At 42.5% G+C, this 71493-nt stretch overlaps 4 protein-coding genes across 6 annotated transcripts in view; 2 read left to right on the forward strand and 2 right to left on the reverse strand.

Moving 5' to 3' along the window:
* The window catches only part of LOC110521983 (nuclear factor of activated T-cells 5), a 21137-nt gene extending 1112 nt beyond the window's left edge, over positions 1-20025 (forward strand). The window contains exons 2-12 of one of the 2 annotated variants that reach the window (XM_090230136.1): positions 6511-6639; positions 10447-11086; positions 11252-11435; positions 11556-11746; positions 11841-12013; positions 12229-12363; positions 12508-12560; positions 12639-12771; positions 12927-13111; positions 13316-15449; positions 15583-20025. In XM_090230136.1, coding sequence (XP_090086262.1) covers positions 6511-6639; positions 10447-11086; positions 11252-11435; positions 11556-11746; positions 11841-12013; positions 12229-12363; positions 12508-12560; positions 12639-12771; positions 12927-13111; positions 13316-15449; positions 15583-15878 — 4253 coding nt within the window. In that variant the 3' untranslated portion in view covers positions 15879-20025. The remainder of the gene's footprint in view (positions 1-6510; positions 6640-10446; positions 11087-11251; positions 11436-11555; positions 11747-11840; positions 12014-12228; positions 12364-12507; positions 12561-12638; positions 12772-12926; positions 13112-13315; positions 15450-15582) is intronic. The other variant, XM_021600019.3, reaches the window with a different exon arrangement.
* Positions 20026-31250: 11225 nt separating this feature from the next.
* Positions 31251-38236, reverse strand: LOC110522006 (hypoxanthine-guanine phosphoribosyltransferase). 2 transcript variants are annotated; one of them, XM_021600073.3, is made up of 9 exons: positions 38045-38236; positions 36803-36909; positions 34675-34858; positions 34207-34272; positions 34006-34023; positions 33648-33730; positions 33112-33158; positions 32309-32385; positions 31251-32127 (listed from the first exon to the last, which is right to left on the reverse strand). In XM_021600073.3, the coding sequence occupies exons 1-9, from the start codon at positions 38060-38062 to the stop codon at positions 32080-32082; spliced, it is 648 nt and encodes a 215-aa protein (XP_021455748.1). In that variant the 5' UTR covers positions 38063-38236; the 3' UTR covers positions 31251-32079. The 2 variants fall into 2 exon arrangements, with proteins under 2 accessions (XP_021455748.1, XP_036832552.1); XM_036976657.2 differs by having other exon boundaries at positions 36803-36939; positions 38045-38207.
* A 753-nt stretch (positions 38237-38989) lies between these two features.
* On the reverse strand, positions 38990-42007 carry LOC110521997 (26S proteasome non-ATPase regulatory subunit 7). Its single transcript, XM_021600041.3, has 8 exons — positions 41877-42007; positions 41330-41421; positions 41080-41172; positions 40875-40972; positions 40647-40727; positions 40416-40507; positions 40059-40257; positions 38990-39777 (listed from the first exon to the last, which is right to left on the reverse strand). Exons 1-8 carry the CDS (start codon positions 41948-41950, stop codon positions 39523-39525), a joined length of 984 nt encoding a protein of 327 aa, XP_021455716.1. The 5' UTR covers positions 41951-42007; the 3' UTR covers positions 38990-39522.
* Positions 42008-42028: 21 nt separating this feature from the next.
* On the forward strand, positions 42029-55692 carry LOC110522032 (dynein light chain roadblock-type 2). The gene is made up of 4 exons (XM_021600098.3): positions 42029-42172; positions 54745-54820; positions 55097-55264; positions 55431-55692. The coding sequence occupies exons 1-4, from the start codon at positions 42170-42172 to the stop codon at positions 55472-55474; spliced, it is 291 nt and encodes a 96-aa protein (XP_021455773.1). The 5' UTR covers positions 42029-42169; the 3' UTR covers positions 55475-55692.
* Positions 55693-71493: the final 15801 nt, after the last annotated feature.

Raw genomic sequence — 71493 nt, forward strand, 5'->3', positions numbered from 1 at the left:
CCTGTTATTGGACAGCCAGGGATGTACCTTCATACATTTTGGAAGACAATTGTTTACATTTAGTTGCAAAATAAGACCTACTAATTAGAATCAAATTATAATATTTACATGTATAAATGACTGGTAACCGGATAAATGGCAGAAGAATAATAGCAGAAATAATAATGCTGTAATTGAACTTTTTAGTTTGTGGGACTAATGTGAGGGCCTATGGCAGGGGAAATGGTTCTGCAGTAGCCTATAGTGTTTGGTGTGGAAATAATGACAAGTGAACCTGGACAGTTTTGTGTTCACATTGCACTAAAAAGGGAACCAATGTAGCTGAAAAGGACCAAGTGTGAAAACACCAAGACACCACAGAGCCAGTGTGAGATATGTCTTGCAAAAAGTTGAGAAATGCGGTGTAATCTGAATTGTCCCATTATCCCAACTGTTACACCAAGGCTGAACGTCTGCTAGTTTAATTAAACTGCCGTTTTCGTCCTCGTGCTAGATGGCAGAAGCCATAGCAGCCATTTTGAATGGCACATGGCGTTGAACAACAAAGGAGCTGATTTGGCTGACACTGCCATTCCAAAATCTCTGCTGTGGCTGCTGCTGCACGGACATGCCTGGTGCCCAGATTGATGGCGTTTGTTGCACAGCGAGAGTGGAGACGAACAGATTCGGTCCAGTCAGTTCAGTCAGTCGTCCTCATGAGTCCTTCCCAGCTAGCTAGTTTAGGCTTGTGTCTAGAAACTTCAAGAATTTGAAACTTGTCTGACAAAATTGGGACTTAGGAGTGTTCAGAATCATTTTTATCAGCAATGTTAGACATTAATGCCGTAGTTATACATTTTCGGTGACAATCACTATAATACATATGCTTTACCTGTCACCCTGGCCTGATATTGGCTACAATATCTAGCTACATCCCTCTCGTTACAGCAACAAGCGGGAGCGAAGGACACTGCCCCGTGTTGTCGGCTTGCAGCGCAAACTCTCCCCATTGAACAGTGTAGACTGTATCATGGTGACTTCTAGATGACTACTACCAATATTACAGGTTATTTCTCGTGTAGTCTACTATCCTATTTGAAATCAAATCAAGTGGGGTGGAACATTGGAGATGGTGACCAAATCCACATGGTGACTTTAGTTATTTCTTCCTCGCCCATCAAAATAAACATCACTTTCTTTTACAAGTTTTAACTAGCGCCATGCTGCTGCTGTTGTCAGCTAGTCAACATACATTAGCTTGGGAAGAGCTTATCAGGACGGTTGACTGATCTGAATCTATTCGTCTCCAAACTCGACTCTCAGCTGCGCAACATACACCATTAATTTTGGGAACCGGGCGTGTCCATATAGCCTCTCCTGCCTAGTATGAGGACGAGAAGGACAGTATGTATCAGTTAGGATAATGCTGCAGCACAATGCATTTTTCATCCCTGGATTGAGGTACATTTTCAGAGACATCTCACGTCAGCTCTATGGTGTCTTAATCTACCCAGGAAGTCTGTCCGACCCTAGTGCAGCTGTAAGCAAGCGGGTTGGATCTGCTAGCTAGCTGCTATCCTTAGCCAACCCCATTGCCTTAGGCAAACCAAATACTGAGAATCAAACTAGAACTTTGGCAAGCATTTGGGTACATAGCAGGTTACAAGCAGGTTCTGATTGTTTCAGATGAGTGAAAGTGGTCTTATCGGATTCAGAAGCAGTTAGTCTTGCAGCAGTCATAAAATGTATCACATTTATGAAAATAATCTTTGTGTGCTTGCACATGTCTGTGGATGGGTGTGTTTTTGCCAAGTTCACCTTAATTCATTTGCAGGCCTTGTCAAAAGTGAAGTAGAGTGAAGTGGATGGAATGTTTAAATCGTGATCTACCCAGAATGAGTTATATGATACAGTAGCTATATTATCTAGCTACTTGGCCAGTTTATGTGGTGTCTGGTTGGTGCTGACTGAGTCATGGCTGCTCTTGTGATAACACTGCTATGAACAGGCTCCATTGTCCTCTCTGCTCAGTCCACTACTCTTTCAGTCCAGCTGTGTCTGGAAGTGATCAAAGCCTGGGGGGTTTTAGTTTAAAGACCTTCTACAGGTGGCAGATATGGCTGCCATGCAAAACCTTTCAGTAAAAATGTACACTGCGCTGTCTTGGTGCATGAGGTTTGCTAGTGGTTTTGGACCTCTCTCTTATTCGTCGTTGGCTAGTCATCTAGGCCTAGCTGGGCTTGCAGCGACGCACTACTGCTGTTTTTTCTCCACATGTAGGCTGACGGGCTTAATTCAAAATGTTTCTTTTTGTTTTCTCTGAACTTGGTCTTTCACCAGAGTTCACAGATGCTCTGTGCATGGACTACCTGTCTCCTGACACTGGTTCAGACATCTGCCTGGACCCTGTTTGTGTTACACTAATGAGCCAGTGTATTAGTGGCCATGCCATGCTAACAGGGGCTGGCCATATGGTGCTGCTGTCTGACGTGATGAGGTGTGTGTAGCCTATTTATATGACAGTAATTGGCTGAGGCCGATAGCAGTGTTGCTGCTTCATAAACACTTCTAATGAACACATCTCAAGTGGTTTACTGTTTGTAGACTGGCTACACCTTATATCATCATCACAAATTGATCAAGGCTATGCCATCCATGACATAGGCAGCCTTTTGTATTTCAATGTCTGGCTTTGATTTTGCCATGTAAGTATATACTGCGGAGTGGATAGGATCTTTGTCTTTACTCTGCGTTAATCTCTAAATATTGCATAGTCTGTAGCTGTGAAGTCTACGCATGCAAGATTACCTATGAGTTTAAGATGCATGTTAGATGCCGGGGCATTGCAAGAGACTGTGGTGGATTCTTGGCGTCTGCTTGTGGGCCAACATATTTCTGTGTCATCAAAGTAAAGGGCCAGCTGCGAACAATAAAGTCTGACCGTTGGCTTGGCACAGCTTCAAAGCTAACGTAATGTGAGCAGCGTGTAGCCAGCTACATAACATACAGTAAGTATGTGGTGAGGTAATCGGATTGTAACAGGGGATGTATGCTGGACTTGGCTGACTTGTTGGCCTAGGCTAATCAGAGAACTGTTATAACGTACTGCTTCACATAGAGGAGGCTCCCCTAAATACATTGAGGTCCAAAAATATTTGGACAGTTGTTGTTTTTGGCTCTGTACTCCAGCAGTTTCATTTGAAATGATACAATGACTGAGGTTAAGTGCAGACTGTCAGCTTTAATTTGAGGGAATTTTCATTATGGGGTGAAGCGTTTAGAAATGACAGCACTTTATGTATCTAGTCTTCAAGGCGTCATAAGTATTTGGAGAAATTCACATATAGTGTATTAATTTTGGTCAAAAGTTTAGTATTTGGTCCCATATTCCTAGCACACAAGGACTACGTCAAGCGTGTGACTCCGCAAACGTGTTGGATTCATATGCAGTTTGTTTAGGTTGTGTGTCGGATTATGTTGTGCCCAAAACACATGAATGGTAATAATGTATTGTCATTTTGGAGGCACTTTTATTGTAACAGAATATGTTTCTGAACGTTAATCTAGATGCTACCATGATTACGGATAATCCTGAATGATGAGTGAGAAAGTTAAAAGCACAAATACACTCAGTTTTTCACAATTCCTGACATTTAATCCTAGTAAAAATTCCCTGTTTTAGGTCAGTTAGGATCACCACTTTATTTTAAGAATGTGAAATGTCAGAATGATAGTAGAGAGAATTATTTATTTCAGCTTTTATTTCTTTCATCACATTCCCAGTGGGTCAGAAGTTTACATACACTCAATTAGTATTTGGTAGCATTGCCTTTAAATTGTTTAACTTGGGTCAAACGTTTCAGGTAGCCTTCCACAAGCTTCCCACAATAAGTTGGGTGAATTCTGTCCCATTCCTCCTGACAAAGCTGTAACTGAGTCAGGTTTGTAGGCCTCCTTGCTCACATAAACATTTTCAGTTCTGCCCACAAATTTGCTATGGGATTGAGGTCAGGGCTTTATGATGGCCACTCCAATACCTTGACTTTGTTGTCCTTAAGCCCTTTTGCCACAACTTTGGAAGTATGCTTGGGGTCATTGTCCATTTGGAAGACCCATTTGCGACCAAGCTTTAACTTCCTGACTGATGTTTGTTATCCACATATAATTTTCCTGCCTCAGGATGCCATCTATTTTGTGAAGTGCACCAGTCCCTCCTGCAGCAAAGCACCCCCACAACATGATGCTGTCACACCCGTCCTTCACGGTTGGGAAGGTGTTCTTCGGCTTGCAAGCCTCCCCCTTTTCCTCCAAACATAACGATGGTCATTATGGCCAAACAATTCTATTTTTGTTTCATCAGACCAGAGGACATTTCTCCAAATAGTACCGTCTTTGTCCCTGTGTGCAGTTGCAAACTGTAGTGATTTTGGAGCAGTGGCTTCATCCTTGCTGAGCAGCCTTCAGGTTATGTCGAAATAGGACTTGTTTGACTGTGGATATAGATACTTTTGTACCTGTTTCTTCCAGCATCTTCACAAGATCCTTTTCTGTAGTTCTGGGATTGATTTGCACTTTTCGCATCAAAATACGTTCATCTCTAGGAGACAGAACACGTCTCCTTCCTGAGCAGTATGACGGCTGCGTGGTCCCATGGTGTTTATACATCTGTACTATTGTTTGTACAGATGAACGTGGTACCTTCAGGCATTTGGAAATTGCTCCCAAGGATGAACCAGACTTGTGGAGGTCTACAATTATTTTCTGAGGTCTTGGCTGATTTCTTTTGATTTTCCCATGATGTCAAGCAAAGAGGCACTGAGTTTGAAGGTCGGCCTTGAAATACATCCACAGGTACAACTCCAATTAACTCAAATTATGTCAATTAGCCTAGTAGAAGCTTCTAAAGCCATGACATAATTTTCTGGAATTTTCCAAGCTGTTTAAATGCAAAGTCAACATTGTGTATGTAAACTTCTGACCTACTGGAATTGTGATACAGTGAAATAATCCATCTGTTAACAATTGTTGGAAAAATTACTTGTGTCATGCACAAAGTAGATGTCCTAACCGACTTACCAAAACTATACTTTGTTAACAAGAAATTAGTGGAGTGGTTGAAAAACGAGTTATAATGACTCCAACCAAAGTGTATGTAAACTTCCGACTTCAACTGTTATTGATAATGGTGCAAGGTTTGCATGTCTTCTCACTCATTATTCACGATTCAATTATCATTATCTGTAGTCATGGTAGCATGCACATTAATGTAGAAGTGTTCAAAAACCTATTCATATTTACAATAAAAGTGACCCCAAAATGTCACAATACATGATTTACCATTCTATTGGGCACAAGATAATTTGAAACGCAACCAAAACAAACTGCTGATGCATCCAATAGGTTTGTAGTCACAAGCTTGATGTGGTCATTGCGTTCTAGGAATATGGGACCAAACGCTACTCTTTTGATCTTTTAATACACTAACTAAATCTGTCCAAATACTTAAGACACTTGCAAATGGGTGGACTAGATGCATAAAGTGATGTCATTTCTAAATGGTAAAACAAAATATGTATGACATTCTGTTTTTCATGTGAAAAATTTGACCTCGAATCCAAAATGCTGGAGTAGAGCCAAATTAAACATTTTAGCTTCACTGTCCAAATAAATAGGTAGTGTATTAATAGGCTTAGCCAATCTCTCTCTTTCAAAATCTCTCTTTCAAAATCTTCACCAATCACATTTTTTTCCTGTTGGTGTCTTATGCAAACAGTGGGGCTTTTGCAAATGTCTAATTTCCATAGAAAATTAGCAGACCCCACCTACTATGGAAAAGGAGAGCGGTGAGTGTGGAAGTGTAGGCGAGAGACTGAGTGCCAGTGGAGCAGCTCCTGCACTTGGCCCTGACCTGACAGTCGTTAGTGTGACTCGCACAAGGCTGAGGTCATGCTAGATCGTCATCCCTCCATCAGCATTCACAAGGGCCCACTCTCTCACTCTAACTCAGTGGAACAGAACACAATAGACACATACCAACAGAGACCATGACCACAGAGGGTGGTGGTGTTACAAAAAAGTCCCACTTAACCGGCAGCAGGCAGGCTAGTCCTAATGTAGGCCGTTGTACGCCTCGTGGGCGGAGTCGAGACACTTTAAAAATGAATTGGATGAAGCAGAACATGAGTGCTGTACTGTACCATATGCTGGCTGGAAGTCCCCCCTCCCACAGTGGTTGTAGTGCAGCTCTTTGTGTGTGTGTGTCTCAGGGCTGACATCCCAGAGCCAGAGATTGTGTCCGTCTCACTATGCTGCTGGCGTTGACTGTATCACAGGCATATTAGATGACCGCTTGATAGGCTGCATATGGTGGATGGATAAACTGCACATTCACGACAGATATATCTATATCAGGGTGTTTATGGGTTGTTTCTTAGCAACCAGGTGACCTCCCACTTTTAAAACAGTAACTAGTTGGTTGTTGGTGGTTTCTGGTGCACTAACAAACCCCGTGATTTCTCTCCTCCTCACCAGAGTCTGTGTATGACCTCCTCCCTAAGGAGCTCCAGCTGCAGTCGTCCTCCTCGCAGACAGACACACCCACCATGAGCCAGAAGAGTGGGGGAGAGGCCGGACCGCCCCCTTCTGCAGCCATGGCCTCAGGTTAGCTCTTCACTCTGTCTGTATCCTCACCTAGATTATTAGGGGGCAGAACATAAGACTGACCTTAGTTCAGTGTCTAGTGGACAACTTCATGCTAGTCTACTTCCACCGTTCCTGCTGAGTGCCTGTGGGGCAGTTGGTGCTAGTGGTGGTGTATTCTGGGAAATTGAGTTTTCAATTGTGGGCCATGGTTACTGTAGACAGGACAGGTGCAAGAGATTGAGAATAAATATTGTTTTGTTTGAATGAACGAACATGGCCCTGGTTTATATATATATATATATAGCCTAATATGACTTTGGCTATAGGCTAATGCAAATATAAATATATATATATATATATATATATATATACAGTGCCTTGCGAAAGTATTCGGCCCCCTTGAACTGTGCGACCTTTTGCCACATTTCAGGCTTCAAACATAAAGATATAAAACTGTATTTTTTTGTGAAGAATCACCAACAAGTGGGACACAATCATGAAGTGGAACGACATTTATTGGATATTTCAAACTTTTTTAACAAATCAAAAACTGAAAAATTGGGCGTGCAAAATTATTCAGCCCCCTTAAGTTAATACTTTGTAGCGCCACCTTTTGCTGCGATTACAGCTGTAAGTCGCTTGGGGTATGTCTCTATCAGTTTTGCACATCGAGAGACTGACATTTTTTCCCATTCCTCCTTGCAAAACAGCTCGAGCTCAGTGAGGTTGGATGGAGAGCATTTGTGAACAGCAGTTTTCAGTTCTTTCCACAGATTCTCGATTGGATTCAGGTCTGGACTTTGACTTGGCCATTCTAACAGCTGGATATGTTTATTTTTGAACCATTCCATTGTAGATTTTGCTTTATGTTTTGGATCATTGTCTTGTTGGAAGACAAATCTCCGTCCCAGTCTCAGGTCTTTTGCAGACTCCATCAGGTTTTCTTCCAGAATGGTCCTGTATTTGGCTCCATCCATCTTCCCATCAATTTTAACCATCTTCCCTGTCCCTGCTGAAGAAAAGCAGGCCCAAACCATGATGCTGCCACCACCATGTTTGACAGTGGGGATGGTGTGTTCAGCTGTGTTGCTTTTACGCCAAACATAACGTTTTGCATTGTTGCCAAAAAGTTCAATTTTGGTTTCATCTGACCAGAGCACCTTCTTCCACATGTTTGGTGTGTCTCCCAGGTGGCTTGTGGCAAACTTTAAACAACACTTTTTATGGATATCTTTAAGAAATGGCTTTCTTCTTGCCACTCTTCCATAAAGGCCAGATTTGTGCAATATACGACTGATTGTTGTCCTATGGACAGAGTCTCCCACCTCAGCTGTAGATCTCTGCAGTTCATCCAGTGATCATGGGCCTCTTGGCTGCATCTCTGATCAGTCTTCTCCTTGTATGAGCTGGAAGTTTAGAGGGACGGCCAGGTCTTGGTAGATTTGCAGTGGTCTGATACTCCTTCCATTTCAATATTATCGCTTGCACAGTGCTCCTTGGGATGTTTAAAGCTTGGGAAATATTTTTGTATCCAAATCCGGCTTTAAACTTCTTCACAACAGTTTCTCGGACCTGCCTGGTGTGTTCCTTGTTCTTCATGATGCTCTCTGCGCTTTTAACGGACCTCTGAGACTATCACAGTGCAGGTGCATTTATACGGAGACTTGATTACACACAGGTGGATTGTATTTATCATCATTAGTAATTTAGGTCAACATTGGATCATTCAGAGATCCTCACTGAACTTCTGGAGAGAGTTTGCTGCACTGAAAGTAAAGGGGCTGAATAATTTTGCACGCCCAATTTTTCAGTTTTTGATTTGTTAAAAAAGTATGAAATATCCAATAAATGTCGTTCCACTTCATGATTGTGTCCCACTTGTTGTTGATTCATCACAAAAAAATACAGTTTTATATCTTCATGTTTGAAGCCTGAAATGTGGCAAAAGGTCGCAAAGTTCAAGGGGGCCGAATACTTTCGCAAGGCACTGTATATATATATATATATTTCTATATATATATTTATATTTGCATTAGCCTATAGCCAAAGTCATATTAGGCTAGTATTGCTTGCACTCTGTCTCGTGTGTCTAATCAAAATTGGATTAAAAATGGTTTTGTTTTCTTCCCATTGTCCTACGTTTTCAACTCTCTTAGATGGAGCGATGTAAATTAGCCCCGCCACTAGAGACAACCTTTACTGTCAGTTTCTATTGTTTTAATTGTATTCTTAGATGATGAGAAGAGGTGAAAAGAGCTAGGCTATAATTAGCAAAGCAATTATTGTGTCCTTTTAGCACTTCTGAATTAGCACGCCTGTCTGAATCAACTGTCTGTGATAGACTTTCAGTGAAGATGAGATTACACACACACACCATGTGGACCAGCATAAAGAAAATATCTCAAGAGATGTCATTTATATTAGATCAGAAAAACAATATGTAGTGTTCCATCAGCATGCGATTTGAAGGAAGTTGCTAACTAGCGTTAGCGCAATGACTGGAAGTCCATGGGTATTAGCAAGCATGCTAGCAGATACCATAGACTTCCAGTCATTGTTCTAACAGTAGTTAGCCAGCATTGGCTTGCAAAACTACCTCTAACTTCCTTCAAACTGGACGCAGAGACATAAAAATGGTATCCATGAGGTCATCTGACTCTGAGGAAGTAGATAAAGTATTCATACCATTTAGCAGAGGAAGCTGACTGACTGAACACAGTAGTCATGTGGCTGCTGTCATTGTGCACAGTAACTCAGGATAAGGTTGAAGTTGACCCTATAACCACTGGTAGAGGATCAGATAATTCTCAACCCCTTTAATGGTTACTGTTAGGATTGGGGTGTAGGGTAGACTGGTCCCAGATCTATATGTGTTTTAGCCAGCTCCTCTGACTCTTGTCATGCCATACATGTACCAGGCTAGGGTAATCTGATTCTAGATCGGTGGTTAGGGGCCGCTTCTACCACAAGCTCATTTTCAGAGTTGGAGAGCTGGCTTCATGCTAGCCCAAGCAAGCACTACATGCATCATCGTTTTATCAAAAGACACTTAAAATAAAAAGGATCCGCTATCCTCACACAGTATTTAATTGACCCAATTTGCTGATTGCCAGGAAATTGAGTCATGACTGATCAGCTCTCTTGTTGCTCATTGGCTGTCTCATTTGTATTGCAGGAAGTTCCCTCCCTCTGAGGCAGGGGGCATCTGCATATAAAATGGCCTGCAGGTCACTGCTCCATAGGTCAGAGCCTTGTTTATTCTGTTGCCATGGCTACGCTCAGTCCCAACCCAATCCTCCAATTGGCATGCTCAGACTGCTGTATAGACCCACTGCTGTATGCACCAGCTGCTGTATAGTACTACCATTATATGCACAAACTGCTCTAGCCCCCCTCTACATTTAATTTGGCACCGTATCATTAACCTGCAAATTTGTTAAGAAGAAAGTCTGACTGACCAGATGTTTTTATTTTTGGGGGCAATGTATGTAACAATTTTAAAAGCTTGCGTTTGTTTTTTGTAAACAAAGCATGTCAGTTTTGTCACTGATTTTATTATTTTTTTATTGAGCAAGTTTTGATTACAGAACATTCGATTGGGGCCTATTTGTACCATTCTCAACTTTAACTTCAGAAAATTTGCCTGACACCAGAGAACTCTGGCATGCACAGTGAGGGCATTTAGCCACACAAACAACGTCAAATGAATTTAGAGTTGGGAAGAGGGAAAACTCTGGACAAATCATGCACAAATTCAGCTGCGTGAATAGCCTGCTCTGTATTGACATCCATACTAACAATGTGATCGGTCCACACGCCATCCAGCCACCTCACCCAGCCCTTCTCCATCCTCTTTGGCCACGGGAGGCCCCAGCTCGGCCCCTTCTACCTCAGCCATGGACCAGTCCCAGCCTCCTCTCCTCCTCCACCATCCCAGTGGGGCCCCCAGAGAGGGGTCCGGAGCCCCAGAAGGATCCGAGAGGGAAGGGGTGGAGGGAGCTCTGTCTGCCTCTGAAGGTGGAGGCGGCAATGGGACCAGCTCTGGAACAGGAGAAGGAGACCCAGGAGCAGGGGGGGTGGGATCCCAGCAGCAGCCCCAGAACACCCCCTCTAAGCGGAGGCCAGTGTTGAGCATCTCCCCCCCTCCGGAAGACCTGTTTGACGACAGCAGTATGTCCTGCCAGGAGAATCCAGCCCCGGCCGGGCCAGCAGGTCCAGACTCAGAACACAGCAGCAGCATCTGGGCTGACGACTCGGCCTCCAACTTCAGCCTGGTCAGCTCCAACTCCTACAACGACAACACAGAGGTGCCCCGCAAGTCCCGTAAACGCACCCCCCGCCAGCGGCCCGGGGCCAAACCTGCACCCCCAGAGGACAGCATGGACGTGTTTGATGCAGACAGCGCCACGGCCCCACACTTTGTTCTGTCTCAGCTGGGCCCAGACAAGGCCAGCCCCAAGCCCAGGTTGGTTGAATAGAATGCTAGTCTCCTTTTTAGGTGCCTTTGCTAAGAGCATGAGGATTTAAGTTGCCATACCATTGACTCTGTTGCACACACAGCAAAGCAGCGGCATCACCTGGAGGCCTAATAAAGAGGTCCTCTGAGTGAAGTATGTTGTGTGCTCTTCAGTTCTCTGGAGGCTGGGTGGCTGCTGAAGGGAGGCCTGCTGTCAAGTCAGTGTCCCCAGAAGAGTGAGGGCAAGGAGCTGAAGATCCTAGTGCAGCCAGAGACCCAGCACCGGGCACGCTACCTGACCGAGGGCAGCCGCGGCTCTGTCAAAGACCGCACCCAACAGGGCTTCCCCACGGTCAAGGTGAGAGACACTTAATAAAATATATATAAATATACCATTGGTTAGCCGTAGACAATTGTGCTATGTTGGGTTGAGCTGTTTTGCCCTCTACTCACCATCTTCTCCCCTTTCTCTCTCCAGTTAGAGGGCGTCAGTGAGCCGGTGGTGCTGCAGGTGTTTGTGGCCAGTGACACAGGCAGAGTGAAGCCTCATGGGTTCTACCAGGCCTGCAGGGTGACAGGACGCAACACCACGGCCTGCAAGGAGGTGGACATCGAGGGAACCACCGTCATAGAGGTCCCTCTGGAGCCCAGCAGCGCCATGTCACTTGCGTAAGGGACTCATCCATTGAGTTAATGAACATTGGAATATCAGTTCGGTGTTTGTTTCATCATCTGAATGTTCTGTAACGTTGAATATTGACAGGGTTGACTGTGTGGGGATCCTGAAGCTGCGTAACGCGGACGTGGAGGCTCGTATAGGAGTGGCCGGGTCCAAGAAGAAGAGCACCCGGGCCAGGCTGGCATTCAGGGTCAACATCCCCCAGCCTGATGGGTCTGTCTTAACCCTACAGACCACCTCGTCACCCATCCTCTGCAGTGAGTCAACCAACTATCGCCCTATTCATACAAACACAAGTAACTGGTTACCCAGTCAAAAGTACATTTGAATGTGGATGTGTTGGTTTGATGTTCATTAAATTCTGTATATTCTTGTCGGGCTGGAACGAAAGCTGGCCAACAACGTAGTGTCAATGGTAGGGTTTTGTGAACAGCAATTCTTCACACTCTGCGGTGTGCGTGTGCTTCCCCAGCCCAGCCAGCAGGGGTGCCAGAGATCCTGAAGAAGAGTCTCCACAGCTGTTCAGTGAGAGGAGGAGAGGAGCTGTTCATCATAGGGAAGAACTTCCTCAAAGGAACCAAGGTCATCTTCCAGGAGAACTCAGCAGGTACCAGCACTAACCTGCCGGTCTTCCTCCTGTCTTCCCAGTCTTCTTTTCCTTTTGTTCGCATCCTTTTCTGCCTCTCTCGGTGGTGTCTGTGACGTCTCCTCATAGTGACCATGTTAAGACATTGATTCCTTTTCTTTCCAGATGATGAGTCGTGGCGGGCCGAGGCAGAGATTGACATGGAGCTGTTCCATCAGGTAGATATTGATGCATGAGGAATGCATACGGGCCCGGCGCTGACTGTTCTAATTCTGACAATGTTCTGTTTCCTCCAGAACCATGTGGTGGTGAAGGTTCCGCCATACCACAGCCTGTCTGTCTCCTCTCCTGTCTCTGTGGGCGTCTACATCACGACCAATGCCGGGAGGTCACATGACATCCAGCCCTTCATGTATATCCCAGACTCAGGTATGTGTGCTGATACTTTCCTTCATTATTTGGATAGAAGGTAGTAAGCGATGGGATGAAGAAGGGAGGGATGGGTTTGAGTAATGGCGTGGTGTGTGTGTGTATATATATATATATATAGTACACTGTGTGTGTGTTTCTGTTTTATCCCACAGCAGATAAGTCCCTGAACATGTCTGTGAAGACAGAGGGTTCTTCTCTGGCCAAGGCCTGCATCTTCCATGACCAGATCAATTATCTGGCCTCTGACCCTGCCCAGTCTGCTGGCGAACTGGTTAAACGACAGGAGGTCACCCCTATGGAGGTCTCCAGCAATACCCCATCCACAGCACTCTTCAAGGTAGGAGCAATATACAGGTCATATTTAACCAAGGGTCCTTGTATGTACATTTAGATCAGATGGTTTGGCTGGGACATCACCCATTAATTGTACAATCAAAGAAGACATCTTGAGTCATGGCCAACTTGCAGGGAAGTGTGTAGATTCTAGAAAATACCTCTCTTCAAAATTATTTCATTACTCTCTTTTTGTCTCCTCCCTCAGCCACCCTCTGACACCCTTATCTTAGTCCAGCAGACCCTTGAGCTGAGCTCCAGCACCCCGCCTAGGAAAGAGTCCTTCCCCGGCCCTATGCCCCTCCAGCCTGGGGACATGGACCTCCCCCATGCCCCTGTCTTTCCCTCCCTGGAGCCCTTCAGCACCATCCAGAAGCAGGACATCGCCCCCATCACCTCCTTCCCCGTCTCCAGTGACACTACCACCCTCCCCCCTGTCCCCCCAGAGGTACCCCAGCAGTTCCTCCGGGACCCCCAGGAGAGCCTGCCTCAAGAGGCCTCCAACTCCTGCAGCGGGATGATGGTAGTAGGAATGTCCCAGATGGCGCCCCCCTCCCAGGCCCCCCAAGTTCCCCTGTTTCCCCAGGATGGGGTGGCCCAGCTGGAGAGGGCAGTAAGGGAGCTCCAGGCAGGGGGCAGCAGCCTGGTACAGCAGGTCCTAGAGGCAGCAGTGGCTCAGCAGCAACTCAACTCAGTGTTGTACAGCCCCGCGTCCTCCACTGACTCCCTGCAGCAAAACGTACAGGACACCATGAACAGCCTGAGACTGGGGTGCACTGAGGGCTCTCTGGCCACACAACAGCAGTTGCAACAACAGCAGATCCTTGGCAACATGCAACAGATACAGCAGCAACAACAGATACAGCAGCAACAACAGATACAGCAGATACAGCAGCATCAAGTCCTTGGCAACATACAGCTACAACCACAATTATTAATACAGCCACAGGATCAACAACTGCAACAGCAACAACAGATACTGGGGAACCTACAACAGCAACAATTACAACATCAACAGTTTCAACAACAACAGCAGCAGCAGGTCCTAGGAAACATACAGCTACCGGATCAACAACTTCAGCAACAACAACAAGTACTGGGCAACCTACAACAACAAAACCAAGCAGTAGGCAGCATGCAACACTTACAGCAACAACAACAGCAGCAGCAGCAGCAGCAGGTGTTGGAGAACTTTCAGCAGCAGCTCCAGGCTGAGCTCCTCCAGCCCCAGATCCACTCCTCGTCTCATCCCCAGCAGCAGCCTGTGTCTCTCCTCCAGCAGGCTGGGGAGCTGCTCAACATCCAGACCTCCAGCTTCCCCCACCAGCCGCCCTCCCACACCTCCCCCCCACAGCAGCTCCTCCAGTCCCCCAGGCCTCTGTCGGAATCCCCCAGCCCGCAGCACCAGGTCCAGGCCGCCCTGCTCCAGAACACTCTCACTGTACTGACCAGTGGTAGCAGAGATAATGAGCAGCACGTCACGGGGTCCACGCTGTTCCTCTCTCCCAACACTCTCTCTAGCCAGGGTAGTCAGCAGCAGCTAGCATTCCTGTCCTCCATGGAGACTTCAGCCAGTGATCCCCAGACTGTGTCAGTGTTCCAGTCTCAGACCCAGCAGCAGCAGAGCACCCCCATGGACCAACAGCAGTCCCCCCAGCAGACACAACCACAGCAAACCCAGCAGCAGCTTCCCATGGCTCAGCAAGGCTCCTTGTTACAAACTAACACTCTGTCCTCCAGCCAACACCCTCAGCCCCAGCCCACAGACCTGCTCCTCTGCACCGCCTCCCTCAACCCCCAGGCTCTGCCTCCAACCCTCCTCTTCAGTACCCAGGGCCTCTCTATGGGCAGCAGCACCCCTCACCCCCAGGACACCCCTGCTCCCCTCCTGTTCTCCCAGCCCACCATGGTCGGGATCAGGGTAGGGGTGGCCCGGTCTGACCCAGCAGAGCCCATGTCCTTCCAGGACCAGAGCTCCACAGTAGGGGGGACCACAGCCTCCATCAATCCCCCTCAGCAGGGCCTGTTCCAGGGCCAGCAGCCTATGCAGGTGAGCTCCAGCTCGGGCAGTGGCCCTGACAGCCAGCAGGTGGAGCTGTTCCTGCCACAGGGTTCTCTGTCTGGTCTGCAAAGCAACATGGCTACGCAGGAACTAGAAAACCAGGCTGCAGCAGCTGCAACCATCTTTGTGATGCAGAGCGGACTGGGGGTGGTGGAGCTGCAGAGTACCGCCTCCCCCCCCGGTCAGAGACCCCCAGAGCAGCTGTTCCAGACGGGAGTGAGTAGGAATGTCGGCCAGCCAGGAGGACAACCCAACCTTTTTGTGTTCGGCCTCCAGAACGGTGAGACTGCTTTACCTGACAGGATCAGTACTCATCGTGGACTGTAATGGAGGAATATTTATGTATATATACACTATATAAATTGTTTCAAATGTTAAAATAATCTTTGTGACATCGTCCTCTTTCTCCGCAGATTCCTCCCAGCTGATGACGTCCACTGGTTCAACACTGTCAGCCCAGAGCCAACCCCAGAACGCCAACCCTGTGCAGGCAAGCCACATCCAGTCTCTACTGGACTCAGACATGGCCCAGACAGCCACACCCATGCAGACCAACCTACAGACCCCAATGCAGACAAACATACATACTGCAATGCAGACCAATATACAGACTGCCATAGAACCTAGCCTGCCGACCCTTATGCAGACCAGCTTACAGACCACCTCCCAGAAGATGGAGGACCTGCTGGACAGTCTTCAGGAGCAGTGATCATTACTGGGACCACAGACACATTGCTGGGGGTTCTTGTGACGTCTGCCCACTCTTAGACCGGGACAGGTTGTGTGTTCTGCTTACAGTACAACCCCCCCACAGATGCAGAGAATGGGATAGACGTGTCTCACTATGCTACGAGCCCCCCTAGGCTAAGAACATGTCGTGATGTTTTTAAAGATTTTTATCAAATGTACTCTTGTGCCCTTGGCTCATATTTTGATGTGATTGTACATGCATTCATACAGACGGACAGGCGCTGTGATGAGGAGTTGGTTGAGTGACTGCGCCTTTTGCTCAATCAAAGGAAAGTAACTCCGGTATCCATCAGTCTAACTTATACAGTGGTTCTTCTTTTTCATGCTGTACTGTGTTATTGATGGCCTAAGAGTGGAGGGAGGGAGGAGGAGAGAGGGACACAGAAAGTTGGACCTAGAGAGAAAGACAGAAGAGATGGTGAGATTTTATTGAGGGAAAGGGGCGAAAGAAGGCGGGCAGAGAAAGGTGTCTCGCCCTGTTCTTGTTTGTGATTGCAAGGCTTCAGTCCGGTCACACAGCAGTTTGTGTGTGTCTGGTCACACAGCAGTCTGTGTGTATCTGGTCACACAGCAGTCTGTGTGTATCTGGTCACACAGCAGTCTGTGTGTATCTGGTCACACAGCAGTCTGTGTGTATCTGGTCACACAGCAGTCTGTGTGTATCTGGTCACACAGCAGTCTGTGTGTATCTGGTCACACAGCAGTCTGTGTGTATCTGGTCACACAGCAGTCTGTGTGTATCTGGTCACACAGCAGTCTGTGTGTATCTGGTCACACAGCAGTCTGTGTGTATCTGGTCACACAGCAGTCTGTGTAACTGGTGTTGCTTTGACATTTCAGTCTCCGTGTGGTCTCTTATTGTTACAAGTGGTTACAGATGCTTTCCATGTTTCTGCAGCATTTGCATATGTCGTGCGACTTTCGTTTGGGGGGATTTTAGAGTTGGACTTGGAAGTCTTTCCAGTTCATTGTGAATAGAATGGTGGTTTTAAACATTAAGCACTTTATAAACTGTTTTGTGTGACCAGCAAATCCTTATATCCATCCATAGGCTTTCTATGGTTAGTCACATTGTACTGGTTGATGTCCATTTTAAAAATAATACTTTTTTTAAGTTGTCAAGGTATACATTTAAACACATTGACCATGCATTCATACATTTTTCATTCACTATATTTTTGGAATTATATATGAGATTGTTTGTGTCAGGTGTTCATCTGAAGCCTATTTATACTGAGTGGTCCATTCAGTGTCTCTGTCAATACCGTCATTCCCATAGCGGGTATACATTGTTCGTTTTGGTGTGTCTCTGATTTGTAACGAGCTACTATTCATAAGCTTTCATATCTCTGGCACACACAATTTTCTTTTGGTCTGATACATTGTGTGTGTACATTTATGCGTGTGTTATTTTTATGGAGAATGTACAGCACATTGCTATCTGTAGCCTACTATTTACCTTGTATTTTACAATCTGTGTAAGTTAACCACTGGTGTTTTACCTTGTCTTGTGTGTGTGTGTGTGTGGTTGTAGTTTTTGGTTGGTTTCTGGTTCATGTACGGACAGATGTTGAACCACTACTGTCAGCGTTCAGGGCAGAGCTGTGTGAAATAGACACAGTACCTGTCCCGTGCATTGTCACCAGGGACTCACTGCTACACAAAAACTCTGCTACAATAGCCACACTACCATACCACTTACTATAAAGCAATGTTTAGGGCATGTACTCTGTGGTATGCTAGTATGGACATTGGAAGGTGGCCTAAAATCTGTTACTTAGGCTGCGTTTACACAGGCAGCCCAATTCTAATCTATTTTTTTCAGTAATTGGTCTTTTGAACAATCAGATCTGAAAAAGATCAGATGTGAGTGGAAAAAAATGTCAGAATTTGATGCCTGTGTAAACTTGCCATAGAGATGGCTATTCTCATGTTATCTATGGTGCTATGTGCAGCAGTGATGGACACTTCTAATGTGATGTTTATACTTACATTTATACTCATGTCACATCAACAGTACTGATATTAATATTGTGGTAAAGTCTGAATTGTGTTTCTGGAGTAATTGCTGTGAGCAGGCAGTGTGAGGGGAGTGTGTCCTGTTTTCAAACTTGTCATATTTGTTCAATTTTTTAAATATCCTGATGTTTGTTTACTCATTTGTAATTGGTTTACTCATTTTAAATCATGCAGCTTTCATGGATAATATTAACATTGTTTTTGTACAAATTACAAACTTTAAATAATACAAATATTGGATAGCACTGTACATGTGGTAAGGTACTCTCCTCCCAAAAGTTTTGCCTCTGTCATATCCATCCAAATGAATATGCATTTTAAACCATGTTGCTCTACTTTGCTTTAGATACAAGCAGCCTAATTCTGAGATTTTCCCCCCACTAATTGGTCTTTTGACCAATCATTCCAGATCTTTTCCAGAGCTAATCTGATTGGTCAAAAGGCCAATTAGTGAAAAAAAACATCAAATGGGATTCCTGTTTAAGTGCAGCCATTGACACAAACGGATGAAATGAGAACCATTTGGTTGTTGCTCAGATTCCTACATGCTCATGTTTACATTCTGTCTTGAAAAAGTAGGATTACTCCATTTAAAAATGTAATTTAGAAGGTTTCTTACCCATGAGTCAGATTACATAGTATTTTTATAACAGATGTTCAGTTTTATATACATGCAGTATATAATTTTTCAAACGTCGGACTGAAACCCAGTGTGCAGTTTGGGGGTGTGTATACTACTAGATCGCTTCATGTAGAACGTGGGCCAATAGTCACGATTATACTCTCATTCTGTGCAAACCATATACATGGAATATATGCAAGGGACACCATTCCAAGCATAGACTTAGAATGAGTTGTAATTGTGTAGTTCCATATGAGATACAGCTTGTCAAAGATGGTGGCACATACTCTGAGACCACCCACAGAAAACTATTTTCAACCTCCCATTTGGTTTCACCCATTCAAAATATAAATGAGGCCTAAACACAATAGATAATCACCTCCATTGCTGTCCAAGCATTCCATTCCATTATTATTGGGGATTTTCAAGAGCACATGGTGCCTCACTAAGCCATACAAACAGAAAAAGCCAACCTCTGAGTATCTCCTCTGTGTGATGAATGTAACTTTATACTATATATACTGTTTTTAGAGGAAATATGAGGTAGCCTAATCTTGAATGTTCAGTGCATTGTACATGTGTGGAAATACATTGTTTTGTGGTTCTGTCTGGTTTCCTGTTCCAAGGTCAAGCGCTCTTATTTGGCTTGATCGATTGCTTAGTTTAACTGTTTGAATGACTACATATTCATTTGAAAATACTAGTTGAAAATGTTAACTTTAAGGTGGCAAAATATCACACGTGCTCTCCACACACATTATTTGTCATTAACTCATTAATATCCATGTTGAAATATGAGATGGGGGGTTATCAGTTGTGAATTTCTCAAGTGTGCCTTGACAAACCATCAGTGTAGTACGTTTACCAGATCCCCTTTGTCAGGACTGTTCATGTCCCTTGTCTGATGTCCCTCTACCCTAGATGATCTGACTTCTCATACTTCAGTCTAGCCAGTGTCCGTGTTCTGCTTTTAGTTACATGACCACCTAATGTGTTTTCATTTCATCCATCCCTGGTTGCAGTTATGTTGCAAGTCTAAAGTGTGATCACTAACTCTATAGTGGTTTCCAATTCCAGTCCTCCAGTACCCCCAACAGTCCACATTTCTATTGTAGCCCCAGACAAGCACACCTGAATCAACTTGTCAGCTTAATCATCAGCCCCTCAATGAGTTGAGTCCGGTGGTATGAAAATGTGTGCCGTTTGGTACTCAATGACGAGTTGGGAACCACTGATCAAGGACTTTGTGCAGCCTAATCCGTTGACTGTATACCTGTTTGTGTCCCTACTTCATGCCTGTTGAGATTCATAATGGTGAGGTAAAAGGGAAAAGAGGTGGAGATTGTTCTGATCAGGTGTTGTGGAATTCTCTCGTAACTGTGTGTTTGTCAGCATAACTGTTGTTGCTGTGAAGAGCTTGACATGAGATGAAAAGGTGGTAATAAAGACTCCTATTGGAACAGTGTGAGCTGTGTTATTAGTCAGTTTGCTTACTCACATTTCACCCTGTGTCTCACGTTTCCTCTGTTCAACTGTTCTTTGTAGAGCTTTAAGGCTAGATTCAATGAGATCAAGCATTAACCGGGATAGCTGATTTCAGGGCGGGACTATGGCATTAGGTGCCCCGGGGGGGGGGCTGCGACCTGGCCAAACAAGTCACACATGGAATAAACAAACATGCAGTCAATAATACAATGGAAAAAGTCTACATACAGTGTGTGCAAATGAGGTAGGATAAGGGAGGTAAAGGCAATAAATAGGCCATAGTGGTGAAATAATTACATAGCAATTAAACACTGGAGTGATAGATGTGCAGAAGATGAACGTGCAAGTAGAGATACTGGGGTGCAAAGGAGCAAAATAAATCAAATAAATAACAGTATGGTGATGAGGTAGTTGGATGGGCTATTTACAGATGTGTACAGGTGCAGTGATCTGTGAGCTGCTCTGACAGCTGGTGCTTAAAGCTAGGAAGGGAGATGAGTCTCCAGCTTCAGTGATTTCTGCAGTTCGTTCCAGTCATTGGCAGCAGAGAACTGGAAAGAAAGGTGGCCAAAGGAGGAATTGGCTTTGGCCAGTGAAATATACCTGCTGGAGCACATGCTATGGGTGGGTGCTGCTATGGTGACCAGTGAGCTGAGATAAGGCGGGGCTTTACCTAGCAAACACTTACAGATGACCTGGAGCCAGTGGGTTTGGCGACGAATATGAAGCGAGAGCCAGCCAACGAGAGCCAGCCAACAGGTCTCAGTGGTAGGTAGTATATGGGGCTTTGGTGACAAAACAGATGGCACTGTGATAGACTACACAGAAAACTGGATGCAGAGTGTTGGAGGCTATTTTGTAAATGACATCGCCGAAGTCAACGATCGGTAGGATAGTCAGTTTTACGAGGGTATGTTTGACAGCATGAGTGAAGGATGCTATGTTTACGAAATAGGACGCCGATTCTAGATTCAATTTTGGATTGGAGATGCTTAATGTGAGTCTGGAAGGAGAGTTTACAGTCTAACCAGACACCTAGGTATTTGTAGTTGTCCACATATTCTAAGTCAGAACCGTCCAGAGTGGTGATGCTGGAAGGGCGGGCAGGTGTCGGTACTGAATGAAATATTACCACTACCTTTTTAAAACCATGTCTATCTTTATTTACAATTTAACACAATAGCATTTTTTTCTTTTAATAATTTTAAGCACCTTTTAACACAGGCTTAACACCTAACAAACACTTTGTATCATTTTTTTTGTACACTAACATATCCCAGCAATAATACATTGCATTACATGTGAGAAGAAAACACTTCAATTTGCTAGACTTACCCCATGATTGTTGGCTCAACTTACACCAAGGCAAGGGTAGCCTAGTGGTTAGAGCGTTGGACTAGTAACCGGAAGGTTGCGAGTTCAAACCCCCGAGCTGACAAGGTACAAATCTGTCGTTCTGCCCCTGAACAGGCAGTTAACCCACTGTTCCCAGGCCGTCATTGAAAATAAGAATTTGTTCTTAACTGACTTGCCTGGTTAAATAAAGGTAAAATAAAAAAAATAAATAAAAAAAACATTGACTATATTAGCACACACAGCTACAAGGAAGCCGCTTTCATGCTATGTTTAGGACCTCATATTGTAGCTTACAACCCCAACTGATGTATAGAACAATCTTAAAGTATCTACTTTGATTTAAATACAAGCATCATAAAACCTCCAACACAATTATTTGGCTTGGACCTAACTTGCTTACCACTTTTTCCATGTGGTGTCTTTCTTCAGACATATTTTTTTACATGTACCGTTTAGCAGACGCTCTTAACTAGAGCGACTTAAATTGAGTGCATAGATTTGTGTGCTGGTCCCCCATGGGAATCAAAACCACAACCCTTACGTTGCATGCACCATGCTCTACCAACTGAGCCAGACGGGACCATTTGGTCAAAGGATACATTTTGTGTATGGTTTCCTACAAACAAGGGTGGCTCAACTTACCCAACTATTTTTTATGTACTTATCCTTTATTTAACCAGGTAAGTCATTGAGAACGCATTCTCTTTTACAATAACGACCAAAAACATTGATAACAAAAATGTATTCACTTTAACCAATTTTTTACAAAACTTTATAGTTGAACTTTTTTTATATATAAAATACAAGTAGGCCCAATAGTTATACATTTGAATCAATTATCTGCACAGGTATACAAAACATTTAACACAAAATGTGTTAAAAAGTAAATACATCAGAAATATACTGTATATTTAAACTTTTGAGGGGAATTACAGTCTCTTTCATGCAATTTTCATTGACTTCAACAGGTTAATTTGAGGTTGATCACAGCCGAGGCTCCTGGGTCATTTAGCAGAATTCTAGAGAAGGGTTTTAGCCAAACCAGTCACTCTGCAGAGAGAGAAAGAACTGTTCTTTGACATGTTTTTTGTTAGGCTAGTTACTGATAATACATTTTCTTTTTCGGTGAGTGATTGATGATAATTTTTCGGAACTGTAAACTTTTGCAACAAACTGAACCAACATGAGACACTTAAACATCGTACTTCATAAGAAGAAAATGTAATGTTGAGGGTTCCAACTCTTCGGTGTTGTGGTTAGAGTGTCCACCCTGAGATTGGAAGGTTGGTAGTTCAGAGTCATACAAAGACTAAAAATGGGACCTGGTGTTAAGGAGATTTAGGGTAATAGACTAGCGTCCTGTCAAGCTGCCTCATGCTACAGAAACAGGAGATAGGCTCCTGTTCCAGCTCGCACATTTCTTACATCAATATGTTTTATTCTGTACAGACTTTCTTTTCACTCTGTCATATCGGTTAGTATTGTGGAGTAACTAACTACAATGTTGTTGATCCATCCTCAATTTTCTCCTATCAATGCCATTAAACTCTAACTGTTTTAAAGTCAGCGGTTTCCTTCCTCTCCGTCAACTGAGTTAGGAAGGACGCCTGTATCTTTGTAATGACAGGGCATATTGATTCTCCATTCAAAGTGTAATTGATAACTTCACTATACTCAAAGGACTATTACATGTCTGATTTTATTATTTTGACCCATCTACCAATAGGTGCCCTTCTTTGCGAGGAGTCGGGACGAGACAGGCAGGAGCCGTGTCGGGAGTCGGGACGAGACAGGCAGGCAGCGTTTCTCAGCCAGTCTAAATCATGAATCAGCTGGCATCATTTTTATGGATATATACAATGAAATGTCAATTGACATTTAAAACGAAACAAAGTGCAACTAGTTTGCAGTCTTTCCATCTTCAGTTTGAAGTGATTGTAGCTGTGCGGTTAGCTCCTCTGAACAACAGTGTCCTAACGAGTGAGCACATTTTCTATGCCAGGTGAAATCACACCTCATTAGATCATTGTTATGGATGTATCCAAATAAATGTCACTAGAAAACAGCTTAACAAATGCAGCTACTTTGATGTTATTCTGACTAAGTTAGCCGTGGTTGGCTAACTAGCAAGCAAGGGATAAGAACGTTGCCAGCCAATATGGCAATGGAATATTTAGAACAAACGACTGGGTCGCGTCCATAGATACAGAACAAAAAGAACAACTGGGTCGCGTCTCTGGCAACCGAACTAATAGAACGAACGACCAGCCGGCTTGGGTAGCAACCTTAGATGTGTGTCGGGACAATATCTTGTGGAAGGCTGAAATAGTATGAATAAATAACATTTAATGAAAATATATCAATCATTATTTGAATATGTTGGTAACCCGTTGTATAAAAGTGATAATGCCCGAGAAGCCAGTGTTTGGAGGATATATTGACACGGTTTGTCTCGGACCTAACAACCCCCATGCCAATTTATCCTCCAAACACCAGCTTCGCAGGCATTATTACTTACATAGAATGCACTTCAGAACGTTACCTACTGCTTGCATATCAATATCAGACTTGGATAAATTTACATTTGCGATCTCCCGCTATCTGCAAGCTTAGCCAATGAAATTACACCTTATTGGCATCTGACTTGAACCAACCAATTAAAATACCTAAACATTAAATACACATTTCTGCAGTGGCAAGTGGAAACATAACTAACCTTGTTACACATCGTTAAAGCTCATAAATGTTTCCCAAAATCATTGTTAACATTGCACTTGCAAACGCTCTAAATCTAACGCCTCAGACCACGTAGAACGTAGATCGTTAGATGTTTTTTTTTTCACTTTGTACACAGAAGATCTCCACCAAACAGAATCACATGGTTTATCCATCTCTGTGACCACTTCAGAACAATGTTGCCAATGTCTTTGCAATTGACACAAACAAGTGATGTATAAAAAGATGTGTCAAATGAAAACCAAGATGACTGCATTAAAATATAAACAGTAGGCTAATGGCCCATTTCAATCATATTGAATTTCATATTCAATCAATTGAGTTGTATTTTGCTACTTGTCGGCTACTGCCTATACCACGTCTCAATATACAGTGCATTCGGAAAGTATTCAGACTCCTTCCCTTTTACCACATTTTGTTACTTTAAAGCCTTATTCTAAAATTGATTCAATTAAAACATAACTTAATTGCAAAAATATTCAGACCCTTTGCTATGAGATTCGAAATTGAGCTCAGGAGCAACCTGTTTCCATTGATCATCCTTCAGATGTTTCTACAATTTGATTGGAGTCCACCTGTGATAAATTCAATTGATTGGACATGATTTGGAAAGGCACACACCTGTCTATATAAGGTCCCACAGTTGACATTGCATGTCAGAGCAAAAACTAAGCCATGAGGTCGAAGGAATTGTCCGTAGAGCTCCGAGAGAGGATTGTGTCAAGGCACAGATCTGTGGAAGGGTACCAAAAAAATTCTGGAGCATTGAAGGTCCCCAAGAACACAGTGGCCTCCATCATTCTTAAATGGAATAAGTTTGGAACCACCAAGACTTTTCCTAGAGCTGGCCACCCAGCCCCTTAATTACTCACCAGCCTAAAGCAGCCCCAATTAGTCCTGTCCGTAGGACCTGTCGAGACCTGGTACGTCCAGCAGAGGGAGCCACTGCCACGTGATCCATCTGTCACCACGCCTCGACGAGTCTCCCCCTGGTGGCTTGTCTGCGGTACGCCACACCTAATACATGTCATATTCAAACAACTTTAAATAAAAACACACCGCTCCATAATACTGAGGAAAACGTCCCGGACAGAGGGTCCTCAATTGAAGAGAGTGTGGCAGTCTTAAAAGAAAGTTAAATGTAAGTATGCGTAAATAGGCAATAAAGCAGCGAAGTCGAAGATTTCATAGTTCCCAGTTGTTTTGAACACGGCATTAGTGTCAGCAGAAGGAGGGAGGGAGAGAAGAACAGAGTCACGGTTCCCGCTCTCTCCTTCCTTTCCTCCAGTGAGACTGACCAGCGTTTTCTACCCGATTAGGAAACTGAAGTCACTCCGCATTTGCCTCATGCACAAATTCATGTTGTTCCAAAGTCCAGAGAAAGTGACAAGCTGCTAATAATAAAAATGCAGGGCCATTGATACTTTGCTAGTTTTTCATTGCAGCAGCAGCGCGGGATAAGTGTGCAGGGCTCCTACCGCCATCAGTGCAACACAAAAAATAAGAAAGCTTTTACCACAGCATTCATCGTTGGGTTTTCTACACAAATGTTTGGTGATTGGCTAGGAATGCCTTGAAGATCGCCCAGTTGGTGACCACTACAATAGAGTGACAAAATATTATAATGTTCAAAAGTGGCGTCTGTCATATCATTCATACAAACAGTGTTAGAAATGGGTGTAATCTGCAACTCTCGTCCTCTTCTGTGCAATTTAGTGTGAGTTTGAGTGAGTGACAAGAGAGAATTGGGAGGCACATGACTCACCAAGAGAGGAGTCTTGAATCAGGACAAGAGTTTTGCACCTGGAAAAAAAGGGGAAGGTAAAATAGGTTTTAATTTTCTTTACAATCTAATATTATTACAATCAGTGTTATTTCATTTGGATCTACTTACTTACACCACTCTTAGAAAAAAGGGTTCCAAAAGGGATTGTCCCCATAGGAGAACCCTTTCTTGTTCCTAGCAAAACCATTTTGGTTTCAAGGTAGAACCCTCTGGAAAGGGTTATACATGAAACCAAAGGGTTCTACCTGGAACCAAATTAGGTTATTCTAAAGTTTCTTATGTGGGCAGCCGATTAACCCTTTTAGGTTCCACCTTTGTTTCCTAATAGTGTAAGATCAGACAATCATGGGCAGCTGAATAGCATGTCTCTTGGAGAATCCAGTCTCAGCGAGACTTGATGCAGAGAATGTTTTTATGATCATCAGCATAGCTAGTACAAACCTAGCTCTTACCAAGCTGGTTAGTTGGAATCAATACACATTAAAATATCAGAGTATCAAACAACATTCTGCACACAACTTACTGTCAATATGTATTTAAGGAGTGGTGGTTCTGGACTCTCCTTTCACTGGGATGTGGCACAATAGGTCACTTGGTAGCTGAGTGGGTGGCCAAGCACTGCTGTAAAGGCCATACATAAGGTCATTGACATTTTTCAGGAACTGTAAAGACATACGAATCATGATTAACCATTACCTAAGGTCTTCACTAAGTTACTCTTAGCCTGGCAAGTACAGTGCATTCGGAAAGTATTCAGACCCCTTGACATTTTCCACATTTTGTTCCGTTACAGTTTTATTCTAAAATGGATTAAATATTTTTTTTCCCTCAATCTACAAAAAAATATCCCAAAAACAAAAACAGGTTTTAAGAAATATCACAAGTATCCAGACCTTTTACTCAGTACTTTGTTGAAGCAACTTCGGCAGCAATTACAGCCTCGAGTCTTCTTGGGCACGACGCTACAAGCTTGGCACACCTGTATTTGGGGAGTTTCTCCAATTCTTCTCTGCAGATCCTCTCAGGTTGGATGGGGAGCGTCGCTGCACAGCTATTTTCAGGTCTCTCCAGAGATGTTCGATGGGTTTCAAGTCCGGGCTCTGGCAGGGCATCTCAAGGACATACAGAGACTTGTCCCGAAGCCACTCCTGCGTTGTCTTGGCTGTGTGCTTAGGGAAGTTGTCCTGTTGGAAGGTTAACTTTCGCCCCAGTCTGAGGTCCTGAGTCAACTGGAGCAGGTTCTCATCAAGGATCTCTTTGTACTTTGCTCTGTTCATCTTTACCTTGATCCTGACTAGTCACCCAGTCCCTGCCACTGAAAAATATCCCCATAGCATGATTCTGCCACCACGTCTCACTGTAGGGATGGTGCCAGGTTTCCTCCAGACGTGACGCTTGGCATTCAGGCCAAAGAGTTCATTCTTGGTTTCATCAGACCAGAGAATCTTGTTTCTCATGGTCAGTGTCTTTAGGTGCCTTTTGGAAAGCTCCAAGCAGGCTGGCATGTGCCTTTTACTGAGGAGTGGCTTCTGTCTGGCCACTCTACCATAAAGGCCTGATTGGTGGAGTGCTGCAGAGAGGTTTGTCCTTCTGGAAGGCTCTCCCATCTACACAGAGGAACTCTAGAGCTCTGTCAGTGTGACCATCGGGTTCTTGGTCACCTCCCTGACCAAGGCCCTTCTCCCCCGATTGCTCAGCTTGGCCAGGTGGCCAGCTCAGTTGGACTATGTTGCCCCTCATCAATCTAGCAGTCAGGCAGATAGACAGAGAAAGCTAGACAGCAAAACATAGGACATTTAGTCAGCAGGCTGAATAACTTCTGTACTCCTTCTCTTTGTTCGCTTCTTCATCCAAGCTAGAAGATTCCTGAAAAACAAGATACCCAAGAATTTAAAATGGCAGTTGAGAGGTGTAACGTTAGAATGAGTGTTGCGCGGGAGCAGGTTAAGCTAAATGTATAGTATTGTCATATTCTTTACCTTTATTTAACTAGGCAAGTCAGTTAAGAACAAATTCTTATTTTCAATGACAGCCTAGGAACAGTGGGTGAACTGCCTGTTCAGGGGCAGAACGACAGATTTGTACCTTGTCAGCCCAGGGATTTGAACTTGCAACCTTTCGTTTAACTAGTCCAATGCTCTAACGACTAGGCTACCCTGCCACCCCATATATACAAAATACAACGACCTCTGATGAATCAAGATCTTACATGCTGGTAGCCTAGAACAAATGTTATATAAGTGAATGTGCACTTTTCAGTTGGGTGGACTGCAAACTACAGAAAACACTGGCATAGCCTGTAGTAAAAGTAAAAGCATTTATAGCATCAGAGATTCTCTAAATTAGGGACCATCTCTGATACCTACAGGACCACAGAGATGTCACAAATGTGTGCTTTAAATGACTTTGTACATTTGATGACTTGGGAGTTGAAATATCACATTTCTTTGATTTTTTTCAAGTTGGTATTTCATCACCTGCCAAATAAACACCTCAAATGGCCCTGCTCCTGAACATTTTTAATCTGCCCGGATAAGCTGATGTGTACTCGGCCTGAGTACCATTAACCGGAGCTCAGAGTAATATGATCCTGCTGGATTTGGGAATAGCTCACATGAAGCCACCCGCCCCCGGGTCTCAAACAGAATAAGCCCGAGCCCAGTGTGTTGACTGGGTACAGTTTGCCCAGTGTGTTGACTGGGTACAGTTTGCCCAGTGTGCAAAGCTCATGCATACCCTGCTGAAAACTAACACGTATGTTTATAATTGTAATGGATCTAGTGTCTTATGTGCAATGGGTGCATGGCACGCAAACACTATGCACGTTTATATAAATTGGTTTCTATTACTGGAGTAGCATTTAGATACCTGGGCCAGAGTTTAATCAGATTTCAACCAAAAACAAGATATCAACCAAAATGAGATGACTTCTTCACAACGTCAAAAAGACAGGATTTTAATGGAGAAAGCTGACAAAAGAGCAACGCTTCCTTGATTTTGATCCTGTCAGTATCGACACGTTCCAACTACGCACTTTGCGACCGCTCTCCCTGTGTGGTATTTTGGGAAGCGCATGTTACACATTAGGCAGTTGTAGGAAAGATGCATCATTAAAAAAAACTTGGTAAACCTAAGTTCCATCTCTAAAGGGAAGGCCCTGACATACACCTGTAGGCCAGGTGTGTCAAACTCATTCCATGGAGGGCTTAGTGTCTGCTGGTTTTTGGTTTCTCCTTTCAATTAAGACCTAGATAACCAGGTAGGGGAGTTTCTTACTAATTAGTGACCTTAAGTTCTCAATCAAGTACAATGGAGGAGCGGAAACCCACAGACATTGGGCCCTCCGTGGAATGAGTTTGAAGACAATCCATAAAGTCAGCTTTGACAAACACACACACCCACCAGAAAAAGGTTTCAAGATGAATAATATTGCTGTCAATGAGTGGTGAAAGAAAACAGGCATCACATTTCCATTGAATATTAAACAAAATTATGTTACAGTACATTCCAGCATTATTGGTTTGTAGTTTGTTCAATGCAGTAAAAGTGTTTGATACATGACTATGTACAGTCTGAGACGCTGTGGATTGTAAATCAATATTCACTATCAGTGGAGATTGTAGCATGTAAATCATGGTGGGGTAAACACATTTTTTGGTGGGGGGGATGCATGCCACCAAAGCCCCTACACAACACTAAACAATACATTCATTGCACGATAACGGTGACAAACGGTACCAACAAACTGTCCCAATACCTTACCACTGCTACACCTTGCTATCAGCGGAGCCTTGTCTGGCAGTGAAACAGTTAATTGAGCCTCATTTACTGCCTTTTAAAAACCATAACTAATATGTCTGACTTGCTTAAACAGATGTGGTATCTACTGACAATTGAGATGTACAAACTATGGCATCAAGTGGATAAGAAGCAATCCGTAATTTTGATTAAGACATTAATGACTTGCCTAGTTAAATAAAAGGTTAAATTACAACAAAATTAGCGAGCTAGGACGTAGTCAATATAACTATTTGTTTAGCACTTTTGAAATGTACAGCGACAGAATTCTGAACATGAGCCGTTCTTACAGTGTTCTCCCTGTACACCAAATCAGAACCGTAGGGGAAAAAAACTGGGCATATGAGCAGACAATGAAAGCTCTTACAATATTCAATGATGACATTTCTCTAAAACAGGTTATAGGCGATATGTGCACCACCAAGTCAAAACAGGAGGCGAATTTAAGAGGGGAAATTGATCAAATGATTAGGGCGAGGCACATGGGCTACTAACGGGTTACTACACAACATACACTTAGTATTACTTTCTTAGCTACAGTATACATATCTCCCTGGCATATTACAATTTATGCAGCAGCATACAATACATTTTTGGACTCACCTTGTTGTGCTGTGCTCACTTACACATGGTGGTGCGGCCGTCCTTCGTGGGCAAATTTTGTCATCAAAATCTGACTCTCTCTGGATTTATGGTGCTTTCAAGACAACTGGGAACGCGGGAAAAAAACAGGGTCGAATCATGATGACGTCAGTGATCTTCAGGTCGTAGCTCTAGAAAGAGGCCCGAGTTCCCGACCTACAATTCCAAGTTTGATGACCTTACATAACGTATTTCCCCAGTCTTGAACTCACTGAAGTCAGATTTCCCAGTTCCGAGTTAACAGGTGTTTTGAGCGCGGCAGAAATCATGCTGGATTGACAGCATGTTGAATGTTAATCCTTTTAAGCTTGGAAAAGAGACCCTTAAACCCAGACTTGGGACCACACAGCCTCCCCACTGAATAGCAGGCTAGGGATTGCTTTGCACTGCTTGCAGTTAGCCACTGATTCATTCTAAACCACTCATTGTTGAATTTGCGATTTCCAACTTGTGTAATGTTTATGTCCAATGAGCACCAATACATCTATAATTTCTCTTGATATGACAAGGATTAAAAAGGATTTGCCAGCAGATTGTCAACTTTATTCATGACTCCTAAGATTTTGAAAGTATGATGACCTGTCCAATTAAAGCTACTGACAATTTCTGTGGCCAATGATCTTGAGCCTTCTTGGATGGGCACTTCTAATGTAACTATGGCAGCACCCAAGGGGCTTAAATTTTCGAGCTCTCCTTGTAGATTTTGCAGTGACGTAGTGTCCCCATGAGTGACAGAACCCTGAGCCAATCACAGTGCAACTAGAAAACATTACCAACCCCTACGCTCTGTATTTTCCGCTGGCTGCCCCACCTTCACAGCACTGAGCTAGGCTGAAACACCTGCATTTTGGAGCTGCCTTACTCAAGAAAGCAAAAGAGAGACCATGTTTGTATGCGGTTTTATTAACTCAATGATTAGATTTACTATTTTTTTTAATTTTTTTTACATTGTTTACAAACTGATGACACGTATCAATGACAAAATAACATGCAAAACAGGCAATCCCCCCTAAAACAGGTGGGGCTCAAAACAGGTGGGGCTTAAAACAAGTGGGGCTTAAAACAGGTGGGGCTCTGCCACACCTACCCTGAATGACAGGTCGCCACTGTTCACTATTACTAACGTAATCAGACTAAGAGGCCTTCGAGGCCCCAAGATAATATATAAAATACATTGAAATTATAATAGTGTAATATCTCCCATAACCATCTTTACATGAGTCCTCCTCTACTTAAAAACACATTACTCATCCCACTCCTTCCAGGGCAACAATCATTTTGAAAATAAGAAATAAAAATGTTCTCAAAGAGCATCTTGCAAAGTGAATTCACAATCCATGTGTTCACATAGAGTACCAATGTACGAGTCATAATACCCATTAAATCCATCGGCCAAACAAAAAAGTGGTTCCAAACGGTATCTAAACATCACACCGGGGTGAGCCTACACGAAACACAGCCCTTATTTGAATTGTTTTTAAAATTCCCTATGGGAAAAATGAATGGTGGAAAACCAATTGGAACCATTTATCTGATTGACCTTTAGATTATATAGGTATTATGACACCACCGTGGGGCTCTATTAAGTATGTAAGTAGGATCCATGAGTAAAAAATAAATAAAAAAAAACATTTGGTTCAGAACCCCAAAAATCTCAATTTTCCTAGTGTTTCATCCAAAGTGGTTCATCCATCTGTCCATTGCCTCCTCTTCAACTCACACTTTGTACTTCACCTTTGCTTTCTCGTTCAGTATACAGATGTGCTGCACAGAGCAAAAACACATGGTAACAAGTGTGTGCGCACGCGCGTGTGAAAGAATACACCAATGACAGACTTGATTTAACAGATCTTATATTTAGGTCCTTCACTAACACTCAACAAGCTGAATCTTGGATAGAGAATATGACCAAATATCAGGATCATGTCTAACCCAGACCACTTACACCGAGATCTCTGAAATACTCGTTGTAGTCCAGGGCATATCCCACCAGGAACCAATCAGGCACCTCAAACCCCATGTCTGGGAAATACAGAGAGATGGAAACAAAACAGACAGAAATCACTCTACAAATACATGCAAAAAAGCTATGTGCAACACGTATTAACATATTGATATGAGTCTAGTTCCTGGCATGCTGAATATCAAGAAATCTGTGTCATGACTTTATGGGATGTGTTTTAGTGTACATTTCTCCTTTACAGCTATATGCATTAGTATTACATAACATACATAAAGTATGTTGCTCTTTTCTCTCTCTGGAGACTAGATGGCTGACTCCTGTTGTCTGTGACTGGGGTTGACCCTTTAGCTGCCAGGGACATAGAGCAAGTCTAAGGTAAACAGCTTTTCCTGCAGCACCATCTTTAAAAGCTTAGCCAAGTCCGATTTTAAAGCATTGCATAATCACTAACCGTGTGTGTAGCATCCTAGTACTAGAGTACCATGTTCAATTACACATTTAAAGTAGATTTTCAGATATGCATATTAATCTCATGTAGAAAATATAACAACATTATGTGTGGTCATCCTGCCTAAGGCTGAGGCTCTTTCTAGTACATCAGTGGGCGCACACACACACACACAACCCCCAACAACTGCACCGTGGACATCGATTAAGGCAGCCCCCGGCATCTCTCTGATTCAGAGGGGGTTGGGTTAAATGCGGAAGACATTTTGGTTGAATGCATTCACTTGTACAACTGACTAGGTATCCCCTTTCCCCAACACACACACAGCAAAACTCACAGTCTGGTCTGTATCCTGAACTCCTTGGTGTTCTCTTAACTAGAAGGCTGAAATGACAAAGCATACAACCAGAGAAATTAATAGGATATCTAGGCAAACCATGCTCTTAATGGCATGGGATGTTCTCAATGACATGGTCTACACAGCAAAAAATACAATCCACTCAATGGCCTCTCAATAATATGCTGTACTACAGTGCACTCAAGAACATTACCATTTACAACCTAAACTAGAGTCAAATAGTCCCTTCGATAGCAGAGAGTTATCCCGTCCTGCCACACATCAGTTAACAGTGCATAGATGAACTCTTAAGCTGTTCCAGTCACATAACATCTCTAAATCAGTGCTTAAGGGGAAGAGAGAGCATTAGGGTAGACAGAGAGTGTCGTCATTCACAGTGCTGTCTGGATTGGAAAAGTGACTGACATTCTGAGCTGCAACACTTCTGTCTAAATCAGGGCAACACAGTACTTGTAGAGAATGTTCAGCAGGCATGATATGGGAGGAAAGAGAGTACTGTATACAATGGTTCTCACCTGACCACTTTGACCATCTTTGGATTGCATTCACTCAGCAGTGATAGCAGTGTCTCCATAGTCCTCCCAGTCTCCACAATGTCCTAAACCAATCACCAGGACAGATACCGTTGGATAAGGGGTTTCAATTCAAGGCGTGCAAAGCAGTCCTACAACAATTCAAGGCAAGCAATAAAATATTTATGTGGACAGCCATAGCGATGGTACACCCAAGAGTGAATGTGATTTGTGCCCTGGTCATATTGCTACGGTTGATGTGAGAGCTAGCATGCTCCACATTTATTTACAGCAGTTTTAACATTTAGAGAGATGTAATATTCAGATGAAGTGCTAGAAAGACAGAGGGAAATTGTCTTACCTCAACTATCAAAACATTCTGCAAAGGAAATGAGGAAACAATTCAATACACAAATATACTGTTGATGAATATGTACATAATCAGAACATTTTATTATTATTATTTTTTTTTTTTAAATACGGAGCCTGTAAAAGGGTTACAATTTCACTCCTAAGATGTAAGATATTTGATCAGTGGTTATGGCAAGCAATCAAATCTCACCTTCCCCGTTAGAGTAGAGAGCTCATCCCCTCCAATAACTTTGACACTGTTTGTAGACTGGTCATTCTGGGGACAATACACACCAGTAAAACTACACCTCACCCAGGATGAGGGTGATGGTCTAAATCTGTCATAAACGTGATCTAGTGATCTAAATATACCTCAGAACAGTGTTGGCAAATGGCAGTGTTATCTGCTCATGCATCAATAGCAGATCAGAGTTGTGCAGATCCGATTGTGCTTTAGCCAACCCGTGTCGTGTTTGTTGGCATGAGAACAGATAACAAAGGAGTTGGCTAAACGCACAAACTGATCTAAGAACAGGCTAGACAACATAATTCTCCAGCAACAATACCCAGAATAAGCATGTAACCCAGCATTTACTGTACATAAAGATTGCCATCGACTGTATTTAACTGATTAGGAAGCTATTGAAGGAGGAAGATGAATGTGGAATGGTTCACTCACGCAATAGCTCTTTAGTCTAATGAAATCCACAGTCAACGGGACAGACTTATCGCAGTTCTGATTTAGGGCCTTGATGTAGTCCAGCAGGTCGGAAAAGAATTTATAACCTCCTTTGAGAACACACAGTGCTACTATATGGTGTCCCCCCATGTCCCGGACTATATCACGAGCCAGGCGCTCAGTCCTAGAGAGAGACAGAGGGGACAGAGAGAAAAGGCATGGAGTTAGAGAAGGAGAGAGGAAGATACAATAGCACGTGACCTGTCATTTCTGTGAAGGCTCATCAATCTTTAGTTGGTTTGTGATCTAGTCAGTCAAAACAATAATGGTTTGTGGTTAGTCTGACCAGGTGGACACCTGATGAAAAGTTGCTTCCTAGGTCAAACCAAATGTTCTGTCTGGAGTCCTACAGTATTCAGAACACGGTTTAACATGGCATTCTACAACCGGTTAGTCCGATTGCTCAGGTCTCATTCGTAATGTCTGCAAGGCAAATTGATGGTGGCTGTTACATCACTGCTGGCCTGAATGCCTTACAGTGATTTGTCTAACAAATATGTTGGTGAGCTGTTTCACACAATATACCTTTGCAACCATGGGTCAATTTAAAAAAAACAATGAAGGCACAGAATGGGGGGGGGATTCTTTTTTTCTTTCTTTTGAAATTCAGTTTGTTAGTGTCCCAACTTGATTTACTAGTTGTTGTTTTTTTAAAAATAATTTTAGATAAACTAAATAATATAAAAATGAAATAAATGTTTAAGTGTTAGTGTTAGTGTTGGGGACAGAAAGTAGCCTCCTATGGGTGGGAAGCTAGGAGCTATTTATGTGTTGTAGGTTGTAATTCTGTTAGCAAGTGACAACAGAGAGGAAAAAGGCGAAGAGAGAGGGTCGACACCAACCCTAAATCTGTCTGCGTGAAAATTAGCATTAACTAGTAGAAGTGGGGAATTGATGTATGGAGGTCAATGAGTGTCGAGTTTGGCCCCCAAAAAATTATATTAGTAATTTGCTACGTTATGCTTATTTGATGATTGAATAGAAGTTTCGTAATGGTTAGGTTTTTACGAATGCACTGATAAGGGGACACACGTGGCATTTCCGCAACTTTGAAAATTAGACTATTGGAGTTGTGCCTGTTGTTCACACAAGTATCTGCCCTCTCATCGGCTAGAATGATCCCACCTGATCTTTCCTCCTCCCGCCTGCATTCCATCTTTGTGGACCTGTATTTCCATTGTTAGAGCAGTCACTCGACTAGCTTGTCAATATAATAGATCATCTTTGGTGATAGCTAGTAGTCTCAAATCCCAGACTTCGAGAAACAGCACTTGGTCTGGCTGGGGAAGATGTCGGATTCTCTTGGACATTTCGGGGAAAAAATGTTCCCGGGGAGGGGCCTCAGACAAATCTCTCAACAAATATGAGTTTCTGTAGCCTGTAGCCAGACATAACCTGGCTTGGAGGTAGATGATGCAAACTAGCCACTTGCAAAATGCACTCATTCAAATAACCTCCATCTCGCTAGCTAGTTATTACTTTGTGTCCGGCGGGGTTGTTTATGCAACAAGCAGATAAGGTGGTGACGTCACCGGATGTGACAGGCTTCCCTGTTCCGACTCCATCCCAACTGACGCAGGTACTTGTACAGACTTGTTTGATGGAACATTGTGGAAGGCAACCCATCTGTTTAGCGAGACCAGATGGCTAGTGATGCACAAGCTAAAAAACTATCTAGGCCTATTTGAAACGTCACCATCTCATGGCAGCATTTACCTGCCAGATTCAGAAGTTTGAATACCCTATTAGAGGAAAGAAATCTTGAAAATCCCATTAGATTTTTGCCTAAAGATTAGGAGAGAAAAAAAACTAAAACTGAACACAATTTGTTTTTTTATTTTAGCTCCTTTTAGAGTCAAAGTTGTAGTATAGTTTTTCAAACAGATTGAAATAAAATGATTAGGCAGTTTACTAAATTGTTTTTTCATGATTAGCTTTTGTTTCATTTTTTTGTTTACTAGAATAACCTTGACGCAGCATTGTGCCCTGGGACTTGATGATGATGCTACAGTACAGTAGCCTACCCAGGTTCCAAGAGTGCCAGTCCAGTGGTGATGGTTTGACTTACCTGTCCATGATCAGTCCATGAGGGATGATGACCCGGTCTAAATCCTCCTCATAGTGTTTGGGGACACAGAAGAGGTCCAACTCATACCCCTTCTCATCATCAGGTATCTGACGGAGCAAAGCGACCTTGGGTTCTATCTGTGCAAAGCATACTTCTGAGATATTGAGCATCAAAGTTCTCACATCCCAGATGCCGGAACTGGTTTGTAGTGAATTCATCTTTCATAAAGGCCTCGCCTTAAAAGGTACCTAAATTGCAGAGTACTGAAATCCTGAGACATTTGTAAATCCATTTTTTTAGGGGGGTGCAATCACAGATATAACCTTATAGTTCTGAAATGTCAATCCGGGTTTAGTAATAAGGTTCTGACACTTCTGGATTAGACATTCAGTAAAGAAAACTGTAGCTTTTTGAATAGATAAAAATGTCAGAATAACTATTTGACCAAGATAGTCAGAACACATCAAAATACATAAAAAAATATATTATGATCATCCGACGAATTACTATCAACACTGAACGATGTGGCAACATATACTTTAAGATTTCTGACATTGTTGTGGTTTGTTTGGGTGCCATTATTGCTGGCTAGACAAGTCTACAACACAGGTCAAATTCATGTTGCATGGCCCGATCATTTTAAACCTTTCCATCCATCCAAAGAGAAGTCTCCACCCACCTGAGGTATCCGGCCAAGAAAAACAAACTCCGCCATTCTTAGAGACATGGCAAAGACATTTTCTGATTGGTCCGACTTTTTGTTCAGGCTTGTAATTGGATTGCAGCTAGAACCTTAAACAGCCAATTTGAAATGGGTTTATGCAGAACTTCCTAGTTTTCAATTTGTTTCATTTAAAATTTAAAAAAATTAAAAATCATATCAAATACATATGAAGAACCATCTAAAGATAAATTATTTGACACTGAAGCACATACGCACGCACACACACGTCATCCTTGCAACATTTAAGCTTGCTTTCAACCACCTGTTTCTGGGTGAGCGAGATAGAGGGTGCGATCCGCTTTCAGGACTTCATACTATGCCTGACAGGCTGCGTGAAGACAAGGTAGCTAACAAATGTCAGATATGTATTCACACCGTCCTGTCCCGCAATCCTGATGTTATGAAACCACACTGACACATAAATCAGAAACGTCCATTCTGCAGAATATCATTCTGTCGAGACAAGACGAGGAATCTGTCTGACTGACATTGCAAATAGAACATAGGGTACACTTTACCTGGTGATAGGTGGCCATGTTACCGCTCGTGCTGGTTCACGCCTCACTAGGGTGATATTTGAGGAGCCATGCCTGGATACATAGTGAAGAAAGAATGTTATTTAGTGTAATGGGTGGTGCGTCTGTCGTATGTGCCCTGTCAGCCGACTACCTACTTTACCGTGGGCGAGGACATGCGATGCTCTCCCTCCCCCGGGATTTTAAACCTTCACGTCACAATCCATTTTACCATAGCCAGCCTTTTACCGTCCAATAATCTGATTTACCGGACGCAGCCTGCACATTGTAGAATACCGCCGTATTCATTGCTGGTACGAATTAGTCGAATTGGCTGAAAATAATTGTAGCCTAGTGCATTTTTTTTTGTCATAAACCACCGTCCGTTATATCGTATGTTACAATATAAATTAACACGTCCAAATCTATGCCTATAGCTGCACCATTGAAGGATTATCATACATTTGGGAGGCTTGCTGTCAGTGACATGCTGCGCAATGATGATCTGTATACAGCTTCCATTACTATTTAGTTCATTGTCTGAAAGCTTGTCCTCAATTAACCCAGTATAGGTTCTATCAATAGTTAATCTACAATTAATCCTAATGGAAAAATAAACTTCAAACCACTCTTTTCACTTGGTATAGCCTGTGTTTTGTTAGATGGACTGCCTATTATGAATCTATCACCAGACTTGAATGTATGGCCGTGTTAGAATCAAAACCATAATGTATATCGGTAAACGTTGACAGACAAATAATAGTTATTTATGATGCAAGGTTGCCTGCACTGTCGGCTGCAATGTAAAACAAGCCCTATGTCTTCCACACAAATGCCTGGCAAGACTGCAGTGGAGACAGCTTATCATCACAATTCTCCTCCCTGTGTTTCTATGACATTACATATTATACAGTACAAAACACATCCAAGGGACAACAAAAAAATACATTTGCCAATTGGAAACATACAATTATTTAATAGGACCCCACTTTAATGAGTGATACAGAAATGTAATGTTCCTTTTCACCATACGAAAGATAAGAGCTCCCAGGCAATTGTGTGTCTCTGTATGTATGTACATACGAGTCACACCACCAGGGTCGTATTCAGGAGGGGGAATTTACTGAACATTACCGATAGAAATAACAGAATAGAGAGGATGTGATTGCTCACATCAGAGAGGCATGTCAGTTCTACAATATGCATTTCTATCTGAGCGTTCCTTAACGTTGTGCCCTACTGAACGCAGCCCAGACAGTGCAGAACAATCATTCTCATTGTAGAGAACATCCAATACACATAACCATCCTCTCACCCTCAGCACTATAGTTATTATGCCAGTTATGACAAAGTCTCAAATGACACCATACAGAGCACTACTTTTAGCTAGACCTTATACACAGATATGTAGCTCAGGCCAAAAGTGGTGCACTATCCAGGGGAATAGGGTGGTTTATAAGACACACCAAAATAGTGTGCACTTATTTTTTCTTCTTCTCATCTTTCTTGGATGAGGAGTCACCCTTCTCCTTCTCTTTCTCGTCCTTCTTCTCCTTGTCCTCTTTCTTCTCCTTCTTGCCCTCTTCTTTCTCCTGTCCCTCCTTCCGCTCTGCATCACGGTTGGAGATCTTGTTGTTGATGAGGTTGTGGAGAGCCACCACTGAGCGGATAAGGGAAGCCAGGTAAACCACCAGCATCTGGTCATTGGTCTTTAGGTAGAAGGCCTTAGTGAACTCCTGCAGGGAGAAGTGGCAGGATTAGGGCATTGTGAATTATGATTAACCAGGGGATTTGATCAGCACAACATGGAATCTGGTGGAAAATGCCAGGCTACCTGTTCAATGTAATGAAGTAGTAGGTCCTACAAACCTGAATGTATTTTAATTAAAAATGAAAATGTATCAATGTGCACTCTTTCCCCAGAAAATAAGAATGAATGGTAATCGATTACCATGCCTGCCCCTATCCCCCTTGCTCCCACACACACACTCCAGCCTACCCCCACACCCCATCATACCAGTAGGTTGACATCGGGAAGCAGGTTGAAGACGTCCTGTAAATGGTAAACAATTTGGTGGTTGATGGGAAGCTTGTCTGCAGCCACTCTCTCCAGGTAAGACCTGATGTCCAGCAGCTTGGAGTTGAGTCCCTTCAGGCCATGTACCTGGTTGGTGATCCGCTGAGACAGAGTACCCACTGTTGTGTCCTTGATGTCTCTGTGGACACGAGAATAGAAAAGGATGTTGAATTCAGTGTGGCATTAAACTGGAAGTCAGAAGACTCCCTGAAATGCTTTATTGTACGTGTGAGTAAAAGAGAAAGACAGATGGGTATGTGGAATGTGTGTGTGGTCCAGTTAAAAGATCATGCGTACCTGAGCAAGTGCTCCACGCCCACCTCCTCTGCTTCCTCTGCTCCGATCTCACTGGTCACATGTTCAAACGTCTTGGAGGTCGGAGTGCCGTCCTGGAAAAGTAAAGTAACAAGAACTTGTGTGATCACTTGTATGCCTAGTCCAAAATCAGCCCAGAGACCTCGGGGTTGGCTGGTCCAGGGTTTGACTGGTTTTGTCATTTAGGCTCATACAAGTCTATGCTCCACTTACATCATGTATTTCCTCCACAGAAAAGTAGGCTTCTGTTGGCAGGCCCAGGTCCTTAGGCTTTACATCAATTATCACTAATACCTGAGAGGGAGAAAGTCCCATACAAAAAGTCATTGTTAAATTCTCAGCTGCATTATCAATACAATTTAATAATTTCAACAGGAGAGGGAACATATTTCTTACTGGTATTTATTCATGTGGAATATTTACAGGGTTGAAAGCACTTACGGAATTGGTGCAGTATTGCTTGATGAGTTCATTGATGGCAATGTCATTCTTATGTAGTTTAGGACCTGTGTGATACCAACCCACTATCCTCTCTCTGGCTGGAAAGAAGAGAAGGGAAAGGTTTGAGAATCTTATAGGATGACTGTAGAAGTCGATGAGACTGAATTTATATTTAAACTTGTACCAATGTATAGTGTGTTCTCACCATTGACTTTCTTGAACATGCTGTACATATTCTCCAAGTAATCATGATCCAGGAACCACACTGAATCATCCTTGTCATCCTCATCAAATGGCACTGGAGAAAATCCAATCAATATTGCCTCCAACTTCAGACTTGTGTAGCTAAACATTTTGTCATCATAATTACACTGCCGTCACAAATGTTATAAACTAGCCACATGACATAACAGGTTATTTTGTTAACGTTGCAAGATTAAAGGAGAAGAACTCACCTGCAAAGCTGTTGGACACATCAAGGACTTTCTTATGCCAAGAGCCGAGGAGAACACCCACTACTCGCTTCTGGTTGCCTACTTTCCCTATTCTGTAAAAACAACATAACATTTACACAATCAATAACATAGGATGTCTTGGAGGAAATCAAACATTTCCTCTAAGACTAAAGTCAAAATAACTACTTTTACCCCGGCACTAGCTAAGTTAGCTACCCTGATACATAATGACGTTGTGCTCTACGAAACTGACTGAATGTTTTTTCAATCATTCCATTATTTAGAAATCAGTTGTTACTTGCTAATTAATACTAACAGGTAGTGAGTGGCCTGTAAATACAATTGACTAGCCAAAATTAACTAGTTAGCTATGCTACTGTCATGGCTAACAAATACACAGCTTCATATGAGTTTCTGACTCAGCAGGGTTAGCTGGCCAGCTAGCCTAGCTAGGCCTGGCTGCAACATCATCTAGTACAAAAAGTGGCAAGTTAGTAAAGAGGTAACGAATTGATAGGATTTGGAAACATATTATTAAATTACATACCTATTAAAATGATCCACCACGCTGAGCAACACCAGTGGATGGACAACCACATTTTCTACCGCTAAGTCCGGCATTTTTATGTGAAGTGTCTGAGGATGCAACCAAATTCTGTGATGCTAGCTGTCTAGCTAGGTAGCTACTTCCTGTCGAATGCCTAGCTACTTCCGTTTCTACGTAGCAACATAACCACTGAATAGAACGCGACGGTAGTGTAGAAGGAATATCTTTGGAAGCTGTTTGCTGGACTAAAACAACATTGATTTGACATCTAACGTTAGTCAGCACCTGCAAATATGGTAAAAATAATGATTTCATTAACATGAAAGGTTTTGTTTCATGTAGTTAGCTATTTCAATAATAGTTATGTAAAGGGTGTGTTACGTGTAGGCAGGCCGAACAACAAATAGTGATGACTGATGTCATTGCCAATCCATTCATGGCAGCATGAAGATGTTTTGAGTAGTGCTGAGGAAGTAAATACAATCATAGAAAATATGTCACCAGAGAGTGTGACTTAGCCACAGAGGATCATTAGCTTATTTTAAAGCTGTGGCTTGTTTTAAATCACAAGTCTATATGCCTAGTTGTGAAGACTTCAATTTGGTCAGAGGGCATGGCAATAGGCCTAGCTGATTATTGAGATGTGGCTGTCAGTGAAAACCAATGCATCTAAAATGTGTGTGAAGATAATGTATCTTGGGGTCCTGAGTGGCGCAGTGGTCTAAGGCATCTCAGTGCAAGAGGTGTCACTACAGTCCCAGGTTCGAATCCAGGCTTTATCACATCTGGCCTTGATTGCGAGTCCCATAGGGAGGTGCACAATTGGCCCTGCCTTGTCTGGGGTTGGCTGGGGTAGGCTGACATTGTAAATAAGAATTTGTTCTTAAATTTCACCTTTATTTTTTATGTTTAGACAAGTGGAGGGGTGTGTTGCGAATATATTGGCATGTCTCTCCAGAATGCTCTCAGCTCTCCAGAATGTACGGTGTTCACCCATAGAATGATTAATTAAAAGGTTTATACAAATGTTTTATCCATCCAATAGAGAATTCCATCAGAAAAACAATAGTCCAAACCCCAACCCCATATGGTTAAAATGTTAGACGATTTACTGAGAATTTAGCATGTGAATGGAATGTCATCACAGGTTTGAGTAAAAACATGGGCTTTTTTAAATCTAAATGGGTACTAAATATATTTATTTACAAAGCTAAGAGACTAAGAGACTGTTTGGTGTATTTTGAGTCTTTCCCTTTATAATCATCATAGAAATGTCTATCCATGTAGATTGATTACCAGTATAGGCAATGAAACCCAAGGATCTGGAGGTGGAAATTACGAAGGTATCAAGTTGATTTTGTTTGGTCCACCGAGCGGAAACACCTCCTAAACGGTACCACCTCACAATGCCAAATATAGAAGCGATACAACCAAGAGCAGTGCAGTCTAAACTAGCAAATTAACATTCTTATTTCATCAACACTGCCAAGTACATTAAGGTTATAATATTGTAGAGAACAATTATGTAATTTATAATGACATGGGGCAAAGAAAACTAAGTTCACATTAATTTTGCAGCACCCTCTTGAATTTGCCCTGTTTTTCTCTACATTGTACAGCAGTGAGTGAACGCACTACAGAACGCGCTGAGCTGTCTCCCACAAATTCTTGCAAATTCATTGTTTTGTCTGGTTTGCCCTTTATTTTTGTCAATTCCCCATTACATATGTCACCAATAGTACATTTACCGTTAATCCCCATTTGGTTACATACATTTGTTAATGCATGGATTAATTAGGCCTATAGTCATTTACCGTTCTCATTCTCTGAGTGGAAAGTGTTTGCAGAGTGCACAACCTGTTACACTTGTGAGAAACTTGTTTTGGTTTATTTCATACCATCAATTTTTTCATTGTATTTTCTTTTGAGCGCTCCAAATGAGCATGTGTGGTTTCTCTGTCCTACTTCTACACCTGAGCATGCATAGGCTAACTGGCCTGCTGCACACAAATGTAGGAAAGTGCCCATTTGGGGATTTCTGGTTGTCTTATCACCACTAATAAAGGTGAACTTCAGTCATTTTTTCCTCTACCTTTTTTAATCCATTGTGAATGATAGTTCCTCCCAGTATTTGAAAAATCTTTCATGGCCAAAAGTTGTGAATGACACATTAATTTTCAAAGTCTGCTGCCTCAGTTTGTATGATGGCAATTTGCATATACTCCAGAATGTTATGAACAGTGATCAGATGAATTCCAATTCATTGCAAAATCCCTCTTTGCCATGCAAATGAACTGAATCCCCCAAAAAACATTTCCACTGCATTTCAGCCCTGCCACAAAAGGACCAGCTGACATCATGTCAGTGATTCTCTCATTAACACAGATGTGAGTGTTGACGAGGACAAGGCTGGAGATCACTCTGTCATGCTGATTGAGTTTGAATAACAGACAGGAAGCTTCAAAAGGAGGGTGGTGCTTGGAATCATTGTTCTTCCTCTGTCAATCATGGTTACCTGCAAGGAAACACGTGCTGTCATCATTGCTTTGCACTAAAAGGACTTCACAGGCAAGGATATTGCTGCCAATTTTTCCTAAGAACACAGTCATGAATAAAGAATGGTACCAACACATCCTCCGAGAGCAACTTCTCCCAACCATCCAGGAAGAGTTTGGTGATGAACAATGCCTTTTCCAGCATGATGGAGCACCTTGCCATAAGGCAAAAGTGGCTCGGGAACAAAACATATTTTGAGTCCATGGCCAGGAAACTCCCCAGACCTTAATCCCATTGAGAAGTTGTGGTCAATCAAATCAAAGTTTATTTGTCACGTGCGCCGAATACAACAGTGAAATGCTTACTTACAGGCTCTAACCAATGGTGCGAGAAAAAAAAAGTTTGTGTGTGTGTGTGTGGGTAAGTAAAGAAATAAAACAATAGTAAAAGACATTTGTAAAAAGAGTAGCAAGGCTATATATAGACAGCTGTTAGTCAGGCTTATTGAAGTAGTATGTACATGTAGGTATCGTTAAAGTGACTGCATATATGAACAATAGCAGAAGCGTAAAAAGAGGGATTGGCGGGTGGTGGGACACAATCCTCGAGGCGGGTGGACAAACAAAACCCCACAAATTCTGACAAACTCCAAGCATTGATTATGCAAGAATGGGCTGCCATCAGTCAGGATGTGGCCCAGAAGTTAATTGACAGCATGCCAGGGCAGATTGCAGAGGTCTTGAAAAAGAAGGGTCAACACTGCAAATATGGACTCTTTGCATCAACTTCATGTAATGGTCAATAAAAGCCTTTGACACTTATGAAATGCTTGTAATTATACTTCAGTATTTCATAGTAACATGAACACATTTCCCTTTGTATAAAAACAGTTATGTCTGTCGCGTGCTCACTGGTGCTGGAAACTGAGGGCTTGGAACAGGCTAGTTGATACAACGTTGCAAGTTCTCTAGCGACAGCTTCGGGCCGGACCTTCATATACACAGTCATTGGGCTGGACCCAGATTTGATAGGCTACCATGGTCCACTTCACTAGGGATAGCTCAAGACCAATAGAAAAGGCAGACGGGCCTAGGGAGATGAATAGTAGAGACGACAAATAAAATGCAGGTTCTTTCAAATTGCATTCTATTTGCCACGTGCTGAATACACAGGTAGACCTTACAGTGAAATGCTTACAAGCACTTAACCAACAATGCAGTTAAGAAAAAAGGGTTAAAGTATTTACTAAAATAAACGGAATGTTTTTTTTTTTTAAGAATAACACAATTAAACAATAAAATAACAGTAGCGAGTCTATATACAGGAGGGGTACAGGTTAGTCAAGGTAATATGTACAGTTCCAGTCAAAAGTTTGGACACACCTACTCATTCAAGGATGTTTCTTTATTTTTAATATTTTCTACATTGTAGAATAATAGTGAAGACAAACTATGAAATAACACTTGAAATCAAAATATATTTTGAGATTCTTCAAAATAACCACCCTTTGCCTTGATGACCGCTTTGCACACTTGGCATTCTCTCAACCAGCTTTACCTGGAATGTTTTTCCAACCGTTTTGAAGGAGTTCCCACTTATGTTGAGCACTTGTTGGCTGCTTTTCCTTCACTCTGCGGTCCAACTCATTCCAAACCATCTCAATTGGGTTGAGGCCAGGTCATCTGATGCAGCACTCCATCACTCACCTTCTTGGTCAAATAGCTCTTACACAGCTTGGAGGTGTGTTGGGTCATTGTCCTGTTGAAAAACAAATGATAGTGGGACTAAGTGCAAACCAGATGGGATGGCGTATCACTGCAGAATGCTGTGGTAGCCATGCTGGTTAAGTGTGCCTTGCATTCTAAATAAATCACCGACAGGGTCACCAGCAAAGCACCCCCACACAAATCACACCTCCTCCATGCTTCAAGGTGGGAACCACACACGCAGAGGTCATCCATTCACCTACTCTGCGTCTCAAAGACACGGTGGTTGGAACCAAAAAATCTCAAATATGGGCTCAGACCAATGGACAGATTTCCACCGGTCTAATATCCATTGATCGTGTTTCTTGGCCCAAGCAAGTCTCTTATTCTTATTGGTGTCCTTTAGTAGTTGTTTCTTTGCAGCAATTCGACCATGAAGGCCTCAGTCACACAGTCTCCTCTGAACAGTTGATGTTGAGATGTGTCTTACGTGAACTCTGTGAAGCATTTATTTGGGCTGCAATCTGAGGTGCAGTTAACTCTAATGAACTTATCCTCTGCAGCAGGAAGTAACTGTCTTCCTTTCCTATGACAGTCCGCATGAGAGCCAGTTTCATCATAGTGCTTGATGGTTTTTGCGGCTGCACTTAAAGTTTCTTCAAAAGTTCTTGAAATGTTCCGTATTGACTGACCTCCGTCTTAAACGAGGGACGGTCGTTTATCTTTGCTTATTTGAGCTGTTCTTGCCATAATATGGACTATCTTCTGTATACCACCCCTACCTTGTCACAACAACTGTTTGGCTCAAACGCATTGAGGAAAAAAATTCCATACCTGTTAATTGAAATGCATTCCAGGTGACTACCTCATGAAGCTGGTTGAGAGAATTCCAAGAGTGTACAAAGCTGTTAAGGCAAATGGTGGCTACTTTGAAGAATATTAAATATAAAATATATTTTGATTTGTTTAACACTTTTTTGGTTACTTCACTTTTTTGGTTACTTCAAGTGTTTATATTTCCTAATTTTTTCTACAATGTAGAAAATAGTAAAAATAAAGAATAATCCTGGAATTAATAGGTGTTTCCAAACTGTACATGTAGGTAGAGGTAAAGTGACTATGCATAGATAAACAGAGAGTAGCAGCAGCATAAAAATTTGTGGGGGGTGGGACAATGCAAATAGTCCAGGTAGCCATTTGATTAGCTGTTCAGGAGTCTTACGGCTTGGGGGTAGAAGCTGTTAGGAAGCCTTTTGGACCTAGACTTGGTGCTCCGATGCCGTGCGGTAGCAGAGAGAACAGTCTATGACCTGGATGACTGGAGTCTTTGAAACATTTTTGGACCTTCCTCTGATACTGCCTGGTATGGAGGTCCTGGATGGCAGGAAGCTTGGCTCTGGTGATATACTGGGCCTGCACACTACCCTCTGTAGTGCCTTGCGGTCGGAGGCCAAGCAGTTGCCATACCAGGAGGTGATGCAACCAGTCAGGCTCTCGATGGTGTGGACAGCTCTCAAACTGCTCCACTACAGCTCCATCTGGGGGGAGTGCTCGGTTCTCCTTTTCCTGTAGTCCACAAATAATTTCATTCATCAGGATATTTTCTGTTTTTATTTGTCGGCTTTATGTATTATTACTTAGTTGACAATTATAGGCCTACTGATACATTGACGGAGGCTCTCTCTTAGTTCTATGCGTTCATTTCTTTAGCCACCAATCATTGCGTCCATATAGCAGAGGCTGGTCCACTAGCATTAGTGGAATTTTTACTTTTAGATGTATAATTTTAATTCTGATTTGTATTTGTAACCAGTTGACAATTATAATTTTTTAAATGAATGCACATATGAAAATCAGAATTGCCACGCAGATCAGTAGAAGTGGTAGGAAAAATTGTAAGCTTCCCCAAACTTAACTTGCGCGCCACCTAGTAATATACAATCGTCAACAGAGCGCACATTTCTTTGTATTGCATAATTACAACAGGTGTGTGAGAGGGGTGTTGTTACCAAGATTGTGCCTATTATTAAAACTGAGCAAATGGACAGCAATGCGATCCATCGCGGAGAAAAGAAAAGCGCTTACCTCGATCTAGCACCAGCTGGTGGAAAGCACCACTCACTGTGTTACTTGCTAGACTAATGGGCTAGTACACCTACGTGTTTGACATAGGCAAGAGCAGGCCTGCGAACCGAGGGCGAGAGAATGCCACGTTCCTTGATATTGTTCCCATTCCCTTTTTGCCAAGTTTAGAATTCTGAACTAATAGAAAATAATGTGGAGAACCTGTGAGCATTACTCTAGATCACTTGATATCCACCACAAGGGTGAGAGAAGAGGGAGCGAGAAAGAACCGACTTAACGCGTACTGTCTGTCATACAGCAGAGCTTGTATCAGACGCCAAACCCCCACATGGGGCCCATATATAAATACAGTATCATTTATATCAATAATGCAATTGAAAAATGGTTTAATAGTTTATTGCTACACAAATTCTTTCAATTTTACCATCACTAGCAGGGGGTGTTGCAGCACCTTCAGCACCCGTACTTCCCGTGGCTATGAACCCATTGCATTTTAAAAAGAGGCAAATCAGCAGTTGCTACATCAATTTTTGGACAAAAATTAATGAAATGTACCTATTGATTTTTGATGTATATGACATAAGTGCCTCATGAGCTTATTTCAACTGACACACCCCACCAGTGCACAAGATCTAACCTTCTTTTACTCCAATGTTTGTAAAGAAAGTAAATGTCAACAAACACTGTTTAGCCTCCTTGTATGAGATACACATGGTATTTTTATTTATTTTTATTTGACCTTTATTTAACCAGGTAGGCTAGTTGAGAACAAGTTCTCATTTACAACTGCGACCTGGCCAACATCATCGTCCAACGAAATGCTTACTTGCAGGTTCCTTCGCAAGAATGCAACATTAAGAAATAGTTTTTTTTTTTAAAACACAATGGCAGTAGAATAACATTTTTTTTTGTTGTTGCATGTACAGTGCTGTGGGAAAGTATTCAGGCCCCTTGACCTTTTCCACATTTTGTTATGTTACAGCCTTTTTTTAGCAATCTACACACAATACCCCTAATGACAAAGCGAACAGGTTTGATTTTGTTTGTGCAAATTTATGAAGAAAGAAATACCTTCTTTACATAAATATTCAGCCCCTTTGCATTGAGACTCGAAATTGACCTCAAGTGCATCCTGTTTTCCATTGATCTTCCTTGGATTCCACCTATGGTAAATTGATTGGACATGATTTGGAAAGGCTAACACCTGTCTATATAAAGGTCCCACAGTTGACAGTGCATGTCAGAGCGAAAACCAAGCCATGAGGTCAAAAGGAATTGTCCATAGAGCTCCGAGACAGGATTGTGTCGAGGCACAGATCTGGGGAAGGGTACAAAAAAAAAACATTCTGCCGCATTGAAGGTTCCTAAGAACACAGTGGCCTACATCAATCTTAAAAATGGAAGATATTTGGAACCACCAAGACTTCCTAGAGCTGGCCGCCCAGCCAAACTGAGCAATCGGGGGAGAATGCCTTGGTGAGGGAAGTGACCAAGAACCTGATGGTCACTTTGATAGAGCTGCAGAGTTCCTCTGTGGAGATGGGAGAACCTTCCAGAAGGACAACCATCTCTGCAGCATTCCACCAATCAGGCCTTCATGGTAGAGTTGCCAGAACTCAGTAAAAGGCAAGACAGCCCATTTGAGTTATCCAAAAGGCACCTAAACACTCTCAGACCATGAGAAACAAGATACTCTGGTTTGATTAAACCAAGATTGAACTCTTTGGCCTGAATGCCAAGTGTCATGTCTGGAGGAAACCTGGCACCATCCCTACGGTGAAGCATGATGGTGGCATGCTGTGGGGATGTTTTTCCAATGGCAGGGACTGGGAGACTAGTCACAATCGAGGGAAAGATGAACAGAGTAAAGTACACAGAGAGGTCCTTAATAAAAAACTGTTCCAGAGCGCTCAGACTGAGGTGAAGGTTCACCTTCCAAAAGGACAATGAGCCTAAGCACAACGCCAAGACAACGCAGGAGTGGCTTTGGGACACGTCTCTGAATGTCCTTGAGTGGCCCAACCAGAGGCCGGACTTGAACCCGATCTAACGTCGCTGGAGAGAACTGAAATATCTGTGCAGCAATGCTCCCCATCCAACCTGACAGAGCTTGAGAGGATCTGCAGAGAAGAATTGGAGAAACTTCCCAAATACAGGCATCCCAAGCTTGTAGCATCATACCCAAGAAGACTCGAGGCTGTAATGCTGCCGAAGGTGCTTCAACAAAGTACTGAGTTAAGGGTCTGAACACTTAAGTAAATGTAATCAGTTTTATTTGTTATAAATTAACAAATTTCAAAACCTGTTTTTGCTTTGTCATCATGGGGTCTTGTGTGTAGATCGAGGGGGGAAATTATGTGTGTGATGTGAGCAGTGATGTGTGATAAGGTGCGGGAAATCAGAGCACATGATCAGTCCAGTTCAAGTGTTCAGCAGTCTGATGGCATGTAGATACCAACAGCCTCAGAGACAGTTTCTATCAGACCTCATGCTCCAATACTGTATGCCTGGTGGTAAGGGAGAGAACAGCTCGTGGCTGGGGTGTGGTGTCCTTGATAATGCTGTGTGCCTTCCGCAAATATCGTTTCAAGTAGAGGTCCTGGATGAGTGGTGATGTTCTGGGCCATTTTCACCAACCGCTGGAGGATCTTGCTGTTGTGGACGGAGCAATACCCGTACCAGGCTGTGATGCAACCGATCAGGACGCTCTCGATGGTGCAGCGGTACTATTTGGAGAGGACCCGGGGCGGCATGCCAGATTTCTTCAGCCGCCTTAGGAAGTAGAGATGCTGTTGTGCCCTCTTGACAAGAGTGGTGGTGGTGTTGTTGGTCCATGACAAGTCCTCGGTAAAGTGAATGCCAAGGAACTTAAAACTCGTGACTTTCTCTACTACAATCCCATTGATGGGGATCGGGGCATGTTCCCTGTGCTTCCTGAAGTCAACATTCAACTCCTTTGTTTTCCTGATGTTGAAGGAGAGGTTATGACAATGGCAGTTCATTTACCTCCTCCCTATAGGGTGATTCAGGCAAACAACCAGGGTGTCGTTAGCAAAGTTGATGATGGAATTGATGTCGTGCAAAGCCACACAGTCGTTAGTGAACTGGGAGTACAGCAGAGGACTGAAGACACCTCTGGGGGGGCCCCCCCGTGTTGAGTCAGTGTGGAGGTGTTGTTGTTGCCAGTCCTAACATACTGTGGTCTGCCTGTTATGAAGTCCAGATCCAGTTGCAGAGGGTGGTGTCCAGAGCCAGGGCTCTGAGCTTGGTGTCGAGCTTGGAGGGAACAGTAGTGTTGAATTCTGAACTGTAGTTAATGAACAGCATTCTCACATAGATATTCCTCTTGTCCAGATGTGTGTGTTACTGCTGTGTGAATAGTGATGGAAATGGCATGTTCCTTGGATCTGTTGGAGCGGTAGGCAAATTAGAGTGGGTCCAGTGTGCCGGGCATGCTGGACTTAATGTGGGCCATGACCAGCCTCTCAAAGCACTTCATGATGACAGAGGTGAGCGTGACGGGGCGATAGTAATTTAGTCACCTTTTTCTTGGGCACTGGGACGATGGTGGTCTCCTTAAAGCAGGTGGGGACTACAGCCTGGGACGGGTTGAATATGTCAGAGAAGTTTTCCGCCAGCACAAACTCAGAGGATGCGGCCAAGCTCGTCTGGGAGGGATTTTCCTTTCCACATGCGACTTAAGTCGGAGTTGTCGAACAGTCTGTATTGTCTTTTTGCGTCCCTAATGGATTTGCGGAGTTCGTACATGCTTTGCCTTTCATGCGTCACACACCACCAAGTTATCGGGGTTTGTTCCGCTGACATTGAATGCTGCGGTACTGACTCTCAGCATTGTACGTATATCTCCGTTCATCCAGGGTCTTTGGTATGTCTGGATTCTTATTGTGGGTACAACGTCATCAACATATTTGCTAATGAAGCCTGCGACTGACAATGTATACTCCTCAATGTTGATGGATGAGTCCTGGGTGGATGAATCTTTGAACATATTCCAATCAGTATTCTCGAAACAATCCTGCGGAATTGAGTCTACCTCTGTCCAGTGCTTCACTATTCTCTGTGTTGGTGGCTCTCTCTCGAGTTGCTGCTTGTAGGAAAAGAGAGACATGATCTGATTGGCCAAAGTCGGGGATGTTTGTGTATACATGGTCAAGCACAGCGGATCCTCTTGTAGGGAAGGATACATGTTGGTGATATGAAGAAAACGGGCATGGTTAAAGTCACCCACGACAAGATGCAGGGTTTTATTTTAGTCGGTTAAGAACAAATTGTTATTTTACAATGACGGCCTACCCCGGCCAAACCCGCCCCTAACACGGACGACACTGGGCCAATGGACGTTTGTGATACAGCCCGGGATCGAACCAGGGTCTGCAGTGACACCTCTAGCACTGAGATGCAGTGCCTTAGGCCACTTGGGAACCCCGGGGAGAGGATTCTGCTGGCTAATGATCTTGTACAGTTCGATGAGTGCCGCCTTGGTGTGTGATTGTGGCGTTATGTAAACAACTGTGTTAATAACACGTGAATTCCCTCGGCATATAGTGGGGTATTTCAGCATCAGAAACTTCAGGTCAGGTGAACAGGAGCTTCAGAGGTTTTCAACTTCGGTATACCAGGAATAGTTTGAGGAAACACACACATCCCCCCCCCCCCCCCGACTCTTACCAGAAGCCACAGTTCGTTCCATTTGGAATATGGAGAAGCTGTCTGGTTGAATAACAGTTGATTGTATTGTCTGTAAGCCAAGTCTCAGTAATTGCTCGGAGTTCAAAGTTTATTTTCCAGCGATTGGACATTAGCCATCAGGATACTAGGAAGAGGAACATGATAAAAAATATCATTTTGGATGGTCAATCTTTGCATCCATAGCACTGTCTTTAAATTTGGTTACATTTCTACAGCCCCATCCCCCCGCTTTTTTGCCGAAACAGTGGTTGGGATTCGCTTTGTTATCGTTTCAACTGCTGATTGCCGCTTTAAACGATAGCTTGCTAGATAAATGTTAGTAACTACACTACATGACCAAAAGTATGGACACCTGCTCGCCGAACATCTCACTCCAAAATCATGGGCATCAATATGGAGTTGGTCCCCCCTTTGCTGCTATAACACCCTCCACTCTTCTGGGAAGGCTTTCTACTAGATGTTGGAACATTGCTGTGGTACTTGCTTCCATTCAGCCACAAGAGCATTAGTGAGGTTGGGCGATTAGGCCTGGCTCGCAGTCTGCGTTCCAATTCATCCCAAAGGTGTTCGATGGGGTTGAGGTCAGGGCTCTGTGCAGGTCACTCAAGTTCTTCCACACTGATCTTAACAAACCATTTCTGTGTGGACCTCGCTTTGTGCACCCAGGTGTTGTCATGCTGAAACAGGAGAGGTCCTTCCCCAAACTGTTGCCACAAAGTTGGAAACATAGAATCGTAGATAGCGTCATTGTATGCTGTAGCATTAAGATTTCCCTTCACTGGAACTAAGGGGCCTAGCCCGGACCATGAAAACAGCCTCATACCATTATTCCTCCTACACCAAGCTTTACAGTTGGCCCAATGCATTCAGACAGGTATCATTCTCCTGGCTAGCGCCAAACCCAGATTTGTCAGTCTGTCTGCCAGATGGTGAAGCATGATTTATCACTCCAGAGAAAACGTTTTCACTGTTCCAGAGTCCAATGGCATCAAGCTTTACAACACTCCTGCCGACGCTTGGAAGTGTGCATGTTGATCTTAGGCTTGTGTGCGGCTACTTGGTCACGGAAACCCATTTCATGAAACTCCCGAACAGTTCTTGTGCTGAGGCTGTTTGGAACTCGGTAGTGAGTGTTGCAACTGAGGACAGATGATTTTTACGCACTTCAGCACTCTGCTGTCCCGTTCTGTGAACTTGTGTGGCCTACCACTTTGCGGCTGGGCCGTTGTTGCTCTTAGACATTTCCACATGACAATAACAGCACTTACAGTTGACTGGGGCAGCTTTAGCATGGCATAAATTTGATGAACTGACTTGTTGGAAAGGTGGCATCCTATGACGGTGCCACGTTGAATGTCACAGCTTATCAGTAATGCTGTTCTACTGTCGATGTTTGTCTATGGAGATTGCATGGCTGTGCGCTCTATTTGTTTTTACACTTTTCAGCAACTAGTGTGGCTGAAATAGCCAAATCCACTAAGTCCACATACCTTTGTAAATATAGTGTAGCTAGCTAATGTTAGCTATGCTATTGACTGTCAGTAGGAATGGCTAGCTAACGTAAGCTAATCAGCTGCTTTGCTGTCTCGGTCAGACTTTTTTCCCCCACATTTAACATTTATTTAACTAGGCAAGTCAGTTAAGAACAAATTCTTATTTACAATGACTGCCTACCCCGGCCACGCTGGGCCAATTGTCCGCCGCCCTATGGGACTCCCAATCACGGCCGGATGTGATACAGCCTGGATACGAACCAGGAACTGTAGTGACGCCTCTTGCGCGGAGATGCAGTGCCTCAGACCACTGTGCCACTCGGGAGCCTAAGTGAGGCAAAGCTGCTGTACTGACACTTTATCTTCTTCCACAAACAGGCAGAAGTCGAAGAGACACTAAAGAGAATTCAAACTCACAAAGGTGTAATTGGAACAATAGTTGTTAATGCCGAGGGTAAGCAAGACAACACTGAAGTAACATCATCCCTACCTCTCTACAATCCCATGTTTACATCCTCTTATAGGAGCTGTACCTTTAGCCACAACATGATGATTACTTTTATTTTTCAGGAACCATGTACAACATGCCATTGTACCAGATTTAGCTAGATTGCTAATTTTCATCTGTAGCCCCTGGGCATCAAAGACATACCATTTGAATTTATGTAGCAAGTAATAGTCTCATCACTTCTCTATTATAAAGTTGATGCTGTGTGTTGGTCTTTTTCAGGTATCCCAATCAGAACTACCTTAGACAACTCCACCACGGTGCAGTATGCTGGCCTGCTGCACCAGCTCACTATGAAAGCCAGAAGCACAGTCCGAGACATCGACCCTCAGAACGACCTGACCTTCCTCCGCATCCGCTCCAAGAAGCATGAGATCATGGTGGCACCTGGTGAGTGTAGCAGAGGTGGTTTAGGTTCTCAAGGGACGCCCATCCACTAGAAGATAATCTATGTATCTGACATGTTGATATTGTGCTTTTGATTCATTGTTAATATTTAAAATGTAATGAAACACATTTAGGGATTTTACAGTTTCTCCTCCCCTCTCTTTTCCAGACAAGGAGTATCTATTGATAGTCATCCAGAACCCCAGTGAATAGCCCCAGGAGGTTCCTGTGAGAGTCAGGCAGTAGCTCCTCACACACTGATCTTTGTCTCTTAAGAATATATGTTTTGTTAAACTGGACCACATATTTTGCTTTGTGCATTTTCTCCTTTTTCCACTCTGCAATGTTTCCTTATTCTATTCATTCTCCTTCTTAGCCATTGTCATTAACAAATAAAAAATGGAAGAAACAAGGACATCATAACAATTGGAGCATTGTGTATGTCCTATTTTCCTTTGTCCCGTGCCCACCCCGTATGTTGATATGAATATAGTCTATGTAAGGAGGGTAGATGGACTGAATCTGAATGACTTTATTCTGAGTTAATGTAGAGGAACTGAGGAAGGTCAATGTGTCAGAGACAGAGCTGTAGTGTATGGTCAGAGTAACCACTGAGCAGCAGTATCAGACATGTTTCATTTTCATTCAACTGTTTGTTCTAAAGAGCTTCCTGGGGCCTGATTTGAGTTTGCTAGCAAACTGTCCAAAATTGTTTGAAATAAGTATTTTTGGGGGGGAATTATAGAATTAGAATTTACAAGGTATCATTGACTTAACAACCCATGTATCTTTCTTAATCAGAAAATCAAAGTTTATATGTGGCTGTTTTGTCAAAGTTGGCTGGCTAATTTAATAATTCTGCTTTTATAAATCTACGGTGTAGACTCAAATCAAATACCAGATCAGGCCAGCAAAGGGCATATGTGGGCTGTCACAGCACACTCTCAGTTTTGTGATTTTACATTTTAGCAGACGTTCTTATCCAGAGCAACTTACAGTATTGAGTGCAAAAATGTATACTTGTTTTTTACACTTTCAAAACGGATGTTCAGAATTGAGCCTGTATGTGGGTGTGATAATGTAAAGAGAATGAGGGAAATGTTACTAATGACCATAGCGAGTACATATCCACCACAGCCACTACATATCCACCACAGCCACTACTTCTGGAGGTGGGGGATGTGGTCTACATGTGCCTCTCCTCAGGTTCCAGGTATTGGCTCACTTTTTTTAGGCTAGAACAAACTTTGTTGTTTTACTTTACAATGTGTCCCTAATACATAGTCTAATTATTTACATGGTAGTTAAATAGGATATGATGGTCATCAGTTACGCAAGTCCAGTATTACAGTGTTGTTGAAGAGCACTTCAAGGGATAGTTCACTCATGACAAAATTACATTGGTTTCCTTACCCTGTAAGCAGTCTATGGAGAAGGCATGACAGCAATCCATGCTATGGTTTAGTTTCCCTGGCACTGTTTCCACATGCTATCGTTTTAGCATTTGTGGTAAAAATCCCATTTAAGTCTTAGGACCAATATTAGCATTTTTTATGCATCAAACTAAGCATGGGATTGCTGTCATATACTAAAACTTTTCCCTGTGAATGTACAGCATTATGCTGGAACCAGAGTTGGGATGCTGTAATATGTTTTATGGTAAGGAAAATAGCATCTCTGCTGTAAAGCAAAATTACAGTGTTAAACTGGCAACTCTGGTGCCAGTGTAATGCTGTAAATTTACAGTAATTCTCCCTGAAATCTAAATGTAAGAAAAACCAATTTGTACAAAATACATTTATTCAAATTGGTAAAAACATTTAAAAAATGTACAATAGAAGTAACAGTTAACATGTAACCAAATGAGAGCGTCATTACAACACAAATGTAAAAACTATATTGTGTGCCTGGTTGTGGGAAGAGAGACAGACGAGCTGAGAGCCGAGTGATCCAATCACACAGGGTTGTGACAGATGAGGAGGAAGGACACTGTGTCCTGGTGTTGCCTTTCATGTTCTCCCCATTAAGTAGACTATCACAGTGGCATCTCGATGGATACCTATATTAGTTATTTCTTGTGTAGGCGGCTATCCTACTTGAAACTATAATCCTGGGAGGGAAAGGTTGGCCATGCTACCTAGGTCGGGAGGGCCCTCGATACAAAACCGGTTCATGGGTCGTTCGCATCGGTTTTAGTGGTTTGCGAGTAGTTTAGTGGCTCATGCCGTGGTTGCTCCGGTAGTTTACCACAGCCACAAAGTCAATTCTGGCTAAACCCTGTCTAATTCTACAATTTCTTTCTCATTTTAAACCTAATCTTAAACTCACTGAAACTTATGCCTAACCTTTTAAGACCAAAAAGCACATTTTTGTTTGCATGAATTTTTACAATGATAACTAGTGACAACCATCTTTTGAACCGCTAGAAACAAGCAATTTTCTCTGTAGTCATGGTAAAAATATAACGGTCACGAATCGGCACTCAGTTTATTCTCTAAGGCACTCAGCGGCTGCAGTACAGGCAGCGAAGCCTACCATCACAACAGTTATCTGGGTGATTTTTTTTTTCTAGGTCGCAGAGCAAGATATTTACAAGCGATTTAGTGCAGACCAAAAGAGCTAGCTAGGTTAGCTAAGAAAACATGCAGCAATTCAATGTTGGCTAACAATAAAAATACTTAAACAAGTCAAGGTATCAACCCAGCAGCTGCTGAAAATATTCTTCCACTTCAAGATTTACTAAAATAGTCTGAGCTTCATGTGTCTTGGAAGGAGGCTTCCAATTACAGTTAATAACAGTATTTTTCTTCATTTGACCCATAATGCATTGCAATCTACAGCATTGATGCTGTAAAACACATTTACTGTATTTTACTGTGCATTCTAGAGTGTTTTACTGTTGAAATGACAGAAAAGTCTTAGTGTACCTTATAGCTGTCGTCAGCGAAATGGGACGTCAGCGAAATGGGACACCCCTGGGCTAGGGTGTGTCCCAGGGATAAATACACCTTTCCTCATTCATTTAGACTCTGTGCAGACACTTATTTTTGTTTGTTTTGGCACTGCAACACCCCTCATTAACATCATCTATGCATATAACCACTCACTTACACTACTGAATACTGACTACACAAACACCACTGTTAATTGTATATAGTTTACTTCAGTTAAGAATAACACAAATATATTATCTCCATGTTGTCTCCCTTACTTGCTACGAGCCAGTTCATGACACAGCACAGGTGTCAAACTCATGCCATGGAGGGCCAAGTGGCTGCAGGTTTTCACTCCTACCCTGTACTTGATTGATAAATGGTCACTAATTAGTAAGGAACTCCCCATACCGGGTTGTCTAGTGCTAAATGAAAGGCAAAACCAAAAACCTGAAGACACTAGGCCCTGCATGGAGTGAGTTGACACCCCTGGATTATAGGTTAAGGAAACTGTAATTTTGTAATTTAGCTGAACTATCCCTTTAAAACAGATAGTTCTTTAGATCTTGTACAGTGATATTGATAATATGTACTTACAGTATGATGAAATAAATTGGTTGACAGAGATCCTGGGTAAGGCCTCAGATCCATGAGGGACAGAGAGAAAAAAACTGTAGAAAAGATTGGGAAGTAAAGGCATTTAGCGTCTGCAACTTTTTGAGATCTGATAGAATTGGATAGGTGTCCCACAATGACATCAATTCCACATGGCCTTTCAGACCAGATGGAGCAAGATTCAAAGTTTATTTGCCAAGTGTACAGGAGTAAAACAATACGGTGTACTACCATACCAGACAGCATGCAAATAGAAACAGGAATATATATATACAGTACCAGTCAAAAGTTTGGACACCTAGTCATTCAAGTGTTTTTCTTATTTTTTTACTATTTTCTACTCTGTAGAATAGTGACGACATCAAAACTATGAAATTACACATGGAATCATGTAGCAACCCCAAAAAGTGTTAAACAAATCAAAATATATTTTATATTTGAGATTCTTGAAATTAGCCACCCCCTTTGTACTGTGTGGAAAGCACAGTACACAGTATCTAGTGCCCCACCGAAGAGAACCAGGATTCCGTTTTAATAATGAATTGACAACACTGCACTAACGGACAGTGTGTGTAGCAGAATAACAGAGACAGAGTTTCCTTCTTTTCCTGTTTGTGCTGAGGAGTAGTAGTGGCTTCCTAGTTCTGTCCGTGATGTCAGGGATGTGGTCCGTCACTGGACTGAGAATAGATATGCAGAAAGCTCACAACAAATCTTTGTCTCATTTTAGAGTAAGTTGTAAAGCATCTGAACTTATCCTTCACTGTACATATTGCCAGTGGTGTAAAGTACCTCAGTAGTACTTTAAAGTATTTTTTACGTTTTATTCTTTTACCTATTTTTACTTCACTACATTCCCTTGACACCCAAAAGTTATATTTTGACAGGAAAATGGTCCCATTCACACACTTATCAAGAGAACATCCCTGGTCATCCCTACTGCCTCTGATCTGGTAGACTCACTAAACACAAATTGTTCATTTCTAAATTAGGTCTGAGTGTTGGAGTGTGCCCCTGGCTATCCATCAATTTTTTTAAAAAAAAGTCATTGTGCCGACTGGTTTGCTTAATAAGGAATTTGAAATAGTTTAAACTTTTACTTTTGATACTTAAGTATATTTAAAACCAAATACATTTAGACTTTTACTCAAGTAGTATTTTACTGGGTGACTCACTTTTACTTTAGTATTTTCTATTAAGGTATCTTTACTTTTACTCAAGTATCAGTACTTTTTCCACCACTGCATATTGCCGGTGTAGGGAGTATGATATATGTGGGAGATTTTTAATGAGGACACAAGGTGGCCAAGTCTACATCCTTGTAGAGGAATCTCATTTCCAAGTCAGCAGGGCATTTTCCAAATGTAAATAATAAAATGGTTCTACTTTACAATGTGTCCATAATACTTATGCATTTACATAGCAGTTACATAGACAAGTACATTTTACTTTTTTTTTTACACAGTGCTTGTTAGTTACCACTCAATAGGTGTCAGTATCATCACAGATGAACCAAAACCTGGATAGATGGGCTGAGTGAATGTGGTCTGGACTCTGGAGGAGGGTCATTGTGTCAGAGACACTGTAAAGACAGAGTTCATGCCCTGTGGTCCAGGTATATTCCTACTCAGGAGCAACGGATGGTAGGTATACCAGTCTCTATTATTGTGGTAGAAAATGCATCTGGATGCAGAGCAGTACGACCTCCAGGACAGATCATTACCTCCAAACCAACACTCATTGCCACTTCCTCTCCGGCTGATCCCTTTATACGAGACAGCTACATCAATGCCATCGCCGCTCCACTCTTACCTCCCAGTAGCAGGCTCCAGACCCTCTCTACAAAACACCAGTGGCTAAATCTATGTTGATGGTAAGGATAAGGCTGGACCTTATCACTTCTGGTCACCTTTGTTTCCCTCAGACAGAAACAGTAGTTGATTTGCTGTGCTGGGATTTAATGTCAGCTAGCACCAGTCTAGGAAGAGGACAAATAAAGCATGTCAAAAAGGCCAATGGCCTTTTAAGGTAATTTATTGACAAGCCACTGCCAGTCATCCAATCTCTGCTCCCGTATGTTGGCCAATCACCTCCATTGCGACCTTTTCTTGTGCGTCAGCCAGGTGAGTTTCTAAAAGGGAGTTAGAAATAATGGGTATAGACTTCAGCAGCAGATATGGCCTAGTCAAGTTGATGAGTGATGTGTTTGTATAATGTTTGCTAAGCTTTTATACTTCTGTTTGGTTTTGACCTGCATGCATGCCTCTATACCTTCAGAGATGGACCATACGTCCTGTTGTCTCACGCTAGCAGTTACAGAAATATTTATCTTGCTATGAGAGTGACTTGGTTGTTTATCTACCTTAGTTGAATACACAGACTGTAAATTGCTCTGGATAAAAGGCCAAAATGTACATTTAAAAAATGAACTCTTGCAAAGCACACTGGGTGGGTATTATTATAATGAGCTCCGCCCCAAACAAGACAGATCATGTCCCCTTTCTCAGACGTTGCTGACACATGCCAGATCTTACAACACCTGGATAGGAACTTTACGTTTCAGCTAATCACATCATACATTTATGTTATAGCAATCTGGTGCCAGACGGCACAGTCGATGACGTTGCACGCAGCCATTGGTTGATGCATGCAACGTCTGAGCAGGGGAACACGACCCAAATTGGTTGGTCCAGCCTGGTCCAAGTCTGAACCAATCATAGACGTCTATGTTTCACAAGTTTGGACAGCACATCACAGTAGAGTACAATATGGTAGAGTTTAGTTCAGTAGAGTAGACACGAGTAGTACATTACATTTTAGTCATTTCACTCCATCCCGAGTTAATGTATTAATTTTAAGATAGGTACAGTGGGGCAAAAAAGTATTTAGTCAGCCACCAATTGTGCAAGTTCTCCCACTTAAAAAGATGAGAGAGGCCTGTAATTTTCATCTTAGTTACACTTCAACTATGACAGACAAAATGAGAAGAAAAAAAATCCAGAAAATCACATTGTAGGATTTTTAATGAATTTATTTGCAAATTATGGTGGAAAATAAGTATTTGGTCACCTACAAACAAGCAAGATTTCTGGCTCTCACAGACCTGTAACTTCTTCTTTAAGAGGCTCCTCTGTCCTCCACTCATTACCTGTATTAATGGCACATGTTTGAACTTGTTATCAGTATAAAAGACACCTGTCCACAACCTCAAACAGTCACACTACAAGCTCCACTATGGCCAAGACCAAAGAGCTGTCAAAGGACACCAGAAACAAAATTGTAGACCTGCACCAGGCTGGGAAGACTGAATCTGCAATAGGTAAGCAGCTTGGTTTGAAGAAATCAACGGTGGGAGCAATTATAAGGAAATGGAAGACATACAAGACCACTGATAATCTCCCTCGATCTGGGGCTCCACGCAAGATCTCACCCCGTGGGGTCAAAATGATCACAAGAACGGTGAGCAAAAATTCCAGAACCACACGGGTGGACCTAGTGAATGACCTGCAGAGAGCTGGGACCAAAGTAACAAAGCCTACCATCAGCAAGGGCATTGAAGATGAAACGTGGCTGGGTCTTTCAGCATGACAATGATCCCAAACACACCGCCCGGGCAACGAAGGAGTGGCTTCGTAAGAAGCATTTCAAGGTCCTGGAGTGGCCTAGCCAGTCTCCAGATCTCAACCCCATAGAAAATCTTTGGAGGGAGTTGAAAGTCCGTGTTGCCCAGCAACAGCCCCAAAACATCACTGCTCTAGAGGAGATCTGCATGGAGGAATGGGCCAAAATACCAGCAACAGTGTGTGAAAACCTTGTGAAGACAGAAAACGTTTGACCTCTGTCATTGCCAACAAAGTGTATATAACAAAGTATTGAGATAAACTTTTGTTATTGACCAAATACTTATTTTCCACCATAATTTGCAAATAAATTCATAAGAAATCCTACAATGTGATTTTCTGGATATTTTTTTCTCATTTTGTCTGTCATAGTTGAATTGTACCTATGATGAAAATGACAGGCCTCTCTCATCTTCTTAAGTGGGAGAACTTGCACAATTAGTGGCTGACTAAATACTTTTTTGCCCCACTGTATATGTTTATTATAACTGTTGATTCAGGGCTCATATGTGAAACTATTCTAACTGAACATTTTCTTTCACAGTGACACTGACTCCGAATGGGAGCCCCCAGTGCCAATGTGTCCATCCCCCACTGAAGCTGATTCATCCAGCTCCTGCCACGAGTGGTGTTCATCTGCCCAAATTTATTTCTGCAGGCATGGATGTGCCTCTGGGCCAAAAGGGCACAGCATGGAGGCGTCGCTGTGTTCTTTGCTAAATTAAGTCCCCCATCACCTGCACCACATGCTTGGTGATCCTCTGCTTTACAGCAGAAAGAGACTGCTATGGCACCTGGCATCAGCAGCACAATATTGTGTAGAGGACTGAGGGTCTTCCAGATATTGAAAGTGTTATTTTGTAAATGTATATATTTTTTTCATGTTTTTTCTCCATTTTTTTGGGGGGGGGGTGTTCGAATACCATTTTGGTATTTTGTATATAGTTCTTCCATTCAAAATGTATAACTTCACCAATTTGGCCACTTGGGTACATTTGGGCTACTTGTGTGGGACACCTGGGTGACTTCATGATAAATGTCATGTAGCACACTCATTTTGGAAGTTATCATTCTGAAAGTACTGTTGCCCTCTTATATGTTTCACTGAAATTGTCCCCATCATCCTATCTGAATGTTTGTTTTGTCTTGTTCATTTTAAAGATGATGATACAACAATAAAAAGAAAAAAACAGATCTATTGTGTTATATTCTCCTACATTCAATTCACATTTACACAAACTTCAGAGTGTTTTCTTTCAAATGGTACCAAGAATATGCATATCCTTGGTTCTGTGCCTGAGCTACAGGCAGTTAGATTTGGGTATGTCTTCAGGCGGAAATTGAAAAAAGTAGGGGGGTAGCTCTAAGAGGTTTAAAGCTTGGTTGCAAATGGGTCTTCCAAATGGACAATGACCCCAAGCATACTTCCAAAGTTGTGGCAAAATGGCTTAAGGACAACAAAATCAAGGTATTGGAGTGGCCATCACATACCCCTGACCTCAATCCTATAGAACATTTGTAGGCAGAACTGAAAAAGTGTGTACGAGCAAGGAGGCCTACAAACCTGACTCAGTTACACCAGCTCTGTCAGGAGGAATGGGCCAAAATTCACCCAACTTGATGAAAGAAATAAAGGCTGAAATAAATAATTCTCTCCTATTATTCTGACATTTCACATTCTTAAAATAAAGTGGTGATCCTAACTGACCTAAGACAGGGAATTTTTACTAGGATTAAATGTCAGGAATTGTGAAACTGAGTTTAAATATATTTGGCTACGGTGTATGTAAACTTCTGACTTCAACTGTATTTTGTACAAGGTTTAGTCCATGTTGAAATTTAGTTACCTTGATTACATAGTCCTGTGGTTTAAATTTCATCCTCAAAATAACAGTTGACTTTTTTCAAATCCAATGTATCTGAATGTTTTGACTCAGTTTCATCTTGCTCCATCTTCTCCTTCTGCCTTGCCATTGGAGTTCCTATCCTTACCAAATATTGTAAGAGAGGAAGACTCCTAGTCATTTAAGAACCATTTAAATATAATGAATTGGAAGGTTGTGTAGGACTATGGTAGGTGAAGAAACCAATCTTTTCAGACTGTTAGTATTTATCTGGTCAATAGGGCAGTGTATTAAGCTTGTTGCTTGTAATAGTTTTTATATGTGAAATTGTGATTGTAATATAAATTGTATGTTCATTTTAAGGACTCTTGGAAGATTAGTCCAACTCAGGACTCAAAGGGATCCTAATCAAATAAAATCGGACAGTTTTTTTTCTCTGTGAGAAATCCTGCTTTTTCATTACAATTTGTGATATGACTGAACAGTCTGTCAGCTAAAATGGGTTGGACTTACAACTGATTGGATGCCCCCTTTTCAAATTGAACCTATCATCCTCTGTTTTGTATGCAGAACCAGAGGTATCAACCTATCAGATGGAACATGAGGTAGCAAAAAGTGATCAACAGGCTATGTAACAAAAATGGGCACTATCAGACTGTTTTTTGCCAGTTAATGAACTACGTGGGAGTCTCTCTACTCTTCTTATTACACTATTCTCAGTCACTGGTCTTGATGTCAGGCTAAAATAAAAACAACTAATGTTAATATGTAGCTAGATGGGTAAATTTGAATGTTCCCATCTTTACCCATTTCTCAGTCCTTTCAGCTGCAACTGAAACTGTATCATGGCCTATATGTTTATCCATCACACACAGCAGACAGATACACTGCTGATCGGTACGGCATGATGAGAGGGGATCTTCTCCTCTAGTTGTCCAGTGGCATTAACCAGCATGTGTTTTTTTTCCTGGGCTGAGTGCATTATAAAGTTTCAGGTGAGTCTCACAGTAAGAGGCCAGTCACATCAGACAGGACTTGATAGCTATGGGTTTTCTCCCAGTGCAGATGTCACACCCCACACCTAAAGATCCAGCACAACAGTGAAGGGGAGGAGCAGTTTGGAGTCCTGTCTTCATCAGTTATTCCACTAATTCAGTAAGTAGATAGTTTTTCCTCAGAAAAGGCATTGGGCAGTGGAGGCTCATCCGAAGAGGAAGGAGAGGACCATCCTCCTCAGTGAATTTCATAAAAATAAAAATAGTAAGTTAGTTATCCTTTTTAGATAAAACTATACTACATATATTCACATCACCAAATAATTTACTAAAACACACTAATTGTCAATGAAGGTCTGCAGTAGCCTCAACAGCACTCTGTAGGGTAGCACCATGGTGTAGCCGGAGGACAGCTAGTTTCTGTCCTCATCTGAGTACATTGACTTCAATACAAAACCTAGGAGGCTCATGGTTCTCAGCCATTCCATACACTTACACCATTAATATTATAATTTCCCAAAGACGTCCTCCAACCTATCAGCGCTCTTGCAGTATGAACTGACGTTTTGTCCACCCAATCAAAGCATCAGAGAATTAATCTAGTACTGAAAGCATAAGCTAAAGCTAACTAGCACTGCAGTGCATAAAATATGGTGAGTAGTTGACTCAAAGAGAGAGAATGACAATAGTTGAACAGATTTGAACAAAAGAGAGAGAGCTAGCTTTATTGCTTCTTTAATTTTCACGTTTTCACTTTTACTAACCTAGCTAGAAAATGCAGCTAACTAGTTTAACCTTTTCAAACACCCGGCTCAAACAGAGGGATGCTACCTTAGCTAGCTGGCTATGGATACCCAACACTAAGACTAGTCAACACAAAAACTAAGTCAAGGTAAGCTTTTGGTTTTATTAATTTATTGCCAACGGGCCTGCCGTTTTGTAACTGCTAAACTGCTTGCTATACACTATGCTTGCTATACACTACTGCATGATTGTAGTGGGTTAATGCCTTAGTTCTAGTAGCTACAGTGCATTCGAAAAGTATTTAGACCCCTTGACTTTTTCCACATTTTGTTACGTTACAGCCTTATTCTAAAATGTATTAAATAAATAAAACATCCTCATCAATCTCCACACAATACCCCATAATGACAAAGAGAAAACACATCTATTAAAAATGAAAAACATAAATACCTTAATTACATAAGTATTCAGATTCTTGCTATGAGACTCGAAATTGAGCTCAGGTGCGTCCTGTTTCCATTGATCATCCTTGAGATATTTCTACAACTTGATTGGAGTCCACCTATGGTACATTCAGTTGATTGGCCATGATTTGGAATGGCACACACACCTGTCTACATAAGGTCCGACAGTTGACAGTGCATGTCAGAGCAAAAATCAAGCCATGAGGTCAAAGGAATTGTCCGTAGAACTTCGAGACAGGATTGTGTCGAGTACACATCTGGGGAAGGGTGCCAAAACATTTCTGCAGCATTGAAGGTCCCCAAGAACACAGTGGCCTCCATCATGGAAGATGTTTGGAACCACCAAGACTCTTCCTAGAGCTGGCCGCCTGGCCAAACTGAGCAATCGGGGGAGAAGGGCCTTGGTGAGGGAGGTGACCAAGAAGCTGATGGTCACTCTCACCTAGCTTCAGAATTCCTCTGTGGAGATGAGAGAACCTTCCAGAAGGACAACCAACTCTGCAGCACTCCACCAATCAGGCCTTTATGGTAGAGCGTCCAGACAGAAGCCACTCCTCAGTAAAAGGAAGTTTGCCAAAAGGCATCTAAAGGACTCTCATACCATGAGAAATAAGATTCTCTGGTCTGATGAAACCAAGATTGAAATCTTTGGCCTGAATGCCAAGCGTCACGTCTGGAGGAAACCTGGCACTATCTCTACGGAGAAGCATGGTGGTGGCAGCATAATGCTGTGGAGATTTCTTTCAGATCCAAGGACTGGGAGAGTAGTTAGGATCGAGGAAAAGATTAATGGAGTAAAGTACAGAGAGATCCTTGATGAAAACCTGATCCAGGGCGCTCAGGACCTCAGACTGAGGCAAAGGTTCACCTTCCAACAGGACAGTGACCCTAAACACACAGCCAAGACAACGCAGGAGTGGCTTCGGGACAAGTCTCTGAAATGTCCTTGAGTGGTTCAGCCAGAGCCCGGACTTGAACCTGATCGAACATTTATGGAGAGACCTAAAGATAGCTGTGCAGCGACGCTCCCCATCCAACATGACAGAGCTTGAGAGGAGCTGCAGAGAAGAATGGGAGAAACTCCCCAAAAAAATGTGTGCCAAGCTTGTAGCGTCATACCCAAGAAGACTCGTGGCTGTAATCGCTGCCAAAGGTGCTTCAACAAAGTACAGAGTAAAGGGTCTGAATACTTTTATGTAAATGTGATCTTTCAGTTTTTTATATGTAATAAATTTGCTAAAAATTCTAAACCTGTTTTTGCTTCATCATTATGGGGTATTGTGTGTAGCTATTTAATCCATTTTAGAATAAGGCTGTAACGTAACAAAATGTGGAAAAAGTGAAGGGGTCTGAATACTTTCTGAATGCACTGTATGTTGACTATGACTTTGGCTAATATGGTGACAACGATGTAGCAGTTAGCGGTTATGGTATAAAGGTTTGGCTTGGAAAGGTTTTTTCGGCTGTTGTATTGTGCACTGAAATCCACAAGCAAATGGAAAAGGTGAGATGAGGGGGAGCGTAGATGCCAGAAGGACATATACAACGAGCAAAATGAGCATCCTTTTTTTATGTGATCAGGGGTGTATTCATTACGTCGATTCTGTTGAAAAACGTTTCTTAAACGGAAGCAAACAGAACGAAATGGGAATAAACATACCTGAATTTGTCCACTAGAAACTCTCATTTGTAAATTGTGGACTAATGATTACACCCTAGCTAGATGCAGGCAAGAGTGTGCAAGGCGGTATATAATGTGTCACTATCTGTCACATTCATTACTCAACATTTTATCTTGTCCTGTGCACCTACGTTGCAAACTTTAATTCGTAGGCTAGGTTGTAGCAACCGGTTCTGTGTGAACTCCGATATCAGACAGTGTCTGGCCAGCAGAGGGCATATGTTGTCTGTCACATCCAGAGAGAAACCCTGATGATGGTTTATTGATACTGAAACATTGGTATAAAATCATTCAATCTGAGGAGCATTAAGATCATCAGAATGTTGGAGTATCTTTTCATTACAAACAGATAGAAAATCATCTCAGAGTCATCCCCTGTGGCTGCTAATCAACGTGATTCATTCTAAACAGAGAGAGAGAGCGGAGGAGGGAGAGAGGGAGCGATACCAAGAGAGTGAGAAGGAGAGGAGAGCAGGGGGAGAACAATATACGTAGGCAGAAAAAGAGAGGATAGAGAGTGTGAGAGAGAGATAGAGAAAGAGAGTATGAGTCTCCCCTGTGGCTGTACTGGTCTCTACTAACGACCCAGGTCTGCTGGCTATCAGACAGATGGGGAATTAACACTGATTACCCCACTAACACCTGATTTTCTCTGACAGCTCAACACACACATATATTCACACACTCATGCACACAGATGTGTGTGTAAGTGATTGTATCTAAACTGAGCATGCAACAGAGTTGGTTAAAGGATGCGGTTAATGTGTACCTATTTCTATAAAGGACAGCACATTATGTACGTTATGGTCTAGATAGAACCCACAAGCTGAACAGATACTACACATTGGAACAGCATGGAAGCATCCCGTTTCCATTTCTTTCCCTCACTCTTTTGTTTCCTCTCCCCCACAACTCTCTCTCCCTCCCGCTCTCTTTCTACAAGTAGGCCTATGTGCAACTTATTCCAAACCTATGATATGTGTATGTTTGCTCTAGGGAATAAGACACGATTCTCTCTCATAACAGAATGCTATTTATCTGTTTTACACTAACAGTGGATGGACAGTTTAGAAGCTGTTTTTATATTCTACACATATCACCAGGTCCCCGCTGTGATGGAGAAGCCCATAAATGCTCACACAGTAGTCATTCATGTTGGTACAATCGACTACAATCTTTGTAAATTAAAGGTTGACTTCAGATTGTCTATAAGCAAACTAAAGGAGACAGACAAATGGATTCTCTACCTACAAACGGTCTCGGAATGGAACACTTAAGTCATCTACTGGCTACACTACTGGCTACACTACTGGCTACACTACTGGCTACACTACTGGCTACACCACTGGCTACACTACTGGCTACACTACTGGCTACACTACTGGCTACACTACTGGCTTACATCCTACTGTTCCTCGATGGATTTGGTGAACATTGACAATTTCGACCACCTTTGGGAGAGGGCCCAGTTTTACAAGTTTTGCATTCAAATATAAATGGGCAAAATTTATCTCAGCCAACATCGAGAAGGCTCTTGTAAAACATTGCCCAACCAATGGTGAGGTAACTTTTTTTCGTTCCCTCTATTTCACGGTGTTATCATCGTACTGCTCCAGATAACCATATTCCCAGGGGCATTGTCAGTAATAATCTTGTAACCATAAAATTGAATTCCACTGTTCGATCTGTTCCTGTTAGCCCATGCGGGAAACACACTGTGGTAAGCTTGTCCAGTGCTATTATAGCATCAAAATTGATACCCCCACTGTTTTCAAATCAGGTAGAGGATTTGGGCTGTTCCATATCTACCTACGAAGTTTGATGTCAAAGATGGACCTTCTTGATATCTGGGTGCATGACACGAGCCTGGACATTTTGGTTGCTAGCTATATATGTGAAATAAACTCTTGCGTTCTCATGTTCTCTAAATATCACTAACCCCCCCAAAATGTTAGCTTTTGGTTAATGTGGCCATAAGCCAAAATACACATGTATATATTGCAAGGATTTACCACCCCATTTTAAGAATATTTGTCTTGACTTAAACCTGCCTCGACTGATTGCAAAACCCACATGGATTAATGTAAAAAATCCAGCAAACTCCTCACTGATTGACCTAATTCTGACAAATACTTGCCTAGTGGTGTATTTTCTAATGATCTCAGAGATCACTATCCTATTACATGTACTAGAGATCCCAAACAGATTAAAAATGATCCTTGTTTAATTATAGTTAAACATTTTTCCCCACAAGCTTTTCTTCATGATATGTATTACTCTGACTTCTCCTCTATCAGCTGCATGCCTGACTCTGAATTAGTTCTAGAATTGTTCTCATCTAGTTGTATCTCTCTGGCAGATAAACATGCTCCCCTTAAACGCCTTAGAGTAAAAAAATAAAAAAAATCCTTGGCTCTCTACAGAACTTTCAGATCTTCTTATGATGACAAATCAAGCCTAGTCCAAGGCTAGATAAACTAACTCTGCAGCTGATTGGCAGTTTTCAGGCAATTGAGAAATAGATGCACTTCCTCAATCAAGAAAGCTAAATCTAGCTACTTTCTAAGTTCTATCTCAGACTCTGCTGATGATCTGTCAAAAGTTTGGAAAACAGTTAATGCTCTGAATCTTTCCCCTGCCTAAGCTAGTTGTCAGACTATCAAATCATTTATTTTATTTGGTCACATACACATGGTTAGCAGATGTTAATGCGAGTGTAGCAAAATGCTTGTGCTTCTAGTTCCAACAGTGCAGTAATATCTAACAAGTAATCTAACAATTTCACAACAACTACCTTATAGACACAAGTGTCTCGTTGTTGTTGGTAATCAAGCTTACCACTGTTGTGTCGTCTGCAAACTTGATGATTGAGTTGGAGGCATGCATGGCCACGCAGTCATGGGTGAACAGGGAGTACAGGAGATGACTGAGAACGCATCCTTGTGGGGCCCCAGCGCTGAGGATCAGCGGGGTGGAAATGTTGTTTCCTACCCTCACTACCTGGGGGCGGCCTGTCAGAAAGACAGGTTGCACAGGGCGGGGTCGAGACCCAGGGTCTCAAGCTTAACGACGAGTTTGGAGGGCACTATGGTGTTAACTGCTGAGCTGTAGTCAATAAACAGCATTCTCACATTGGTATTCCTTTTGTCCAGATGGGTTAGGGCAGTGTGATTGTGATTTTGTCGTCTGTGGACCTATTGGGGCGGTAGGCAAATTGGAGTGGGTCTAGAGTATCAAGTAGGGTGGAGGGTGGAGGGGATATGATCCTTGACTAGTCTCTCAAAGCACTTCATGATGACAGAAGTGAGTGCTATGGGGCGATAGCCATTTAGCTCA

This window comes from Oncorhynchus mykiss, chromosome 1 (genome assembly GCF_057628025.1).
Source record: "Oncorhynchus mykiss isolate SJ-2025 chromosome 1, ASM5762802v1, whole genome shotgun sequence".
NCBI classification, from domain to species: Eukaryota; Metazoa; Chordata; class Actinopteri; order Salmoniformes; family Salmonidae; genus Oncorhynchus; species Oncorhynchus mykiss.

Coding starts and splice junctions, on each gene's coding strand:
- LOC110522006 (XM_036976657.2), bottom strand. Junction 34,273..34,674: donor TTAGACTAAAGAGCTATTGC/GTGAGTGAACCA, acceptor TATTGTCCCCAG/AATGACCAGTCTACAAACAG. Junction 33,159..33,647: donor AAGATGGTCAAAGTGGTCAG/GTGAGAACCATT, acceptor TTGTCATTTCAG/CCTTCTAGTTAAGAGAACAC.
- LOC110521997 (XM_021600041.3), bottom strand. CDS start 41,950: ATGCCGGACTTAGCGGTAGAAAATGTGGTTGTCCATCCACTGGTGTTG. Junction 41,422..41,876: donor GTGGTGGATCATTTTAATAG/GTATGTAATTTA, acceptor TTGTTTTTACAG/AATAGGGAAAGTAGGCAACC. Junction 40,508..40,646: donor CTGTGGAGGAAATACATGAT/GTAAGTGGAGCA, acceptor TTACTTTTCCAG/GACGGCACTCCGACCTCCAA.
- LOC110522032 (XM_021600098.3), top strand. Junction 54,821..55,096: donor AATAGTTGTTAATGCCGAGG/GTAAGCAAGACA, acceptor GGTCTTTTTCAG/GTATCCCAATCAGAACTACC. Junction 55,265..55,430: donor TGAGATCATGGTGGCACCTG/GTGAGTGTAGCA, acceptor TCTCTTTTCCAG/ACAAGGAGTATCTATTGATA.